Source organism: Schistocerca americana, chromosome 10 (assembly GCF_021461395.2).
Source record: "Schistocerca americana isolate TAMUIC-IGC-003095 chromosome 10, iqSchAmer2.1, whole genome shotgun sequence".
NCBI classification, from domain to species: domain Eukaryota; kingdom Metazoa; phylum Arthropoda; class Insecta; order Orthoptera; family Acrididae; genus Schistocerca; species Schistocerca americana.
This window is the reverse complement of record NC_060128.1, coordinates 142,337,750-142,409,838: the sequence shown is the minus strand read 5'-3', so window position 1 is coordinate 142,409,838 and position 72,089 is coordinate 142,337,750. Positions and strand designations below refer to the sequence as shown.

Here is a 72,089-nt window from a genome sequence, read left to right as displayed (position 1 = left end):
CTGATTATTTTTTTACATCACCATTGTCCAGCAAAAGTGTAATCTTTAAGGATGGTTTGTGAAGCGCATCTACAAAACTTTTGAATATAGCAGAATAAAACCTAGGCCTCTTTGCATCCGAGCTTGGAATCATCACCACCTAGATTTTCGACGATTGAGCCATGATTTTACGAGACCTGCGTGGGAAACACGAAAAGATGAGTGCCTAGTTTATTCATTATTACATGAAATGACTTTATTAACTGTGCTCTAATGACACCTGCCACATAATAACTTTGTTGTTGCCCGAAAATGCAGTATTTAGCAGCGTGAGCAACACCACAATCGTCATTAAATGCTGACCTTTGTTGTGGTAGGGTTATTAGAAGCTACGGTGCCCGTCTGCGCTCACGCTTACCGAAACTTCATCTTCTGGAAGCAGCACCTCCAGCTTCAGGCACGATCGCACTAGAACAGCCCACTCCCCTTTGTCCTCTATCCACCTGCGGAGGGCGGTTGGCGCCTACCCGCGAAAAACGGGCGCGCACCTGAACTGGCCAATCAGAGAGCCGGAATCTCACAGGGAGGCGACCTCGCGACGTTAAAATCGAGCAGAAATAGCAGTTACAAGGTTGGTAAGGCAGGTTGGGGAACTGAGAACAGGAGAAACTTTGGTCACTACTGAACGTTCAAACGACACCAAGTGCTACCCTGGCGATCGGAAAAAGGATGGGAAACGGGAAGCCATCATGGCTGCTAGGAAGACTGCTGCCCTCGTACATAAATCAAGAAAATTCCTAGCGCCAAGTTCCTCTCACAGATCAGTGTGAGACAAATTGTAAGCATCGTCAAATAAATTAGGTAACCCATAGAAATTATTAACAGTGCCTGAATTATTATATTACCGAATACCAGAATACTGGAATTAGAAATATGAAATACGAGCGCTGAATGGTGAATGAAGTGCACGTCTTTCAACGGTTTCTTGTGAGTCAGTAATTAAGGAAGCCACATAAATAAAATTGAGATCACCCTTACTGCAGCTCAGCGTTGCGTGGGATCCGGCGGTCACTGGACTGAAGGAAGTCAATGTACGCCCTTATATGGAAGTGGCACGAGCACCAGAGACGTCACAGCCAGGAGCCGGAGTTTGTAATGGCGTACCAGGAGCAGATCAGGAGACATTACACTTCAAATGACCAAGGAGTGCTCTGTCGAAAGCTCGTGCCATTTTATCCATGTGGCCGGAAGCTCGAGAGCTTTTTACTCCTTTTTAGATGTAATTCAACACTCCAGAATCTAAATTTACCCTGCAGCAAAGTGTACACTGATATTAAACTTACTGGTTGATTAAAACTGTGTTCCGGACCGAAACTCGGGACCTTCGCCTTTCGCGGGCAAGCGCTCTACTGAATACGCTACCTACTAGGACTGCTGATATTTTTAAAAATATCAGAGATCCGACACATCGATATTAAAAAAAGTATCATCATTGGCTCGCGATATATCCAGAAAAGATATCGATATATAGATATTTCACAAAAAAATGGTTCAAATGGCTCTGAGCACTATGGGACTCAGAGATCTTTTTACTCCTTTTTAGATGTAATTCAACACTCCAGAATCTAACTTTACCCTGCAGCAAAGTGTACACTGATATTAAACTTACTGGTTGATTAAAACTGTGTTCCGGACCGAAACTCGGGACCTTCGCCTTTCGCGGGCAAGCGCTCTACTGAATACGCTACCCACTAGGACTGCTGATATTTTTAAAAATATCAGAGATCCGATACATCGATATTAAAAAAAGTATCATCATTGGCTCGCGATATATCCAGAAAAGATATCGATATGTAGATATTTCACAGAAAAACGACTTGATGGCCCATAAAAATGTTCACATTGTAAATATTATTAGTTATTCTGTACATCAACAAGCTAGGAGTTTGCCTATCACTCTTAGAGCAAGAACTGAAAGGAAAACGATGCACGTTCACGCTTGCCAGATGATTCAAATGGCTCTGAGCACTATGGGACTTAACATCTGAGGTCATCAGACCCCTAGAACTTGGAATTACTTAAACCTAACTAACCTAAGGACATCACAAACGTCCATGCCCGACGCAGGGTTCAAACCTGCGACCGTAGCGGTCGTGCGGTTCCAGACTGAATCGCCTAGAACCGCTCGATCACACCGACCGGCTCAAGATTGTCGATAACCAATTTGTTAACAATGGGAACTGCATGTAAGTGGCACAGTAAAAAGTGTCCGATGGGTCCGTCGTTCGATTTCGTCATATATCGCATTTGTCCAGAACACTACAGGTCGACTTCCCTGATTTTCCATTTCTGCCAACACCAGCGTCTTAGCAGCTGCAGTGTCAAAATTGCGTGGTGAAGTTAAACGTCGCAGTTTATTTTTGGTAGCACCGAGCGCCAATTACGTCAGCATTTTCCTTCACATACTTCCGTGCATAGCCGGCCGCTGTGGCCAAGTGGTTCTAGGCGTTTCAGTCTGGAACCGCGCGACCGCTACAGTTGCAGGTTCGAATCCTGCCTCGGGCATGGATGTGTGTGATGTCCTTAGGCTAGTTAGGTTTAAGTAGTTCTAAGTTCTAGGGGACTGATGACCTCAGAAGTTAAGTCCCATGCTACTCAGAGCCATTTAAACGATTTTTGAACCTCTGTGCATAGTAAAGACCAATCTTGTCATTTACAGTTTTGTTCAACACTTTCAGTATCTGTTTTTGAAGACTGCCGATGTGACGATATAGCATACCAGTTGCGTTAAAATTTGTTTGTTTAACGCAACTGGTGAGCTGTTTCGTCACATCGGAAACGCTGCTATTCCATTCACGCCGCCACCTCACAGTACAGCGGACTTCCTCTTTTGTGCCACATATAGTTGCTACACTCAGAGGCAAAGACTGGACGTGACGAGAGGTCAGGAAGTAGTAGGACTCTTTTGCACAGTAAAACTAAAGTTATGTTCTACTCCAATTTCAAAAGAACAACTTCAAATATTTACCAAAAATTGAGAAAAAATATAATATAAAATGAAAATATCGGCTCTCGATATTACCATTTTGATATCGATATATCTATATAGCAGTGTAGGAAGTGCTGCTTATGAATATCGATGTTTCTGGAAGAAATGTATCGATAGCTTATCAACAGCCCTGCCAACGGCCTTGCCGCAGTGGTAACACCGGTTCCCGTCAGATCACCGAAGTTAAGCGCTTTCGGGCTGGGCTAGCATTTGGATGGGTGACCATCCGGTCTGCCGAGCGCTTTTGGCAAGCGGGGCGCACTCAGCCCTTGTGAGGCAAACTGAGGAGCTACTTGATTGAGAAGCAGCGACCCCGAAACTGACATACGATCGGGAGAGCGGTGTGCTGACCGCATGCCCCTCCATATCCGCATGCAGAGACGCCTGTGGGCTGAGGATGACACGGCGGCCGGTCGGTACAGTTGGGCCTTCGTGGCCTGATCGGAAGGCGTATAAACAGCCCTACTAACCACTCACGACTCGGGACCCGTCCTCACAGCAATACTTCCTCCAGTACCTCATCTCGTACCTTCCAGACTTCGCAATAGCTCTCTTGCGGAGAGCAGTGCCTGCCCCATCTGAAGAAGGCACACATTGTCGGTCGTTAGCCTGGAATACCTGTGGAATCGCTACAAAATCCGCGGGCATAGCGCGCTCAATTGTCGACCATTATATGTTGCAATCTAAGCACGGCATCAAGTGAGGCAGATTGGACAGCAACAAGAGACGCTGGGGACGTAAAAACAGAGCCTTGTGGAAAAGCGGTTAAATTGTGCACCGACCATTAAGGGGACTCCGTTACTGTGCAGAAGCACTGTAACAAACATATACGAAAAGGACGCACGCAGAATTGCGATGCGGGAGGGGGCAGGGGAGAGCTCTTGGTTCTCGCTTCGAATTTCAGCTAGGAATATGGGGTGAAAGTTTTTGTTTTAGTTCGGACCAGCGACCATTTTTTAGCCATGTGTGTTACTGTAGCTGTTACAGAATATGGTATTAACACTTTGCCGTCTGCACGTCTCGTACAAATTTATTCTCTTGGCGCCGGCAGCCCTAATTCGGATTACTTGGCTTGTCGCCGGCCGCTTGTCACCTTTACGTTGATGACAAGCTTCAAACACATTGACTTCTCCACGCTTTAATTTTTCCGGAAATCCTCTGTTTTGCCGTATTATGTCAAGCAAGAGACGATGTCCCTCGTAAATGTTATCCAGGAAAATGTTGGCTACTTCAACATCTGGTTAGTTACGTAAGATCGAAGGAAGGGAAAGGCAGAAATATATCACCTCCAATAGACTAGTAATAAAAATGCCGTGTTCTTATCAGAAGCCAGTTGTACCTTTACTTAGAAGGGAACCTCCCCATCGCACCCCCCTCAGATTTAGTTGAAACTTGGCACAGTGGATAGGCCTTGAAAAACTGAACACAGATCAATCGAGAAAACAGGAAGAAGTTGTGTGGAACTACGAAAAAATAAGCAAAATATACAAACTGAGTAGTCCATGCGCAACATAGGCAACATCAAGGATAGTGTGAGCTCAGGAGCGCCATGGTCCCGTGATTAGCGTGAGCAGCTGCAGAACGAGAGGTCGTTGGTTCAAGTCTTCCCTCGAGTGAAAAGTTTGCTTTCTTTATTTTCGCAATTTTATGATCTGTCCGTTCGTTCATTGACGCCTCTGTTCACTGTAATAAGTTTAGTGTCTGTGTTTTGCGACCGCACCGCAAAACCGTGCGATTAGTAGACGAAAGGACGTGCCTTTCCAATGGGAACCGAAAACATTTGATCGCAAGGTCATAGGTCAACCGATTCCTCCACAGGAAAACACGTCTGATATATTCTATACGACACTGGTAACGGCATGTGCGTCACATGACAGGAATATGTTGTCGACCCACCTAACTTGTACACTTGGCGAATGGGTAAAAAGATTCTTCTACCTTGCACGATTTAGGTTTCCTTTTGGATGTTTGTCACATAAACTGCAACAAATGAATGGACAGTTTCACAGTCGCGCAGTTTTACCAGTGCTCTGTCAAAACATGTTTTTAACGTTTTCAAATTTTTCTCTGTGTAGACCGTCAAATCCTGCATATGTCGAAGCAAATCTGAACATGTCCTGGAATTTTGGAGAGCGAAGTTGATTATGTGTGAGTGCCTGAACTTTGATAATTGTCTGAAAATAAAAAATTAAACTTTTCACTCGAGGGATGACTTGAACCAAAGCTGCTCAAGCTAACCACAGGACCACGGCGCTCCTGAGTTCACATTATCCTTGATGTTGCCAATCTTGCGCATGGACCACTCTGTATATTTTGCTTATTTTTTCATAGTTCCACACAACTTCTTCCTGTTTTATCGATTGATCTGTATTCAGTTTTTCAAGGCCTATCCACTGTGCCAACTTATAACAAAATCTGAGGGGGGTGCGATGGGGAGGTTCCCATGTGAGTGACTGTAGGAAGATACAAGACGACAGACCAAATTTCCAGTTGGTGTGATAAATGGCAGTTAGCCCTGACTGCAGATAAATGTATGCTAATGCAGATGAGTAGGAAGATCGAACCTGTGATGATCTGATGCAGTATTAGTAGTATCCATCCTGCTTGACACAGTCAAGTCGTTTAAATATCTACGCATAACGGTGCAAAGCGATATGAGATGGAACGAGCACGTGAGAAGTGTGGTAGGAAAAGCGAATGGTCGACTTCGATGTATTGAGAGAATTTTAGGAAAGATTGGTTCACCTGTAAAGGAGACCGCATGTAGGGCGCTGGTACGACCTGTTCTTGAGTACTGTTCGAGTGTTTGGGATCTGCATCAGGTCGGATTGAGGGAGGACATCGAGGCAGGTCAGAGGCGGGCTGATAGATTTGTTACCGGTTGGTTTGGACAAGGCGTAAGTGTTACGGAGATCCTTCGGGAACTCAAATGGGAATCCCTGGAGGGAAGGCGATGTTCTTTCCGAGGAATGCTATTGACCAAATTTAGAGAAACGGGATTTGAAGCTGACTGCCGAACGATTCTACTGCCACCAATGTACATTGCCCATAAGGACCGCGAAGATAGGATTCGAGACAACCATCAAAGAGAAACGCAAAGTATATCTATTTTTAAAAAAGCTGATAAAAATGCTCTTAACGCCTTTTTAAAAGACAGTCTTCACTCCTTCCGATCTGATCGTGTAAGCGTAGAAAAGTTGTGGAATGATTTCAAAGAAATATATACCACATAAATTAATAAGTGATGGTACTGATCCCCCATGGTACACAAAAACCTGTCAGATCGCTGTAACAGAATCAGCGAAGAAAGCATGCCAAATTTAAAAGAAAGCAAAATCCCTAAGACTGGCAAAGTTTTGTAGAAGTTCGAAATATAGCGCGTACTTCAATACGACATGCTTTCAATAATTTCCACAACGAAACTCTGTCTCGAAATCTGGCAGAAAACCCAAAGAGATTCTAGAGAAATTCTGGTCATACATAAAGCACACCAGTGGCAAGACGCAATCAATACCTTCACTGCGCGATAACAACGGTGAAGTCACTGATGACAGTGCCACTAAAGCAGAGTTATTAAACACGATTTTCCGAAACTTCTTCACCAAAGAAGACGAAGTAAATATTCCTGAATTCCAATCAACAACAACTGCCAAGATAAGAAACATAGAAATACAGGGCGCGTCAAAAAATGTATACACAATTTGATGTATCATAGAAAATTTATTTCCAGTTCTACAGTGTTAAATTTCTGGAAATGGAATTGGAAAAATAAATGTACTTTGCAAATGTGATTAATATTGAAACTGTTGGCCTTCAGCATCAATACATTTCTAAGTACGAGTCACTACTGATTCCGTACAGCGTACAAAAGTGTCCAATGAGATTTCTGCGCACTCCGCCTGAATCTCATTCCAAACAGTGTCCAGGTGATTGTACTGTGCCCCACAAGAAGAAATCCAGCGGCGTGAGGTCTGGAGAGCGTGCAGGAAACTCGATTGGTCCCCTGCGTCCTATCCACTGGCCTGGCACAGGTATGCTCGTACGTCCGTCCCTATGATAGAGTGGCGGGGCGCCATCTTCTTGGAAATAAAACTCATCAATACCGTATAATGCACGAATGGCAGGGAATATGGAGTCAGCAAGCATTGTTAGGTACGTTTCTCCACTAAGAGTACCTTCAAAGCGGAAAGGCCCAATGAGTCCCCTTTCAGACAAACCACACCACACATTTACACCAGGCAAATTCACAACCTTTTCAACTGTAATGTGAGGATTATCTTCAGCTCAGTACACACAATTGTGCCTATTGACAGTTCCATTGAGTTTGAATTGGGCTTCATCCGACCAAATTATGCTACCCATAAATCCCGGTTCATGTCTCACCATCTCCTGAACCCATTCACAAAATTCAAACCTTCGATCTGCATCGTCGTCACTTAGCTGTTGAAGAAACATAACATTACTTTCTCACAGATATTTAACCTTGTAGAACGGGAAATAAATAGTGTATGACAGTTCAAAGTGTGAATACATTTTTTTGACGCACCCTGTAGATATCCTCGGTGTCGCAAAGCAGCTTAAATCACTTAATAAAAGCAAGGCGTCCGGTCCAGATTGTGTACCAGGGATCATGCGGATGCATTTAGATAGTCTTTTTCCCTCGCTCTATTTGCTAGTGAAGTAGGGAGAGAATTCAACAAGAACTGATATTTGGACCAGACAGAATGGGCATGTTACAAGCGAGACGGAACAGTTCAAGTTCCTAGGCGTTCGGATAGATAGTAAGCTGTTGTGGAAAGCCCATGTTCAGGATCTTGTTCAGAAACGAAATGTTGCTTTATTTACCATTAGAACAGTATCTGAAATAAGTGACAGTTCAACACGAAAAGTAGTCTACTTTGCATATTTTCATACGCTTATGTCATATGGCATTATTTTTTGAGGTAATTCTTCTGATTCAAAAAGGGTATTTTTGGCTCAAAAACGGGCTGTTCGAGCTATATGTGGTGTAAGTTAGAGAATCTCTTGTCGACCCCCATTCAATAGTCTGAGAATTCTGACATTGCCCTCACAGTATATATTTTCTTTAATGTCGTTTGTTGTTAGCAATATTAGCTTATTCCCAAGAGTTAGCAGCTTTCACTCAGTTAATACTAGGCAGAAATCAAATCTGCATGTGGAATGCACTTCCTTGACTCTTGTGCAGAAAGGAGTACACTATTCTGCTGCATCCATTTTCAATAAGCAACCACAAGAACTCAAATATCTTAGCAGTAGCCCAAACGATTTTTAGTCTAAACTGAAGAGTTTCCTCATGGCTCACTCCTTCTATTCTGTCGAGGAGCTCCTGGAAGAGCTGAAAAATTAAGCAAATTCCAGCGTTACATTGTTGATTTTCTTTATTTAAACTTACAAATTGTCGCCTGAATACGTTCCTTGTATTTTATTTTATCTGTTCCTACTATCGTGTTATAATTTCATGTCTTGACTCGTTCCATGACCATGGAGACTTGTCCTTAATTTGGTCCCACGGAACAATAAATAAATAAATAAGTAAAAAATTACTAGTAGTGCTGCAGGCTACCTTGTAATGCCGGAAATGCATATCCTCCTATTTCCACCTATTGTACTATAATTTTTTTTCTTATTTTGTTACCTGAAGATATGTCATTTCTGTGTCTTTATATATTGTAATTGTTTTACTATTTGTATGTATATATTTATGCATTTATGTCGATGTATAATTGGTTAGTTTTGTAAATATTATTTGTACTTTTACGCTAGGTCTTGCCTAGGGAAAACTATGCTATCGAACGACTACATAGATAGGTCGTGTGGAGAACCAAAGTGCTTAGGATTTCTGGTAGTGTTAACTCTGCCGCATGGAGCGCGGGCAGAGAGAGTCTGGCTGGAGTAGGGCGATGGAGCAGGTGTGTTGAGTGACGCTCCCGCTAGTTGCCGCGCTTTCGGGGTTTGGCAGCATGTAATTGCGCTCGACTTGCTATGATAGTTTCTGACACACGGTATCGCGTACGGGAAGCATTAGCTGGCACACATCAAGAGGCCGTTTCGCCTGGTGACCGTGTCGAGAAGGAGGCGCGCCAACATCCAGCTTCTGCAACAGCGACGGCCGACAATGAGTGACTGTGCCACCTCCTCGATCGACGGCTTCAAACCTTCAATCAACCAACAAGGAAGACTGGAAGCACGTAAAGTTTTAGAACTGTATGGCAGACCTCAGCTTTTCAAACTGTTTCAAAATTACAGCAACTTAGCATGAACCTTTGTTGCTCATTGTCCCAATTGCATTACCAAGCAGGGTCACTTCATTTTCCGAAATGAACCAGAGTGTCGTTGAAATTCAAACGCCAGCATTAAAGTAATATCATTCCATTTCACTTCTTTAATTTCAAAGTTCAGTTAAAGTATTCATAGCTGGCTACCGTATTTAGATTACACAAGCACAAATTAAGAGTGCGAGTTTTGTTACCATATTTTAGCTTACCTGTGACTGCAGCTCTCCTTGGTACGAACTAAATTTTGCTATTCTTAATTGTTCAGAATCATTTAATTCAAGTTCAAAGTTAAATCTCTTATTTCTAAATTGCGTAGATTCAAGTAGCTTTTGAAATGATTGTTTAGGTAGCCCAAGACTAACCTTATTTTATTGAATTTCGTAGTGCTCCAGAAACAAAGTTCACTATTAATTTCAGTCACTAAATTAACTTTCAATTTTCCGGTTTTATTAATTCTTTTGCTAAATTAAGTCAGTGTAGCGAAATTTATTACTTCTGCCAAACATTCAGTTTTCACACAGCTCGTGTCAACCTTCAGTTGCCACGCTTTAGTGCTAATTATATAATTCTTTTTTAGTTATTATAGTAGTTGTCCATAGGACTGGCGACCGTAATTTTCCCCAAATCTCAAATATCTAATTAACGCCAATTAATTGTTAACGTAACGACCGCAGATTTACTTTCTTTATTAACTTAATCCCTTTTCAAAATTAATTTCCACCAATTTCATTTGCATTTATCCTATCATTTAGATGTATCCCTTTCCTCCCTCTTTACCGACAAATTAACTTCGGTGTCGATGGCTTTTCCCAAATTTCCATTAGGTGCACGCGGTTTAATTTTTCACTGTCATTAAGGTCGATAAGTGAGGGGGAGGTTACACTGTACGGTGCCTTGCGGAGTATGTATGGAGATATAGGTGCAGATGAAGAAACCATTGAAAATGTACCCTGGTGCACAAAGTACCCTCCGCCACACACCATAGGATGGCTTGCGTACTTGTAAACGTATTTGATCTCATTCAGTCTTTCGGCGCCTGCGTAGCTACTGCTGTGCCCTTTGTCCCAACTCTCACGTTTTTTCCTTTATTTCCGGAAACCAGCTGCGACGTAAGTGTCAGGGGGGGGGGGGGGAGAGGGAGGTGGGGAGGGGGATGTCGGCATATGGTGCGGCGTCGGACTGCGTGCGCTCCCCCGCGACTGTCAGGAAGATGGAGCACGCATTGTGCGTGGCCGACGCCGGCTCCGGCGGCGAATCGCGGATTTGCGATCCCCGCGTCTTTCCGCGGGTGGAGCAGCCTCCACCACCTGGTCGAATTAGCGCGTTTCCCCGGCTGTCTGCGTGACGGATCTGGGATCAGGGCGTCCGTCTGTCGGTGGTCCTCACACCGCCACACGTGATCGCCCTTACCAGGCACCGCCGCCTTCGTGGTAGATCCTGGTCAATGGTGGACGTTGCCTGTCTACCACTGCCTTGTCTCCTAGCTACAGGGTTCAACAATTCCCCCTGTGTCTGGTTATTCTAATGTACGAAGAGAGCTCATTAAAGTTTTTAGTTAGACCTCGATAAAGTAGCGCATGACTGAAGAGAAATCAAGACACGTTATTAGGCTTTGTCGACCTGGAGAAAACCTTCGAAAATACACTACTGGCCATTAAAATTGCTGCACCAAGACAAAATGCAGATGATATGCGGATATTCATTGGACAAATATATTATACTAGAACTGACATGTGATTACATTTTCACGCAATTTGGTTGCATAGATCCTGAGAAATCAGTACCCAGAACAACCACCTCTGGCCGTAGTAACGGCCTTGATACGCCTGGGCATTGAGTCAAACAGAGCTTGGATGGCGTGTACAGGTACAGATGCCCATGCAGCACCAATACGATACCAAAGTTCAAAAAGAGTATTGACTGGCGTATTGTGACGAGCCAGTTGCTCGGCCACCATTGACCAGACGTTTTAAATTGGTGAGAGATCTGGAGAATGTGCTGGCCAGGGCAGCAGTCGAACATTTTCTGTATCCACAAAGGCCCGTACAGGACCTGCAACATGCGGTCGTGCATTATTCTGCTGAAATGTAGGGTTTCGCAGGGATCGAGTGAAGGGTAGAGCCACGGGTCGTAACACATCTGAAATGTAACGTCCACTGTTCAAAGTGCCGTCAGTGCGAACAAGAGGTGAGGGAGACGTGTAACCCCATACCATCACGCCGGGTGATACCCCAGTATGGCGATGACGAATACACGCTTCAAATGTGCGTTCACCGCGATGTCGCCAAACACGGATGTGACCATCATGATGCTGTAAACAGAACCTGGATTCATCAGAAAAAATGACGTTTTGCCATTCGTGCACCCAGGTTCGTCGTCGAGTACACCATCGCAGGCGCTCCTGTCTGTGATGCAGCGTCAAGGGTAACCACAGCCACGGTCTCCCAGCTGATAGTCCATGCTGCTGCAAACGTCGTCGAACTGTTCGTGCAGATGGTTGTTGTCTTGCAAACGTCCCCATCTGTTGACTCAGGGATCGAGACGTGGCTGCACGATCCGTGACAGCCATGCGGATAAGATGCCTGTCATCTCGACTGCTAGTGATACGAGGCCGTTGGGATCCAGCACGGCGTTCCGTATTACCCTCCTGAACCCACCAATTCCATATTCTGCTAACAGTCATTGGATCTCGACCAACGCGAGCAGCAATGTCGCGAGACATAGGCGATAGGCTACAATCCGATCTATATCAAAGTCGGAAACGCAATGGTTCGCATTTCTCCTCCTTACACGAGGCATCACAAATACGTTTCACCAGGCAACGCCGGTCAACTTTGTGTATGATAAATCGGTTGAAAACTTTCCTAATGTCATCTCGTTGTAGGTGTCGCCACCGGCGCCAACTTTGTATGATTGCTCTGAAAAGCTAATCATTTGCATACCACAGAATCTTCATCCTGTCCGTTAAATTTTGCGTGTGTAGCACATCTTCGTGGTGTAGCAATTTTAATGGCCAGTAGTGTATAAAACGCTGCAAGTGTAAGTAGGCTGTTTATGTTGTTGTATGTTAGCAGCGCTATGTAGCGCTGTGCGTTAATAACTCTGACAGCACTGTGTGCACGCTGTAAGAGACTTTGTGGCTGGTCCGACTCGCAGTTGCAGGTGAACAGCCAGCAGTGATGGAAGTTGGGAGTGAGGAGTCAGCAGTGATGGAGGTTAGAGGTTAATAATGAGCAATGTTGGAGGTTTGGAGTATTAGCGCGAGCGGACGGTCTGAATGTGTATCCGTCACGGGGATTTATTACTGACGATTATACGTGGGCAGTTCAATAAGTAATGCAACACATTTTTTTTTCTGAAACAGGGGTTGTTTTATTCAGCATTGAAATACACCAGGTTATTCCCCAATCTTTTAGCTACACAACACCATTTTTCAACGTAATCTCCATTCAATGCTACGGCCTTACGCCACCTTGAAATGAGGGCCTGTATGCCTGCACGGTACCATTCCACTGGTCGATGTCGGAGCCAACGTCGTACTGCATCAATAACTTCATCATCCGCGTAGTGCGTCCCACGGATTGCGTCCTTCATTGGGCCAAACATATGGAAATCCGACGGTGCGAGATCGGGGCTGTAGGGTGCATGAGGAAGAACAGTCCACTGAAGTTTTGTGAGCTCCTCTCGGGTGCGAAGACTTGTGTGAGGTCTTGCGTTGTCATGAAGAAGGAGAAGTTGGTTCAGATTTTTGTGCCTACGAACACGCTGAAGTCGTTTCTTCAATTTCTGAAGAGTAGCACAATACATTTCAGAGTTGATCGTTTGACCATGGGGAAGGACATCGAACAGAATAACCCCTTCAGCATCCCAGAAGACTGTAACCATGACTTTACCGGCTGAGGGTATGGCTTTAAACTTTTTCTTGGTAGGGGAGTGGGTGTGACGCCACTCCATTGATTGCCGTTTTGTTTCAGGTTCGAAGTGATGAACCCATGTTTCATCGCCTGTAACAATCTTTGACAAGAAATTGTCACCCTCAGCCACATGACGAGCAAGCAATTCCGCACAGATGGTTCTCCTTTGCTCTTTATGGTGTCCGGTTAGACAACGAGGGACCCAGCGGGAACAAACCTTTGAATATCCCAACTGGTAAACAATTGTGACAGCACTACCAACAGAGATGTCAAGTTGAGCACTGAGTTGTTTGATGGTGATCCGTCGATCATCTCGGACGAGTGTGTTCGCACGCTCCGCCATTGCAGGAGTCACAGCTGTGCACGGCCGGCCCGCACGCGGGAGATCAGACAGTCTTGCTTGACCTTGCGGCGATGATGACACACGCTTTGCCCAACGACTCACCATGCTTTTCTCCACTGCCAGATCACCGTAGACATTCTGCAAGCGCCTATGAATATCTGAGATGCCCTGGTTTTCCGCCAGAAGAAACTCGATCACTGCCCGTTGTTTGCGTTACAGACGCCATTTTAACAGCTCCGTACAGCGCTGCCACCTGTCAGAAGTCAATGAAACTATACGAGACGAAGCGGGAATGTTTGAAAATATTCCACAAGAAATTTCCGGTTTTTTCAACCAAAATTGGCCGAGAAAAAAAATGTGTTGCATTACTTATTGAACTGCCCTCGTATAATTTTTTTGGACTGCTTGTCACTTGATTAAGATAAAATCTGCTAAATACATTGTTTGCTATGCAACAAAATCTTTCCTTTGCTAACCACATGCCTATTAGTAGTTAGAGCCTTCAGTAGTTACAATCTCTTATTTAGTATTGGCGCTTGTATCGGTGTACTCCGTGCCATGAAGATTTTCCGTGAGGCAAGTGACTTATGATATGTACGGGTTATTGTTAGGATTTCTTCTAATTCAGGGCCATACTTATGTATTAATTATTTGAGGTTAGGTTATCATTTTTTGAGCAGTCGAATTGCATTGCGCTGGAATACTTTGTGTCAGTATTGATATCATACGAATACGTAAAGAGGAAGTAGGCTCAGTACTTTCAGTTTGTCTAAGCAAGCCCGCATGTCGTGGACGTGCGGTAGCGTTCTCGCTTCCCACGCCCGGGTTCCCGGGTTCGATTCCTGGCGGGGTCAGGGATTTTCTCTGCCTCGTGATGGCTGGGTGTTGTGTGATGTCCTTAGGTTAGTTAGGTTTAAGTAGTTCTAAGTTCTAGGGGACTGATGACCATAGATGTTAAGTCGCATAGTGCTCAGAGCCATTTTTTTGTCTAAGCAATTTCAGAATTCAATAACGTACAAGTTTCACCTTCTTAGAGATTTCTATTTAAGTCAAAAATTTATTTAAATAAAGAAGTTTCACAAGATACTGACCAAACATTCATTTACATTAAATGACTTCGCAATTGCGAATAAGGGCAACCATCAGCTGTAGAAGGAATAACGAAAATGAAAATTTCTGCCTGACTGGGACTCAAACCGGAATTCCCGCTTATCGCGAGCGGTCACCTTACCATTTTTTTCTTTTTAAGTCTCATTTTGTTTGTTTTTGGTCGTTATATTTGCTCCGGGCGGAAGTCCCATGACGCTTGTTCAAAATGGTTCAAATGGCTCTGAGCACTATGGGACTAAACTTCTGAGGTCATCAGTCCCCTAGAACTTAGAACTACTAAAACCTAACTAACCTAAGGACATCACACACATCCATGCCCGAAGCAGGATTCGAACCTGCGACCGTAGCGGTCGCGCGGTTCCGGACCGTAGTGCCTAGGGCCGCTCGGCCACTCCAGCAGGCTTAGAAAATGGACACCGAAACATCTGTCGTTATGAGGGCGAAAGGATTTTCGGATAGCGTCATAAAAGAAGCTATTGAAATGAAAACTTCTGAAAACACCATCAACAAGGACGGCGATTTGCAGCTCAGCACAGCCTGGGATCCGGCCATCGCGAGGTTAACATGGGAGCGACAGACGCGGGATGAAAACATTACCATATACAGGGTGTTACAAGAAGGTACGGCCAAACTTTCAGGAAACATTCCTCACACACAAAGAAAGAAACTATGTGGACATGTGTCCGGAAACGCTTATTTTCCACGTTAGAGCTCATTTTATTACTTCTCTTCAAACCACATTAATCACGGAATGGAAACACACAGCAACAGAACGTACCAGCGTGACTTCAAACACTTTGTTACAGGAAATGTTAAAAATGTCCTCCGTTAGCGAGGATACATCCATCCACCCTCCGTCGCATGGAATCTCTGATGCGCTGATGCAGCCCTGGAGAATGGCGTATTGTATCACAGCCGTCCACAATACGAGCACGAAAAGTCTCAACATTTGGTACCGGGGTTGCGTAGACAACAGCTTTCAAATGCCCCCATAAATAAAAGTCAAGAGGGTTGAGGTCAGGAGAGCGTGGAGGCCATGGAATTGGTCCGCCTCTACCGAATCTGTTGTTGAGAATCGTACGAACACTTAGACTGAAATGTTGTGTCGTACTTGTAAAGGCACATGTTCTAGCAGCACAGGTAGAGTATCCCGTATGAAATCACGATAACGTGCTCCATTGAGCGTAGGTGGAAGAACAAACTAAAATGAGCTCTAACATGGAAAGTAAGCGTTTTCGGACACATGTCCACATAACATATTTTCTTTCTTTGTGTGTGAGGAATGTTTCCTGAAAGTTTGGCCGTACCTTTTTGTAACACCCTGTATAACGACTCGGCCACGCGACACAGCAGTCATTCTTACCTCTTGGCAATGACTGAGGAGAGCTGGGTCGAAAGCTCGTGGGATTTTAACCACATGACGCGGCTGCAAGGCCGAGAAAATTTTATTAATTCATATGGCCGCGAAACCATGCATTCATACATATAGGAGGCTCACTCGAAAAGAAATGCACATTATTTTTGTAAAAATACAGTTTTATTCTGCATGTGTGAAAGTTTTACAGTGTGTAGATACATCCTTCCAGCTTGTTTTCAAACTTAGCTCAATCTGTTCCTGTGACTGGTGCCGTCAGAGCATGTCTTAAAATCTTCAAGAGGGCTGCAACAATTGACGTTCGTCAGAAGCAACATGCTGTCATAGAATTCCTGTCCTGTGAAAACGAGACAGTGGGAAACATCCACAAGAGATTGAAAAAGGTGTACGGAGATGCTGCTGTCGATCGCAGTACAGTTAGTCGGTGGGCAAGCAGCTTACGTGATGAAAGCGGGCACGGCAATATTGAGGATTGTCCCCGCAGCGGAAGACCTCGTACTGCACACACTCCAGACAATGTGCAGAGAGTTAACGAATTGGTGACTGCTGCAAGACGCATCACAGTGAACGAATTGTCACGCTATGTTGGGATAGGGGAAGCAAGTGTTTGCAGAAAACTGAAAGTGTTGGCGTTAAAAAAGGTTTGTGCCACGTGGTTTCCCAGGATGTTGACAGTGGCACACAAAGAAACAAGAAAAACGGTATACAGCGAACTTTCGGAACAGTACGAGAATGGTGGAGATGAATTTTTTGGAAGAAGAATTGTGACAGGTGATGAAACATGGCTCCAACATTTTTCACCAGAGACGAAGAGGCAATCAATGGAGTCGCATCATGCAAATTCACCCAAGGAAGAAAAAAAGTCAAAACCACACCTTCTGCTGGAAAAGTTACGGCTACGGTGTTTTTCGATTCCGAAGGACTCTTGCTTGTGGACATCGTGCCAAGTGGAACCACCATAAATTCTGACGCATATGTGACGACACTGATGAAACTTCAAGCTCGACTGAGTCGTCTTCGACCATATCGGCAAAAGCAGGATGTTTTGCTGTTGCACGACAATGCACGGCCACATGTCAGTCAGAAAACCATGGAAGCGATCACAAAACTCGGATGGACAACACTGAAACACCCGCCTTACAGTCCTAACCTGGCTCCACGTGACTATCATCTGTTTGGGAAACTGAAAGACTCTCTTCGTGGAACAAGGTTTTAAGATGGACTCCCTTGTGGACGCTGCCAAACAGTGGCCCCAACAGGTTGGTCCAGAATTTTACCGTGCGGGTACACAGGCGCTGGTTCCAAGATGGCGTAAGGCAGTTGAGAGGGATGGAAATTATGTGGAGAAATGAAAATATTGTTCCTAAAGGATGTACCTACACACTCTCAAAAATGTAGAATAAAAGGCGGATTAAAAAAAAAATCATATGGATCATATAATGAAAACAATAGACTGGCTGGGTGAGATTAAGATATGTGAACACAAAATAAGCAGCCTCGGATATGCGGATGACTTAGTTGTGATGGCCGATTCGATTGAAAGTCTGCAAAGTAATATTTCAGAGCTAGATCAGAAATGTAAGGACTATGGTATGAAGATTAGCATCTTCGAAACTAAAGTAATGTCAGTGGGAAAGAGATATAAACGGATTGAGTGCCAAATAGGAGGAACAAAGTTAGAACAGGTGGACGGTTTCAAGTACTTAGGATGCATATTCTCACAGGATTGCAACATAGTGAAAGAAGTGGAAGCGAGGTATAGCAAAGCTAATGCAGTGAGCGCTCAGCTACGATTTTCTCTCTTCTGCAAGAAGGAAGTCAGTACCAAGACTAAGTTATCTGTGCACCGTTCAATCTTTCAACCAACTTTATTGTATGGGAGCGAAAGCTGGGTGGATTCAGGTTACCTTATCAATAAGGTTAAGGTTATGGATATGAAAGAGCTAGGATGATTGCAGGTGCTAGTAGATGGGAACAATGGCAGGAGGGTGTCCACAACGAGGAAATCAAAGGAAAACTGGGAATGAACTCTATAGATGTAGCAGTCAGGGAGAACAGGCTGAGATGGTGGGGTCATGTTACACGCATGGGAGAAGCAAGGTTACCCAAGAGACTCATGGGTTCAGCAGTAGAGGGTAGGAGGAATCGGGGTAGACCAAGGAGAAGGTACCTGGTTTCGGTTAAGAATGATTTCGAAGTAATAGGCTTAACATCAGAGCCGGCCGGAGTGGCCGTACGGTTCTAGGCGCTGCAGTCTGGAGCCGAGCGACCGCTCCGGTCGCAGATTCGAATCCTGCCTCGGGTATGGATGTGTGTGATGTCCTTAGTTAGGTTTAAGTAGTTCTAAGTTGTAGGGGACTGATGACCTCAGAAGTTAAGTCGCATAGTGCTCAGAGCCATTTGAGCCATTTAACATCAGAAGAGGCACCAATATTAGCACTGAATAGGGGATCATGGAGGAATTTTATAAGGGGAACTATTCTCCAGACTGAACGCTGAAAGGCAAAATGTCTTAAATAATGATGATGATGATTAAAAAAATAGTGTGCATTTCTTTTGGAGTGTCCCTCGTAAATGCAGTATATACGAAAGATGGGGTGGGGGGAGGGGTAGAGGGGCGGGGAGGGGAGTGGGGAAAAGAAGCAAGAAGGTCGTCTGTGATCGATTATCGCCGAATTGTACAAAGTTCTCAGGTTCCCTGAATCACAGTGACAGAGCCCGTCCCCGCAGTAAAGCACCCGACACGTTTTAACATTCCAGTTCACGCGCCCCCGCTCTTTCTAGCTGGCGGCGGGCGCTTTTGATACGAGGGTAGAGTGCCGGCCCGTTGTGTACGGGGAATCCCCGCGGGACTGGTCACCGAGTCGCAGACTGTGTGCCCGGCCCGAGCGCAACAATCGCCAGAGGACACTGCCGTATTCCGGTCACGTGACCCGCACAAAGCTCGCGGGCTCGGATTCGTCACGGGCTGTCAGCCGCACCAAGATGGAGCACCCTGTCCTCTCCTGTACCGTCCTGCGCACTTTTCCATCCTCTGCACTTTTCGCCTCGCCACGCTACTGTGTTTCTCTGCTGCGGACAAGAGGGTTTCTCCTGCCCCGGTTCACCACGTGTCACCTTTGCGGCTGCTGTTGGGGCTGACGAAGACCGAAGAGCGGCTGCAGAATTTCCTTTTGCTCGAAAATCACAACCGTGTGTGAGAGCTGGCCCCTTTTAAACGTAGGCCGCTCTCTGTTCACTCTTCCTCTTTTCACGCCCATTTGCTACTGTTGCAATTAGAGACATAATATGTTCAAATGTGTGTGAAATCATATGGGACTTAACTGCTAAGGTCATTAGTCTCTAAGTTTACACATTACTTAGCCTAAATTATCCTAAGGACAAACACACACACACTCATGCCCGAGGGAGAACTCGAACCTCCGCCGGGACCAGCCGCACAGTCCATGACTGTAGCGCCTTTGAGGGAGACATAATATCCACAGGAAACTGTGACGAATTCCACTCTACAGGGTGTAAATTTTAAGCTGACAAACCAGAATAACTCGAAAATTAAGCTCCACACGAAAAAATGTGTGGAATCCAAAGTTGATTATTTTCGAGGGGACATCTGCTGGTGCTAAAATTAGCCCGCCACCCTAGGCCCCCCCCCCCCTGGGGATGGGGCGCGAGGCAACTTTAAAATTTCAAATGGGAACCCCCATTTTTTATTGCAAAATCAGATTCTACATAAAAATCTACGTACATTTCGTCTTAAACATTTGTTTTGATTCTTGGTAGTCGGCGCTGTAATTCAAGATAATTCATGTTCTCATTTTTGCGCGGAAAATGGTTACGGATAAATAAAAAATGAGTTCACTCGATAGTAAGTAGGATGTTTGGTTAGTTAGTTAGCTAGTCAGATGATTTGTTTGGTAATTAAAAGTTGTGTGGCCTCATGACCACGAAACAAACAAAACGTATCCGAATCTGCGGAAAAAATCAATACAGTATTTGGGTCAATATTTGTAAAACTCTAATTCCTCTCTCTCAAACCCCACCCTATGGGAAGAGGGGGAGAGTTATAGTTCTAGCGAATCAAAATGTACGAGGTAAATAAGTGTTTTTTATTTATCTGTAGCCATTTTCCACACAAAAATGAGAACACGGATTTTCTAGAATTACAGCGCCAACTAACAAGAATCAAAAACAAATGTTCAAGACAAAATGTACGTAGTTTTTTACGTAGAATCTGATTCTGGGATAAAAAATTGGGGTTCCCATTTCAAATTTTAAAGTTGCCTCCCGCCCCACCCCCAGGGGGATGGGGTGTCGGGTTAATTTGAGCACCAGCAGATGTCCCCCCTCGAAAATAATTAACTTTGGATTCTACACATTTTTTCGTGTGAAGCTTATTTTTCGAGTTATTCTGGTTCGTCAACTTGAAATTTACACCCTGTATAAAGACAAATACCACATCTAGGTCTCTTTTATTCTAATGAATAATCTGTGTACGGCTTTTATATGTCTTCTGCTATTGTAAATAATTCACATTTTTTGTATTGGGATCAAGATGAATGGGTGTACTGCAAGATTACTAAATAAGATCCTTGACTCTGTGTTTCTATCTGTGGTTCACGTGCCAGTCAGCCAGCTGTGTAGCGCTGGGCAATTCTTATTTGAGGCACAGTAGCGAGCGCGCTGAGTTTTTCAGAGAATGAAATCTGTTATTTGTGAAGCTGGGAGTAATTATCTGGAATACTTTATTGTGGAATGAAAATTTGTTTATATAGCTATTTCATTTCTTGTATTAATAGAGAAAATTTCTCGAGCAGTCCGTCTACTTACGAGGGAACCTCCCCATCGCACCCCCTCAGATTTAGTTATACGTTGGCACAGTGGATGGGCGTTGAAAAACTGAACACAGATCAATCGAGGGGAAAAGAGGAAGAAGTTGTGTGGAACTATGAATATACAAACTGAGTAGTCCATGCGCAAAAGAGGCAACATCAAGGATAACATGAGCTCAGGAGCGCTTTGGTCCCTTGGTTAGCGTGAGCAGCTGCGGAATGAAAGGTCCTTGGTTCAAGTCTTCCCTCGAGTGAAAAGTTTAATTTTTTATTTTCAGACAATTATTATCTGTCCGTCCGTCCGTCCGCTGCGAGGTAACTGCACCGTAGTATGGGGACGCTACACCTAAACGGAAAAATCTGAAAACGTTAAAAACATATGTTTTGACAGAGCACAGGGAAAACTGTGCGACTGTGAAACTGTTGCATTCATTTGTTGCAGTTTATGTGACAAACTCCTATGTTTTCATCACTTTTTTGGGAGTGATTATCACATCCACAAGAAAACCTAAATCGGGCAAGGTAGAAGAATCTTTTTACCCATTCGCCAAGTGTACAAGTTAGGTGGGTCGACAACATATTCCTGTCATGAGACGCACATGCCGTCACCAGTGTCGTATAGAATATATCGGACGTGCTTTCCTGTGGAGGAATCGGTTGACCTATGACCTTGCGGTTAAATGTTTTCGGTTCCCATTGGAGAGGCACGTCCTTTCGTCTACTAATCGCACGGTTTTGCGGTGCGGGCGCAAACCACAGACACTAAACTTATTACAGTGAACAGAGACGTCAATGAACAAACGGACAGATCATAACTTTGCGAAAATAAAGAAAGCAAACTTTTGACTCGAGGGAAGACTTGAACCAAGGACCTCTCGTTCCACAGCTGCTCACGCTAACCACGGGACCACGGCGCTCCTGAACTCACGCTATCCTTGATGTTATCTCTCTTGCGCATGGACTACTCAGTTTGTATATTTTGCTTATTTTGTTCATACTTCCACACAACTTTTTCCTGTTTTCTCGATTGATCTGTGTTCAGTTTTTCAAGGCCTATCCACTGTGCCAACTTATGACTAAATCTGAGGGGAGTGCGATTGGGAGGTTCCCTTGTTAGCTGAGTGTCGGCCAGAGGGTTAGGTGCCTCTCTGAGTGAACGGATCAACGGTGGACTTTAACAGGTGTCACGGGGCGTCCGTCCGGTGCATATCCAACGAACAATTACGAACAAAATGAGATCAGTCACAGTTCTGACGCTCGAACAACAGAGAACTAACATGCATCGAGATTAGAAAATAGTGCATTGCTAATGGCTAGTCACTGGCCGAAATCTCGATTTGCCTAATAAAACCTGCAAAAATGAAAGGACGACTGATTACTGCGCTCTATAATTTATAAATCACATAACAGTCGCTAAGTGCACCACTTTCCTAATGCAAGGTAACCTGATAAAGCCAATGAGCTGTTCCAACTGCTTTACATTTCAGCGACGTCTGTGAAAGAAACTACAAAAATAATGTGGAAAAAGTAAGGTATAAAAGTTTCTGGAGAAACATCTTTTTTTGTATGAGAAACCGATTTTTAGAATAAGTGCCTTTCTAATCTCCTGGGATCCTAATCTGATATGTATATCTAGAAATAACATCATTATTCGACGGCTCTTAATCCGTTTTGATTTTCGTCAATTACAGCTACAGCTATCACACGACGAAAAAAATCTTAAATACAAAAGTTACGTTAATGTAATGCTTATTTGATCATCACCTGTTTTATTGAAACATTAAATTCCAACCGGTTTCAGTCCTAGGCCTAGGCATCGAAAGATACAAACATAGATAATTATAGTTCATAGATTAGTATGTATACTCTCCTGTTAACTCATCCCGCAAGTGGGTACACCGTAAATGTCCTGTGTTAAACTTACCATATTGTAATTGATTATAGATGGTGGTCCATTGATCATGACCGGGCCAAATATCTCACGAAAAAGCGTGAAACGAAAAAACTTCAAAGAACGAAACTTCTCTAGCTTGAAGGGGAAAACCAGATGGTGCTATGGTTGGCGCTGCCATAGGTCAAACGGGTATCAACTGCGTTTTTCTAAAATATGATCACCCATTTTTATTACATATTCGTGTAGTACGTAAAGAAATATGAATGATTTAGTTGGACCACTTTTTTCGCTTTGTGATGGATGGCGCTGTAATAGTCATAAACATATGGCTCGCAATTTTAGACGAACAGTTGGTAACAGGTAGGTTTTTAAATTGAAATACAGAACGTGGGTACGTTTGAACATTTTATTTCGGTTGTTCCAATGTGATACATGTACCTTTGTGAACTTATCATTTCTGAGAACGCATGCTGTTACAGAGTGATTACCTGTAAGTACCTCATTAATGCAGTAAATGCTCAAAATGATGTCCGTCAACCTCGATGCATTTGGCAATACGTGTAACGACATTCCTTTCAACAGCGATTAGTTCGCATTCCGTAATGTTCGCACATGCAATGACAATGCGCTGCCGCATGTTGTCAGGCGTTGTCGGTGGATCACGATAGCAAATATCCTTCAACTTTCCCCACAGAAAGAAATCCGGGGACGTCAGATCCGGTGAACGTGCGGGCCATGGTAGGGTGCTTCGACGACCAATCCAACTGTCATGAAATATGCTATTCAATACCGATTCACCCGCACGCGAGCTATGTGCCGGACATCCTCATGTTGCAAGTTCATCGCCATTCTGTCATGCATTGAATCATCTTGTACTAACATCGGTAGAGCATTACGCAGGAAATCGGCATACAATGCACCATTTAGATTGCCATCTATAAAATGGGGGTTAATTATCCTTCCTCCCATAATGCCGCACCATACATTAACCCGCCAAGGTCGCTGCTGTTCCACTTGTCGCAGCATCGTGGTTTTTCCGTTGGCCAATAGTGCGTATTATGCCGGTTTACGTTACCGCTGTTGGCGAATGACGCTCCGTAGCTAAATAAAACGCGTGCAAAAAATCTGTCATCGTCCCGTAATTTCTCCTGTGCCCAGTGGCAGAACTGTACACGACGTTCAAAGACGTCGCCATTCAATTCCTGGTGCGTAGAAATATGGTACGGGTGCAATCGATGTTGATGTAGCATTCTCAGCACCGACGTTTTTGATATTCCCGATTCTCGCGCAATTTATCTGCTACTGATGTGCGGAGTAGCCGCGACAGCAGTTGAAACATCTATTTGGCCATCATCATTTGTTGCAGGTCGTGCTTGCCGTTTCGCATGTAGCTGAACACTTCCTGTTTCCTTAAATAACGTAACTATCCGGCGAACGGTCCGGACACTTGGATGATGTGCTCCAGGGTACCGAGCAGCATACATAGCGCACGCCCATTGGACATTTTGATCACAATTTCGATACCTCAACACGATATCGACCTTTTCCGCAATTGGTAAACGGTCCATTTTAACACGGGTAATGTATCACGAAGCAAATCCGTCCGCACTGGCGGAATGTTACGTGATGCCACGTACTTATACGTTTGTGACTATTACAGCGCCATCACAAAGCGAAAAAAGTGGTCCAACTAAAACATTCATATTTCTTTACGTCGTTGTTCTTGCTGTGGTCTTCAGTCCTGAGACTGGTTTGATGCAGCTCTCCATGCCACTTTATCCTGTGCAAGCTTCTTCATCTCCCAGTACTTACTGCAGTCAACGTCCTTCTGAATCTGCTTAGTGTATTCCTCTTTTGGTCTCCGTCTGCGATTTTTTCCTTCCACGTTGCCCTCCAATGCTAAATTTATGATCGCTTGACGCCTCAGAACATGTCCTGCCAACCGGTCCCTTCTTCTAGTCAAGTTGTCCCACAAACTCCTCTTCTCCCCAATCCTATTCAATACCTCCTCTAATCTTCAGCATTCTTCTGTAGCACCACATTTCGAAAGCTTCTATTCTCTTTTTGTCTAAACTATTTATTGTTCATGTTTCAGTTCCATAAATGGCTACACTCCATACAAATAGTTTCAGAAACGACTCCCTGACACTTAAATCTATACTCGCTGTTATTAAATTTCTCTTCTTCAGAAACGCTTTCCTTGCCATTGCCAGTCTACATTTTATATTCTCTCTACTTCGACCACCATCAGTTATTTTGCTCCCCAAATAGCAAAAACTCCTTTACTACTTTAAGTGTCTCATTTCCTAATCCAATACCCTCAGCATCACCCGACTTAATTCCACTACATTCCATTATCCTTGTTTTGCTTTTGTTGATGTTCAACTTATACCCTCCTTTCAAGACTCTGTACTTTCCGTTCAACTGCTCTTCCAAGTCCTTTGCTGCCTCTGACAGAATTGCAATGTCATCGGCGAACATCAAAGATTTTATTTCTTCTCCATGGATTTTAATAGGCTACCTACTTTCTTTACGTACTACACCAATATGTAATAAAATGGGTGTTACTATTTTAAAAAATGCAGTTGTTATCTGTTTGACCTATGGCAGCGCCATCTAGCTGGCCAACCATAGCGCCATCTGGTTTCCCCCTTCAAGCTAGACGAGTTTCGTTGTTTGTAGTTTTTTCGTTTGATGCTTATTTCGTGAGATATTTGGCCCGGTCACGATCAATGGACCACCCAGTATGTGCGTACTGCTATCGCATGACTTATGTCAACTCTGGTGTGTGGCTTTCTGTGATGTTTTTCGAACCTGTCGGTCGATGTTGCTGGCGATTTTAGGACGCCACGCTTGCACGGGGAGAGTTTCTACTGGCTGGCGCAGCCGCGGCTGGTGCAGTAGCGGGCCGGGTCTCCGCTAACCCCGATGAGGCTGTCAGCGCGCAAGATGGAGCACCGCGTCGCGCGAGCCACATCTGTGGCCGTGTCCAGCCGGTAGCCTACCTGCCGGGGAAGCCCACCCACACACACACAGACACACACACACACACACACACACACACACAGCACGGCCGCTAGGTGACCCACCGCACAACACACAGAGACAGCAGGCTCTCACACTGTGCGTCATGCGACGTAAAGATCAGTACTAAAATTAAGCTACAGTCATAGTGGCACCGAGTAAGGCCTGCTATGATATACGGGGCAGAGACGTGGCCAATCACAGTAGCCCAGGAAAGGAAGATGGAAGTGGCGGAAATGAGGATCCTGAGGTGGATGTGTGGGGTAACAAGGAAGGACAGGATTAGAAATGAATTTGTTAGAGGAGGTGCGAAAGTGGGAGCCATGGGGAAAAAGATACAAGAGAACAGACAAAGGTGGTACGGATACTTACAGAGAAAAGGGGAAGAGAATTTCGTAAGTCGTAGGGTCAGTATTGCCTCACTTGTTCCAATATTTCAGTGACAGTGAATAACAGAAAACTGAACCATTCCATTAAAAAAGTGTTAATTATAAAATAATAACAAATGTTCCGTTGTCAACCCGTAAAATTCGTAAAAGTATTTTATATTATCTGCCATAATGTAAAGTAAAACGGTTTGTAACACACAAAAACTGATGTTGTCTTGTACACTCCTGGAAATTGAAATAAGAACACCGTGAATTCATTGTCCCAGGAAGGGGAAACTTTATTGACACATTCCTGGGGTCAGATACATCACATGATCACACTGACAGAACCACAGGCACATAGACACAGGCAACAGAACATGCACAATGTCGGCACTAGTACAGTGTATATCCACCTTTCGCAGCAATGCAGGCTGCTATTCTCCCATGGAGACGATCGTAGAGATGCTGGATGTAGTCCTGTGGAACGGCTTGCCATGCCATTTCCACCTGGCGCCTCAGTTGGACCAGCGCTCGTGCTGGACGTGCAGGCCGCGTGAGACGACGCTTCATCCAGTCCCAAACATGCTCAATGGGGAACAGATCCGGAGATCTTGCTGGCCAGGGTAGTTGACTTACACCTTCTAGAGCACGCTGGGTGGCACGGGATACATGCGGACGTGCATTGTCCTGTTGGAACAGCAAGTTCCCTTGCCGGTCTAGGAATGGTAGAACGATGGGTTCGATGACGGTTTGGATGTACCGTGCACTATTCAGTGTCCCCTCGACGATCACCAGTGGTGTACGGCCAGTGTAGGAGATCGCTCCCCACACCATGATGCCGGGTGTTGGCCCTGTGTGCCTCGGTCGTATGCAGTCCTGATTGTGGCGCTCACCTGCACTGCGCCAAACACGCATACGACCATCATTGGCACCAAGGCAGAAGCGACTCTCATCGCTGAAGACGACACGTCTCCATTCGTCCCTCCATTCCCGCCTGTCGCGACACCACTGGAGGCGGGCTGCACGATGTTGGGGCGTGAGCGGAAGACGGCCTAACGGTGTGCGGGACCGTAGCCCAGCTTCATGGAGACGGTTGCGAATGGTCCTCGCCGATACCCCAGGAGCAACAGTGTCCCTAATTTGCTGGGAAGTGGCGGTGCGGTCCCCTACGGCAATGCGTAGGATCCTACGGTCTTGGCGTGCATCCGTGCGTCGCTGCGGTCCGGTCCCAGGTCGACGGGCACGTGCACCTTCCGCTGACCACTGGCGACAACATCGATGTACTGTGGAGACCTCACGCCCCACGTGTTGAGCAATTCGGCGGTACGTCCACCCGGCCTCCCGCATGCCCACTATACGCCCTCGCTCAAAGTCCGTCAACTGCACATACGGTTCACGTCCACGCTGTCGCGGCATGCTACCAGTGTTAAAGACTGCGACGGAGCTCCGTATGCCACGGCAAACTGGCTGACACTGACGGCGGGGGTGCACAAATGCTGCGCAGCTAGCGCCATTCGACGGCCAACACCGCGGTTCCTGGTGTGTCCGCTGTGCCGTGCGTGTGAACATTGCTTGTACAGCCCTCTCGCAGTGTCCGGAGCAAGTATGGTGGGTCTGACACACCGGTGTCAATGTGTTCTTTTTCCATTTCCAGGAGTGTAGATCAGGAACCATACAGGGCCTATAACACTTCCTTGGGAACGCCGGATATTACTTCTGTTTTACTCAATGACTTTCCGTCTATTACTACGAACTGTGTGACCTTTCTGACAGGAAATCACGACTCCAGTCGCACAACTGAGGCGATACTCCGTACCCACGCAGTTTGCCTAGCAGGCGCTTATGACGAACGGTGTCGAAAGCCTCCTAGAAATCTAAAAATATGCAACCAATTTGACATCCCTTGTCGATAGCACTTATTACTTCATGAGTATAAAGAGCTATTTGTGTTTCACAAGAACGATATTTTCCGAAACCGTGCTGAATATGGGTCAGTAAATCGTTTTCTTCGAGGTACTTCATAATGTTCGAATACAGTGTATGTCCCAAAACCCTACTGATAATCGACGTTAGTGATATGGGCCTGTAATTCAGCGGATTACTCCTACTTTCCCTTTTGGGTATTGGTGTGACTTGATCAATTTTCCAGTCTTTAGGGACAGATCTTTCTGTGAGCGAGTGTTTGTATATAATTGCTAAATATGGAGCTATTTTATCAGCATACTCTGACAGTAACCTGACTGGTATACAATCTGGACCGGAGGCCTTGTTTTTATTAAGTGATTTAAGCTGTTTCGTTACACCTAGGATATCTACTTCTATGTTTCTTATCTTGGCAGTTGTTCTTGATTGGAATTCAGGAATATTTACTTCGTCTTCTTTGGTGAAGGAGTTTTGGAAAACCGTGATTAATAGCTCTACTTTAGTGGCACTGTCATCAGTGACTTCACCATTGTTATCGCGCAGTGAAGGTATTGATTGCATTTGCCACTGGTGTGCTTTATGTATGATCAGAATCTTTGGGTTTTCTGCCAGATTTCGAGACAGAATTTCGTTGTGTAAATTAATTAAAAGCATCTCGCATTGAAGTACGCGCCATATTTCGAACTTCCGTAAAACTTTGCCAATTTTATGTCAAATTGTGCGGCAAGTCATAAAGGCAAACTGTGTACCGAATGTTTTAGACATAGATTATCACCTCAAAGAAGTGTGTGTTTAAGTGTTATGTACCGACTTGACAGAAAATCCTAGGAAGTTCTGGTCTTACGTTAAATCAGTAAGTGACTCGAAACAGCATATCCAGACACTCCGGGATGACGATGGCATTGAAACAGAGGATGACACGCGTAAAGCTGAAATACTAAACACCTTTTTCCAAAGCTGTTTCACTGAGGAAGACCGCACTGCAGTTCCTTCTCTAAATCCTCGCACAAACGAAAAAATAGCTGACATCGAAATAAGTGTCTAAGGAATAGAAAAGCAACTGGAATCACTCAACAGAGGAAAGTCCACTGGACCTGACGGGATACCAATTCGATTCTACACAGAGTACGCGAAAGAACTTGCCCCCCTTCTAACAGCCGTGTACCGCAAGTCTCTAGAGGAACGGAAGGTTCCAAATGATTGGAAAAGAGCACAGGTAGTCCCAGTCTTCAAGAAGGGTCGTCGAGCAGATGAGCAAAACTATAGATCTATATCTCTGACGTCGATCTGTTGTAGAATTTTAGAACATGTTTTTTGCTCGAGTATCATGTCGTTTTTGGAAACCCAGAATCTACTATGTAGGAATCAACATGGATTCCGGAAACAGCGATCGTGTGAGACCCAACTCGCTTTATTTGTTCACGAGACCCAGAAAATATTAGATACAGGCTCCCAGGTAGATACTATTTTCCTTGACTTCCGAAAGGCGTTCGATACAGTTCCGCACTGTCGCCTGATAAACAATGTAAGAGCCTACGGAATATCAGACCAGCTGTGTGGCTGGATTGAAGAGTTTTTAGCAAACGGAACACAGCATTTTGTTATCAATGGAGAGACGTCTACAGACATTAAAGTAACATCTGGCGTGCCACAGGGGAGTGTTATGGGACCATTGCTTTTCACAATATATATAAATGACCTAGTAGTGTGTCGGAAGTCCCATGCGGCTTTTCGCGGATGATGCTGTAGTATACAGAGAAGTTGCAGCATTAGAAAATTGTAGCGAAATGCAGGAAGATCTGCAGCGGATAGGCACTTGGTGCAGGGAGTGGCAACTGACCCTTAACATAGACAAATGTAATGTATTGCGAATACATAGAAAGAAGGATCCTTTATTGTATGATTATATGATAGCGGAACAAACACTGGTAGCAGTTACTTCTGTAAAATATCTGGGAGTATGCGTGCGGAACGATTTGAAGTGGAATGATAATATAAAATTAATTGTTGGTAAGGCGGGTACCAGGTTGAGATTCATTGGGAGAGTGCTTAGAAAATGTAGTCCATCAACAAAGGAGGTGGCTTACAAAACACTCGTTCGACCTATACTTGAGTATTGCTCATCAGTGTGGGATCCGTACCAGATCGGGTTGACGGAGGATATAGACAAGATCCAAAGAAAAGCGGCGCGTTTCGTCACAGGGTTATTTGGTAACCGTGATAGCGTTACGGAGATGTTTAACAAACTCAAGTGGCAGACTCTGGAAGAGAGGCGCTCTGCATCGCGGTGTAGCTTGCTCGCCAGGTTTCGAGAGCGTGCGTTTCTGGATGAGGTATCGAATATATTGCTTCCCCCTACTTATACCCCCCCGAGGAGATCACGAATGTAAAATTAGAGAGATTAGAGCGCGCACGGAGGCTTGCAGACAGTCGTTCTTCCCGCGAACCATACGCGACTGGAACAGGAAAGGGAGGTAATGACAGTGGCACGTAAAGTGCCCTCCGCCGCACACCGTTGGGTGGCTTGCGGAGTATAAATGTAGATGTAGATGTAGAAGGTAGCAAACATAATTTTTTTTTCTTCCTATAGGGGATATTTCTCGGTTTGTGGTAGGTGGGCATTAGCTGCCTAGGAATTATTATTACCGCTTACTACTGTTTTTATGCCAGTATATGATGTGGTTTGCAAATGTGGTGTATGTTTCCATTTTTCAGATTACCTCATTTTGTGTTTCACACATATTCTGAGTGACAATCATTGAAGCTTAATTGACATATGTCTATTCTGCCGAATTTATTTGAAGTTGGTCAGAGTATTTGTGATCTTCAGTACGAGTCACCTCGAATATGTTATACAACTTTAATGTCTTCGTCTCATATGTTCGTAAAATTGCCGGAATATTCCATTTACTGAGGAAACACTGTGCACTACACACCACGTTCGAATAGATTCTACCGTTCCTGACAGGATAGATTTTAACCTAAATTGGTTGACGCCGCCAGAAACTGACAGAGGATGTCGGACGCTGTTACCGGGCGACGTCTGCCGACCGTTGTCAGTTCGACTGCAGACGCAGCCTTACTTATATTTCCAGTTTGTAGTTTTCGGTGATAGCGTTGTAATACAGGTTATACCCACAGCGGGCAAAATACGGGACAGTTATAAAGTCCACGAAATATTTTAAAAATTAGTTCAGAATGGCTAAAAAGTAACGCAACAAATCATACGTTAAGTGAAAGGCGAACTTTCTAAATTTCTTTCTCTTTTCTTGTTTTTATTGTTTAAATTTTTTACCGAGAGGGGCGCAATCTATCGTAGTTGCTGAAAATGCCGACGAACCAGCCAGAGACAGTGTGAATTTTCGTGGCAAACTTCACCAGACACCACAACCAGTTTACAACCGAAATTTGATAGGATTGTGAACAAGAGCCAATAACTTGCAGAAGTAAAGGTTTATTAACCGATTACAGCGTTTTCCACCAATGTTTAGCTTCTTCAGTAGGCAAATGCACTTATAGAACCACATGTTGACAGCAACGGGTGTAAGAGCCAAGAGGCTCTTGTGTAGCAAGATGTGCATGTATCCTTCAGAAGAAATGGGAATTACCCTCCGCCACGCACTTGACACTGGTTTGCGGTGTAAGGATGTAGGCGTAGTAGTAAAAGGTTGAGTTTGAGCGGAAAAGTCTGAGAAATACACTATTTCTGATTAAGCCGTTGTTGACTCATTGCATGTCATGAGTAAGTATCACGGTAGTACATGGACGTCAACTTATCCATGATATGACTCCGAATTGAATTGCTTGAAGGTACACAACAATCAGATGCTCTTTTCGTATAGGTTTATTTACGACAAGTCGCGTTTCAGTTGTTCGCTCATCTGCAATTGGCGTAATACATTTATCTGAAGGATTAATTAACATACTGTCGCTGACAGTGTAAACATGTCCGCTACACTAGTAGCTTGCACTATGGGTGAAACGAAAGTGTAATTCTGTATCCTTGGTCTGAAGGCGTGAAACAGGTTGAAATTCTTCACAGACTTTCAGTACAATACGGAGAGACTGCCCAGTCACGTAGAAGTGTTTATTCGTGTGTCGAGTAGTTTGAAACTGTGCGGCATGAACAAGAGCCCATCAACGTCCTCTTGCTGAAGAGGTCAAAAGTGTTGTCTTCTGCCACCATACTCGACTTTTTCAAAAGGGAAGCCGACTAATTTCCGATCAAGATACTCACCACTGATGATACACTGGTTCACCACTATTACAATCGAAACGCCAGAGTATGGTGTGGCAGCACTCAGAATCACTAAAGACAAAAAATTCGAGACTCTGCCATTGGCAGGAAAGGTTACGTCAACAGTAGTTTTGGGATGCAAATGGGCCTGTCATTGTAGGGTAGACATACACGACTACACGACAAATGGAACAGAAATCAATACAGACTATTATAGTGAATGGTTGGAAAACAAGGTAAAACCAGGAATTCGCGGCAAAGGACGAAGCCTGTTGTTAGACAAAATGTTGCTGTTGCTTGGCAACACCCGCCATCACACGGCTCACTACCATCAAGAAATTGGGTTTTGAGCTGCTGGAATACCCTTTGCACCGTCTAGACCTTGCTGCCTCCGACTCCCATTTGCGTGGGCCACTCAAGTATGGTTTTCAATGTCGTAGATTTTCCTCACACGTGGAGATGCAGAAAGTGGTTCAAAAGTAGCCCAGCAGCCAACCGAAAACCTTCGGAAGGTCACGCAAGCTTGTGGACCTTCCCAACAAGTACATTTAAAAGAAGGGGGAATACACCGTGTGATCAAAAGTATCCGGACACCCCAAAAAATCTTCGTTTTTCATATTAGGTGCGTTGTGCTGCCACCTACTACCAGCTACTCCATATCAGCAACCTCGGTAGTCATTAGGCATCGTGAGAGAGCAGAATGAGGCGGTTCGCGGAACTCACGGACTTCGAACGTGGTCAGGTGATTGGGTGCCACTTGTGTCATACGTCTGTACGCGAGATTTCCACACTCCTAAACATTCCTAGGTCCACTTTTTCCGATGTGATAGTGAACTGTAAACGTGAAGTGAAGTACAGCACAAAAGCATGCAGGCCGACCTCGTCTTTTGACTGACAGAGACCGCCGACAGTTGAAGAGGGTCGTAATGTGTAATGGGCAGACATCTATCCAGACCATCACACAGGAATTCCAAACTGCATCAGGACCCACTGCAAGTACTATGACAGTTAGGTGGGACAAACTTGGATCTCATGGTCGAGCGGCTGCTCATAAGCCACACATCACGCCTGCAAATGCCAAACGACGCCGCGTTTGGTGTAAGCAGCGTAAATATTGGACGATTGAACAGTGAAAAAAAGTTGTGTGAAGTGACGAATGACGATACGCAATTAGGCGATCCGATGCCATGGTGTGGGTATCGTGAATGCCCGGTGAACGTCATCTGCCAGCGTGTGTGTGGTCGTGTTTTTCATGGAGGAGATTTGCACCCCTTCTTGTTTTGCGTGGCACTATCACAGCACAGGACTACATTGATGTTATAAGCAGCTTGTTGCTTCCGACTGTTGAAGAGCAATTCGGGTATGGTGATTGCATCTTTCAACACGATCGAGCACCCGTTCATAATGTACGGCCTTTGATGGAGTGGTTACACGACAATAACATCCCTGCGATGGACTGGCCTGCACGGAGTCCTGACCAGAATTCTATAGGACACCTTTGGTATGTTTTCGAACGCTAACTTCGTGCCAGACCTCACCAACCGACCTGCAGCGCAGCTCTCCGTGAAGAATGGGCTGCCATTGCCCAAGAAATTATCCAGCACCTGATTGAACGTATGCCTGCGAGAGTGGAAGCTGTCATCAAGACTAAGGGTGGGCCAACACCATATTAAAATCCACCATTACTGATGGAGGGCGCCACGAACTTGTAAGTCATTGCCAGCCAGGTGTCCGGATACTTTTGGTCACATACTGTATGTTGAAAAACACTCTACATGTCGAACGCCAGTTTCTTGTGGATGTGTTGTTGAACGAATAGTGAGGATTATTTTGGCACTCTCCTTGCTATGTTCACCAAAGCAACGTTACGGCCGATTGCATTTTGAACTCTGCAGCTGATTTAAGATAGTATTTTTCCGTAGAGGGACGGAGCAGCTCTTCAGTTCGCCGACGCTGCCGTGTTACGCGGAAAGTGTAATTAGGCTGCTTAGGTTTTTATGTTAGTAACGCCACGTAGTGCTCTGTATGAAAATCACTGACTGTGCTGTGTGCAGTCTGTAGCTGGTTGGATTCATTGTTGGAATATTCGCTTGTGTAGTGTTGGGCAGTTGGATGTGAACAGCGCGTAGCGTTGCGCAGTTGGAAGTGAGCCGCCAGCAGTGGTGGATGTGGGGGGAGAGATGGCAGAGTTTTGAGAGCGGACGATCTGGACGTGCGTCCGTAGGAAAAAGGAAATTCGTTTAATTGGATGTCGCAAAATTATATATGACCTTTGAACACTATTAAGGTAAATACATTGTTTGTTCTCTATCAAATGATTCAAATGGCTCTGAGCACTATGGAACTTAGCTTCTAAGGTCATCAGTCCCCTAGAACATAGAACTACTTAAACCTAACTAACCTAAGGATATCACACACATCCATGCCCGAGACAGGATTCGAACCAGCGACCGTAGCGGTCGCGCGGTTCCAGACTGTAGCGCCTAGAACTGCTCGGTCACCCCGGCCGGCTCTCTATCAAAATCTTTCATTTGCTAAGCATGCCTATCAGCAGTTAGTGACTTCAGTAGTTAGAATCTTTTATTTAGCTGGCAGTATTGGCGGTCGCTGGATTGCAGTAGTTCGAGTAACGAAGATTTTTGTGAGGTAAGTGATTCTTGAGAGGTATAGATTAGTGTTAGTTAGGGCCATTCTTTTGTAGGGATTATTGAAAGTTAGATTGCGTTGCGCTAAAAATATTGTGTGCGTCAGTTTAGTGATGATTAGAATAAGTAAAGAGAAAACTGTTTGAGTCCGTTGAGTTTTGCTCAGCTGTTTGAAAATCAAATAACGTAGAAGTTATCTAGCACAACCATTCATAATTTTCCAAAGGGTACCTTACATATGGCGATCCTACACCAGTTCTTCGATTTAAGTTTCATTTCACTGCACACGTTCTGTTGGTCATAGTATATGCACAATATGTGAGAAGTTGTGAGTGTTAGTGTTTGCACATGTGTTGATAATTCAGCAAGGGACTGGTTAACAGCATTGCTGGTTCTAAGGACAATTCCAAAAACTTTGTGAGTGCACAAGTGGTGGTTTATGGACTTGCTATATTATCCGCAAGACACTTCGATGGTGATTGTGCAGCCGCACAGTCGTAACAGATGGCTGCTGGACATCTCTACAAATACTACCGTGGATGGGTCTGCACCTTTCGTAGCCCACCAATACCATTGTCTTACAAGGACTGCAGTGGGTCTGCATTTTTGGTGGCCCACCAATACCATAATCTCTAAAAGGACTACAGTGGGTCTGCTCTGTGATGACCTACCTACGAATATTCTTCAAAATTTCGAGTGACTCTGCTGTGGGTTTGTTTTGTTGTGACCCATTACCTGTCTGCATGTCAGGAGTCAGCACTGTCTTTACATTGAAAGGACAATACTACTTCTTCAAGACTGCATGGAAATCCACTACTTCCGTGTGCATTTTCTTTTACTACTCAGACTCTGAGAAAAAAAGAAACTGCAATTACTACTGTGATGAATTATCAGGACTGTCTTTAGAACAATTTTTGCTTTTATCCTTCATTGTATCAATAAGTGTATGCGTTTGATATCTTTCTCATTGAAATTATGAAATTTTTTTTAAATCATTAATTTTCCAACGGGGACCTTACAAAAGTTTCACCGTTCGCCGCGAAGAAGATACGGGCGCTGAGTCGAGATCGCGTGACGCCGCGGCTGGAGCGTGCAAAGTGTGTGTCGGGACCGCGCGCGGTTGGTTCTACTGCGCTCACGAGTGGTTGACCAAGCACGACCGCACGCGACACCAGCTGAGGGGCCGGTGAAAGCCCTACTGTGCAGCCTACGGAACTCGCCGCTGCAAACTTGAGCCTCTTTACATTCGACCAATTAACTCTGTAAAGCGGTACAGTAGAATCACGTTGATCCAGGCGTCATTAACCGAATCTTCGATTCAGTTGGATACTTTTGTTCGTTTGTGATACAATAACTGCATTCGGGAAGCAATCAGTAAACTTACATTCAGTCACGCGCCGTACATACACACTACTGGCCAATAAAATTGCTGCACCAAGAAGAAATGCAGATGATAAACGGGTATTCATTGGACAAAAATATTATACTAGATTACATTTTCACGCAATTTGGATGCATAGATCCTGAGAAATCAGTACCCAGAACCACCACCTCTGGCCGTAATAACGGCCTTAATACGTCTGGACATTGAATCAAACAGAGCTCGGATGGCGTGTACAGGTACAGCTGTCCATGCAGCTTCAAGACGATACCACAGTTCATCAAGAGTAGTGACTGGCGTATTGTGATGAGCCAGTTGCTCTGCCACCATTGACCAGACGTTTTCAATTGGTGAGAGATCTGGAGAATGAGCTGGTCAGGGCAGCAGTCGAACATTTTCTGTATCCAGAAAGGCCAGTACAGGACCTGCAACATGCGGTCGTGCATTATCCTGCTGAAATATAGGGTTTCGCAGGGATCGAATGAAGGGTAGAGCCACGGGTCGTAACACATCTGAAATGTAACGTCCACTGTTCAAAGTCCGACAATGCGAACAAGAGGTGACCGAGACGTGTAACAAACTGCACCCCATACGATCACGCCGGGTTATACGCCAGTATGGCGATGACGAATACATGCTTCCGGTGTGCTTTCACCGCTATACCGCCAAACACGGATGCGACCACCATTATGCTGTAAACAGAACCTGGATACATCCGAAAAAAATGACGTTTTGCCATTCGTGCACTCAGCTTCGTCGTCGAGTACACCATCGCAGGCGCTCCTGTCTGTGACGCAGCGCCAAGGATAACCGCAGCCACGGTCTCCGAGCTGATAGTCCATGCTGCTACTAACGTCGTCGAACTGTTCGTGCAGATGGTTGTTGTCTTGCAAACGTCCTCATCTGTTGACTCAGGGATCGAGACGTAGGTGCACGATACGTTACAGCCATGCGGATAAGATGCCTGTCATCTCGACTGCTAGTGGTACGAGGCCGTTGGGATCCAGCACGGCGTTCCGTATAACCCTCCAGAACCCACCGATTCCATATTCTGCTAACAGTCATTGGATCTCGACCAAAGCGAGCAGCGATGTCGCGACACGATAAACCGCAATCGCGATAGGCTACAATGCGACCTTTGTCAAAGTCGGAAACGTGATGGTACGCATTTCTCCTCCTTAAACGAGGCATCACAACAACGTTTCACCAGGCAACGCCGGTCAACTGCTGTTTGTGTATGAGAAATCGGTTGGAAACATTCCTCATGCCACCATGTTGCAGGTGTCGCCACCGGCGCCAACGTTGTGTGAATGCTCTGAAAAGCTAATCATTTGCATATAACAGCATCTTCTTTCTGTCGGTTAAATTTCGCGTGTGTAGCACATGATCTTCGTGGTGCATAAATTTTAATGGCCAGTAGTGTATAATGGCATGGTGTCAATTAAGGGGCGGGGCGGGGGGGGGGGGGGGGGGGGAGGAGGACGTCAAACGGGCCGACATGGAGCAGGAGAGGCAGCACAGGACATTTTAATTTGCATTTACAAATAAATTCATAAAACTTTATCAGCACGTCCAGGAGGGATTCAGAATTCACAAACATAACATAACATAACATAACAAAATAATTTTTTTTTACATGCGAAATTTCATCATTTTTTTGCACTTACTATTGGCTGCACTTGTTGGTACAGGTTCTCTGTTCTTCGTAAGTAAGAGAGATTCTTCGATGAATGTTGCACAGCATACAAACCGTACATAGGTGTATAATACTCTAGAATTTTCCAAATCTATTAAAAACTGTGGTAAAAATTGAGATAATTATCTATAAAATTTGAGTTTTTTCTAAACATGAAGTTTAAAATGTAACATCTCATTCATTTTTTTTCCTGCAGTCAGGAAATTGAAGAAACCACTTCAGCGTGTTCTTCGCCACAAAAATGCAAACAGACTTCTCCTTCTCCATGGCAACGCAAGGCCTCACAGAAACCTGCGCACCCGAGAGCAGCTCAGAAAACTTCGCTGGACTGTTCTTCCTCTCCCACTGTACAGCCCGGATGTCGCAACTTCCGTCTTCCAGCTATTTGGACCAATGAAGGACTCACTCCGCGGGAAGCAATACTTGCATAATGGGGAGGTTACTGATGCTGCAACACGTTGGCTCCGAAGTCCACCATTACAGTGCATACAGGGCATGCAAGCCCTGCCAGTAAGGTGACGTAAGGTCGTTGCGTTGAACGGAGATTATGTTGGAAAACAGGGTTTTGTAGCCAGAAGAGTGGGGAATGGTATGGTGTACTGGAATCCTGAATAAGCCCCATCTACTTCAGAAAAAAAAATTGTACACTCCTGGAAATGGAAAAAAGAACACATTGACACCGGTGTGTCAGACCCACCATACTTGCTCCGGACACTGCGAGAGGGCTGTACAAGCAATGATCACACGCACGGCACAGCGGACACACCAGGAACCGCGGTGTTGGCCGTCGAATGGCGCTAGCTGCGCAGCATTTGTGCACCGCCGCCGTCAGTGTCAGCCTGTGTGCCGTGGCATACGGAGCTCCATCGCAGTCTTTAACACTGGTAGCATGCCGCGACAGCGTGGACGTGAACCGTATGTGCAGTTGACGGACTTTGAGCGAGGGCGTATAGTGGGCATGCGGGAGGCCGGGTGGACGTACCGCCGAATTGGTCAACACGTGGGGCGTGAGGTCTCCACAGTACATCGATGTTGTCGCCAGTGGTCGGCGGAAGGTGCACGTGCCCGTCGACCTGGGACCGGACCGCAGCGACTCACGGATGCACGCCAAGACCGTAGGATCCTACGCAGTGCCGTAGGGGACCGCACCGCCACTTCCCAGCAAATTAGGGACACTGTTGCTCCTGGGGTATCGGCGAGGACCATTCGCAACCGTCTCCATGAAGCTGGGCTACGGTCCCGCACACCGTTAGGCCGTCTTCCGCTCACGCCCCAACATCGTGCAGCCCGCCTCCAGTGGTGTCGCGACAGGCGTGAATGGAGGGACGAATGTAGACGTGTCGTCTTCAGCGATGAGAGTCGCTTCTGCCTTGGTGCCAATGATGGTCGTATGCGTGTTTGGCGCCGTGCAGGTGAGCGCCACAATCAGGACTGCATACGACCGAGGCACACAGGGCCAACATCCGGCATCATGGTGTGGGGAGCGATCTCCTACACTGGCCGTACATCACTGGTGATCGTCGAGGGGACACTGAATAGTGCACGGTACATCCAAACCGTCATCGAACCCATCGTTCTACCATTCCTAGACCGGCAAGGGAATTTGCTATTCCAACAGGACAATGCACGTCCGCATGTATCCCGTGCCACCCAACGTGCTCTAGAAGGTGTAAGTCAACTACCCTGGCCAGCAAGATCTCCGGATCTGTCCCCCATTGAGCATGTTTGGGACTGGATGAAGCGTCGTCTCACGCGGTCTGCACGTCCAGCACGAACGCTGGTCCAACTGAGGCGCCAGGTGGAAATGGCATGGCAAGCCGTTCCACAGGACTACATCCAGCATCTCTACGATCGTCTCCATGGGAGAATAGCAGCCTGCATTGCTGCGAAAGGTGGATATACACTGTACTAGTGCCGACATTGTGCATGCTCTGTTACCTCTGTCTATATGCCTGTGGTTCTGTCAGTGTGATCATCTGATGTATCTGACCCCAGGAATGTGTCAATAAAGTTTCCCCTTCCTGGGACAATGAATTCACGGTGTTCTTATTTCAATTTCCAGGAGTGTAAATACATCGAGAATAACATCTTCCGCACTGGCTGTCAAAATACTTTTATTAAAAAGTCACTACCACTTTCACATGCGTAGAAATGCATCCTTAGGTGCTACATTTTAGAAAATCATGGTGTGGCAAAATAATTGCTTACAGTAATGTCCCATCGTCTAGATAAAACCGATAGCATGTTAAAAGCGGTTGTCTATGTTTGTTCGTCTGTAATAGTAAAAGCGGTTTTCTGTGTTTGTTCGTGTGTAATAATTTTCGATCTTTAAGGTCCAATACTCGAAATGTGTAATATAATGGTCACAGTTTTCCAACCGGCGTTTCTAGCGCCACGTTTCGATGAATGTCACTCCCAAGATGGAGCGCCAGAGGGGGACTGCTGTGACATTTGTCGAAACGTCGCTCTGAAATACCGGCTGGAAACCAGAGATCTTCAAATCGCTGAGAAAGACGAGTAGATCACGCGAAATGTATTCACCATTGATTTATTTGTCGACATAGAAATCGATCTTAGGTAACAACGCTACGTAATTTGTATACTTCACTCTTGGCTGTGTGATATTGTAAGACGTATGCTTTACAGGCGATGGGCGAGGCATGACAACTAACGATAAACTACTCTCTGGTCAGAGATTCTGTCATGCCTCGCCCATCGCCGGCAAAGCATACGTCTTACAATATCATTAAATAATGAAGGTGCAAAATTCACACAGTTATTCTTAAAACTACCGTGTATTGCTTTCAGACAGCTTTATACCGTTTTCAATATAAATACTAAATGCGCTAGTTAGAGGACATTTTTGCCGTACATCTATAATCTTCACAGGAGGTGCGAGAACGTCAAAAAACACACGAGACAGTGGATTTCATTTGACAATACGGCACCCGCTGCGAGACGTGGTGGACCAATTACTGTATGAGGGATACTTGAAGGAATATTTTGGATTCCTGATATGTCTATCGTTTGTCACAACACAGGAACCTCCTAGCGGGTCATACTGCTACGTATGTTCGCTCACAGCCATCTGCTTGCATCTTTAGCTAGACAATATGTTCACGGTATGTATCAGAATCGTTTGAGGAACTCTGTATCGACATAAGGGTGCTATTGTGTGGCCGCTCACATCAACTGAGCACTTCTGGTCGGCAGCTAGCAAGGTGTGCATATCTTCGATCCAGCTCCGTAAACTGACAGTGACTTTTGAGCAGTTATGGATCAGGAGGACTCTCCAAAGCCTTTGATGTCTCTTGTAATCAGATGGATGTATATTACAAAGACGAAGAGGTTTGCACACCACAGATTAACGTGAAGAGGTCCATCCAAGGGATATAACTTTATTGATAGAACCCCTTGGATATTTTCGGCTGAAGTGATACACAATGAGGTGACAAAAAACATACGGTAGCAATAAGCACACATACGTATAACTGTAGTACCACGTACACACGAAATCAACATTGTCAAGAGTGTGGCGAGAACAGCAAATTTCAGGCATTACCTCTCACCACGGACAACGCAGTGGCCGACAGTCTTCAAAAATGGTTCAAATGGCTCTGAGCACTATGGGACTTAACATCTGAGGTCATCAGTCCCCTAGGACATAGAACTACTTAAACCTAACTAACCTAAGGACATCACACACATCCACATCGGTGGCAGGATTCGAACCTGCGACCGTAGCCGTCGCGCGGTTCCAGACTGAAGCGCCTAGAACCGCTCGGCCACACCAGCCGGCCGACGGTCTTCACTTAACCACCGAGAGCAGCGGCGTTTGCATAGAGTTGTCAGTACTAACAGACAAGTAATAATACCGTGTGAAATAACCGCGGAAAACAATGTGGAACGCCAACGGCCTTGCCGCAGTGGAAACACCGGTTCCCGTTATATCACAGAAGTTAAGCGCTGTCGGGCTGGGCTAGCACTTGGATGGGTGGAAATCCGGTCTGACGAGTGCTGAAAAGCTACTTGATTGAGAAGTAGGAGCTCCGGTCTCGGAAAGTGACATGCATCTGCGAGAGCGGTGTGCTGACCACATGCCCCTCCATATACGCATCCGGTGACGCCTGTGGACTGAGGATGACACGGCGGCCGGTCGGTACCCGTGGATCCACCACAGCCTGTGGACTGAGTTAGCGTTTTTAACAATTTGGAACGTACGAGTAAAGCATCCGTTAGGGCAGTGCGGCAAAATGTATTAACGGGCTACGGCAGCAGACTGTCGACGCGACTGTCATTGTTCAGAGCACGACATCGCCTGCAGCGCCTCTCTTGAACTCGTGACTATATCCATTGGACCCTAGACGACTGGAAAACCATGGTCTGGTCAGATGAGTCCAGATTTCAGTTGCTGAGAACTGATGGTAGGCTTCGAGTGCGGTGCAGAGCCAATTTTTCAACAAGGTACTGTGCAAGCTGCTGGTGGCTTCATAATGACGCAGACTGTGTTTACATGGAATGGGCGGAGACCTCTAGTTCAACTGAACCGTTCATGAACTTAGAGATTGATTCAAATGGCTCTAAGCACTATGGGACTTAACACCTGAGGTCATCAGTCCCCTAAACTTAGAACTACTTAGACCTAACTACTGTAAGGACATCACACACATTCATGCCCGAGGCAGGATTCGAACCAGCGACCGCAGCAGTAGCGCGGTTCCAGACTGAAGTGCCAAGAACCGCTCGGCCACACCGGCCGGCCATGAAACTAGAGACCATTTGCAGCTATGGACTTCATATTACCAAACAACGATAGAATTTTAGGGATCAATGCACCATACCACCGCGTCACTGGTTTTAAGAACATTCTGGAGGAGCTGTGGTAAAAATTTGCTGTTTTGAAGAGCGCGCCGCAGCGCGTAGTGTGAAGCAGTCGCCCTCCGTTTCTGGCGGTGGCGCCGCTGTGGCAATCGCAGCTTTGGTGTCTCCCTCTGGTGTGAAAGGGGAAAGGTAGCCTGTTCACGTACATTTAAGGGGCGCTATGAGCTCGCTACGGGGTGGTGAGTCTGGTCAGTTGGTCAGCCGGGTCAGTGTGGGGCAGTCAGTGTGGGTCTGTTGTCCGGAGTGCTGGTACTTGTTAAGCCGCCAGTCTGCTCGAGTTTGTTCAGGCAATGGTCATTGGTTATCGGATCGATCGGTTGGTTGGTCGCGCACTGGGACACAAGATGACTTGTCCGTCTTGAGCGTCGGCGCATGTGAGGTCGCTACGCCACTCCAGTGGGCCGCACCGTATAGCGAGAGGTAGTGGCTTCGCGAGAGCAAAAGGAGTCAGACCACGACATCGGTCTAGCCGGTGCGAGCTGCGACGCCGTGAGACGGGAGATCGGCGCGCCTTCCTGCGTCCGTTGAAGCGGCTGGCAGCGGACGGTTCGGGAGAGCGTTTTGGGGGTGCTGCGCCAGGTCTTCGCCAGACATCGCAGTTTATTAGAAGTTAAGTGATTGGTGATACGTTGTTCCATTTACTTGTTAAATTCTACTTGTTTTCTTGGTCAGTCTCTCGTCCCCTGCTTGCTCGTCTGTCTCCCGTCCGCAATTGTTAGGCAGTTAGCGTCTGTCTGTCTGTCTGTCTGTCTGTCTGTCTGCCGTACGTTAATAGCTGCCTCTGTCATGTTTGTAGGATTCGGTGTTAGCGAAATCATTGCTTGAAGTGTAACGGCCCAATTCCTGAAATATGTTTTTATCTTGCCTACCATCTCGAGAGGCCGTATAAGTGTAATGTAGTGCATGTTTGTATATTTTATGTAAGACTGCATTACATGGGTTTTTATTTAAATGGTCATTTTAGTATATAAAGTTGCCACCCTTCCACCGTAAGGTTTTTAAAAAAAATCAAGTTGCACCTTCGGTGGCAAGTTAATTTTTTTAATGTTAGTGTTTTGTACCATTTCCATCCCTCCTATGGGGGTGCATAGTTTATGTGCTGCTGTGAGTTGTTAAAATTTTTAGTTTAAAGTAATGTGGTGTGTTGCAGATTTGCACCAGTGTAGTCTTTCAGAGGTTGTTGTGAGTGGTCGTGACTACGGCCGTGTCAAAAGGGAGCGGCAAGGTTCTCAGCCTGAAAGCTCATACTGTCAATATTTGTCTTTCTGCCTCTGAATAAATTGTGACTTGATATTTAAAGGGTGCTTCCTGATTATAATTTTAAATCTGTTTAAAAAAAGGGATTTTGGAATAAAATTTCCATTTGTTGAAAGAAATTTAATTTGTTTTCATCAGTTACCCACTGGAAACTACTTCCACGCTCACATACTGTGATTAAATGTGTTAATGTTCTTGATGAATCGCTAGTAAATAAATTCTTAAGAAAAAGTTTAGAAAGTAAATTCACGGTTCACTGGACAACTAGAGCGAATCATGTAGTCACCCAGATCGCCCGAGATTAATCCCATCGAACATTTATGATACATAATCGAGAGGTCAGTTCCTTCATAAAATCCTGCACCGGCAACATTTTCACAATGGTGGACAACCATACAATGAGCATGGCTCAATATTTCTGCAGGAGCTTCCGACAACTTGTTGAGTCCATACCATGTCTAGTTGGTGCACTATGCCGGGCAAAAGGAGGTCCGACTAGATCTTAAAAAAAAAAAGAAGGGTCTCACTCTAATCCCTTGCCTTCCTGTTTCTGCTTTGCCACATTACATATACACTGCACCAACGCCATTCAGTCGAAGCTTTTTGATGGCCCTTTGTACTTCGATGAAATGACAAACTTCATGGGACAGCGATATGCAGGGTTCGAGTGTAGGATATTTAGGCTCCTAGTGTGGCGCAGTCCTGACGAAGCCGTGGATCCAAGTTGTCAACAAGTCACTGTACAGATTGGGTTCAAAATGGTTCAAATGGCTCTGAGCACTATGGGACTTAACATCTGAGGTCATTAGTCCCCTAGAACTTAGAACTACTTAAACACCACTAATCTAAGGACATCACATGCATCCATGCCCGAGGCAGGATTCGAACCTGCGACCGTGGCAGTCGCGCGGTTCCGGACTGAAGCGCCTAGGACCGCTCGGCCACCGTGGCCGGCTCCATCTCAAAACGTGTTGCACAGTGACAAGCATTCACTTGTCATATATGGCAGTAGGATATTATCCCACTTAATTTCTTCACTCCTCGTGAACTCCAAACAGACTGGCTAGAAATTGAAAGTAGCAGTTTATGTCTCACCCTTCGCAGCTTTAAAAGAGTGACCATTTTGCTATCTAAATCTACGTGTGGAAGGATATCGGTTGAGAATGAAACACAGGATTAAAACAGCTAAAGTAACAATTCTTTATTGTACGGCAGTCTTATTATGAAACAGGCCTCTCCAAGCAGCAGTCGTGGCCGCCGCAGCCGCAGCCGCCTCCACCGCCGCCGCCGCCCCCGCCGCGTCTGTCCAGGCGATGATGGATTAGACTCCGGGGCTGTGTCCTCCGCGTCCTCGAGCGTACAGTGGCTGGGAGGCGCAGCTGCCGGGGTGCGCGGCTGGCCAGGGGATGGAGCCCTGGGGGGGCACATCTCTATAGGGCCGTAGTGTCTCCCGTGTGAAAGTACCGTACCCAGTAAAGGAAGTCATACCAACAGCATCACTGGCTTTTTGAGCCGACACGTAGGTAAGTTACGACTCTCGTATGAAAAGCCTGCCAGCAGAGTTCCACAAACATCAATGTGTGGACCTAAATAACTGCTCCACTCAAGAACACAAGGAAGTCTGTATAGCTCACATGCTTATTTAAATCTATTGACTGTAGACTGTTTAGTGTTGAATGCAATCCTTCTTAATACGAATATATACCAAGATTCAAGAACTACCCTTAGAGCTGATACGCAGCCCAGTATTACGACGTCCGTACGAAAAACACTGAATATAAGTAGATAAGTTACGACTCTCGTATGAAAAACCTGGCAGCGGAGCTCCACAAGCGTCAATGTGTGGATCTAAATAACTGCACCACTCAAGAACACGAGGAAGTGTGTATAGCTCACATACTTACTTAAATCTATTGACCGTAGACTGTTTAGTGTTGAATGCAATCCTTCTTAATACGAATATATACCAAGAGAAAGAACTACTCTTAGAGCTGATACGCAGCCCAGTATGTCCGTATGAAAAACACTGAATATGTTACCACAAGGATCAGTGTGTGGACCCATATAATTGTTCCTTTCAATGATACATGAAACCTTTCCAGACAGCTCGCTTATCAGGTAGAGACCACTATTTCTAAGCCATTTAGTATTGGGATTATGAGCTCACTGTTAAAAACTCTGGCCAGTTACACGAGTTACTGTGGAATACTATTTCTCCAGGATCAATATGCTGGTATCTTACAACTACATTCAAGCTTTGTTCAATGTACATTAATGTGAGTGATGGGATTTGTTGGACAGTAAAATGGTTTGCCCTCAATAAGGCGGGTATTTAACATGTCCTGTACAGAACGAGATAGTGGTTCCATTTTGAGCCTTGTCCATTTCCTACAAAACTTGCTTAGGTTGTCTCTCTCCTGGGAAGCGGAGCTGAGATGTGTGTACGTGGGAACACTGTTTTTAACCCCTCCCTCGGAAAAGAAAATTAAGTAACCATCTAAGATAGTCGTAATAAATGCTCAATGCACATGTTGAAGCATCAGTCTCGTCGAATGCTGTCTTTTGCCAATTCGGATCTTATCACCGCCCACCTATTCTATGCTTACAATCAACCAGTAAAATATTTTGTTGGCTGTGAATTTGGTTTCTTTGCATGTTGAATAAGTAGCTCCTCTGCTGCATGGTATCCTGTACTAACTATGTGCACCACCAAATGAGGATATGATTAACTACGAAAGAAAGCAATACTAGAGATGTAGGTCATGTAATTACCTGATTGAGTAACAGATTCTGTCTCCAATCCCAACAGGTTGCACGAGTCTAACTGACCACCTATTAATCCTCCGGCTGAAAAGTTAGTGGACAGCATTATTGGAGGAGAATATGATTAAAGAACAAACATTTATCGCTCTTTCAATCCGCAATCACAACTGAAAAATTCCTGCCAGTACCCAGTACCTAGGTCTATTGCTGAACTTTCCAAACGGCATTCAGTAATTTATTTTTATTTACACTAACTCATGTAACTGAAGAAAAACAAGTGGGAGTTTAAACTTAACCTCAGATTAGACTAAATGTTAGATTAGCACCAGCTCAGATATGCTTCACCCTGTACTCTTCTAATTCCAAAGGTCTGGAATAATTAGCACATTTTGTAACGAGTAATACCTGACAAGTTCTAGAATGCTTGCAGTGAGGGTAATGGATTTTCGCTCAGTACCCTGCATCATGGTGTTCATATCCACCATGGTGTTCTTCATGATGGTGGTCTTCATGATGGTAGTCTTCATGATGTTCGTGCACTGGGTACGGCACATGTTTAACGACCTCATATGGCGCAGGCTTGGGAACAGGAACTTTAACTGGGACAGGTACAGGCTTCTCTACATGATAAGGTACAGGTTTTTTCACCTCTACTGGATATGGTTTTGGCACCTCGACTGGGTAAGGCTTGTCGACTGGCACTTTCACTGGATAAGGTACCTTCTTCTCCACCTCTAGTGGTACTTTCTTCTCTATCTCCACTGGGTACGGTTGTTTGACTTCGACCGGATACGGCTTCGGCACCTCGACAGGGTACGGTTTGTCGACGGGGACCTTCACCGGGTACGGTACGTGCTTGTGGACTATATAGGGCACCGGTTTCTTAACTTCGACTGGGTACGGCTTAGGTACTTCCACAGTGTACGGCTTCTCGACGAAAACCTTGACGTGGACTGGGTACGGCTTGTCAACTGGTACGTGGATCGGGACTTTGACTGGGACCTTGTAGGGCTTTGGTACTGGAACCTTGATCTCCACTGGGTACGGGTGTGGTACGTGCACCTTCTTTTCCACATATACCGGATACGGCTTTTCCACGTGTACGGGGTAAGGTTTGGGTACAGGGACCTTCACTTCCACAGGGTAGTGGACCAGTTTCTCCACAGGAACTTTGTATGGGACCGGCCTTTCGACGGGAACTTTGACTGGGACGTGTATCTCCTTGGTGACGGGGTACAGCACCGTCTTGGGCACGTGTACTGGGTAGGGCTTGTCGACAGGTACCTTAACAGGATAGGGCACTTTTTTCTCAACAGTGTAGGGCACGTGCTTGGGCACTGGGACGTGGACTGGGTACGGCTGAGGTACCGGCACCGGTATCTTCTTCGTCAGCGTCGTCGAGGGCACGTCTTTCACTGACACGTGCTCGTGGTGACCTGTGGGACGTGCGAGAGGAACAGTGAATAACAGCATCGATTTCCACACAGACCAGTAACTGTATTGGTTAGATGTAGAATCGTTCAAGCTTGTGGCATGCAGAAGAGCCTTGTGCGTATGTCGTAAAGACTAATGAGCAGCTTACACGAACAGACGGCAACGGCCTTGCCGCAGCGGATACACCGGTTCCCGTGAGATCACTGAAGTTAAGCGCTGTTGGGCGTGGCCGGCGCTTGGATGGGTGACCATCCAGCCGCCATGCGCTGTTGCCATTTTTTCGGGGTGCACTCAGCCTCGTGATGCCAATGGAGGAGCTACTCGACCGATTAGTAGCGGCTTCGGTCAAGAATACCATCATAACGACCGGGAGAGGGGTGTGCTGACCCCATGCCCCTCCTATCCGCATCCTCCTCTGAGGATGACACGGCGGTCGGATGGTCCCGGTAGGCCACTCGTGGCCTGAAGACGGAGTGCTTATACACGAACAGAAGCTTGGACAATTTTTGTTGTTTACACATCCTTAGGACCTTCTATTTGAGTGTTAGTACGCACAAATTAGTTACTGAGTAACTTTCTTTCAGGAACCACATCCAACAGCTTTCCCCGCGCAAATGACGTGACATATGGAAAGTACTTCAACCTTGAAAAATTAGGACATCTAAATGAAGAATTTTCTAAGAAATTCGAGGCAATACGATGTGGTTGGGAAGGGAGTGAGGCCGGCCGGAGTGGTCGAGCGGTTTAAGGCGCTACAGTCTGGAACCGCACGACCGCTACGGTCGCAGGTTCGAATCCTGCCTCGGGCATGGATGTGTGTGATGTCCTTAGGTTAGTTAGGTTTAAGTAGTTCTAAGTTCTGGGGGATTTATAACCACAGCAGTTGAGTCCCATAGTGCTCAGAGCCATTTGAACCATTTTTGAAGGGAGTGAGACAGGGTTGTAGCCTCTCCCCGATGTTATTCAATCTGTACATTTAGCAAGCAGTGAAGGAAACGAAAGAAAAATTCGGAGTAGGTATTAAAATCCATGGAAAAGAAATAAAATCTTTGAGGTTCGCCGATGACATTGTAATTTTGTCAGAGACAGCAAAGGACCTGGAAGAGCAGTTGAATGGAATGAATAGTGTCTTGAAAGGAGGATATAAGATGAACATCAACAAAAGCAAAACGAGGATAATGGAGGGAATTAGATTAGGAAATGAGACACTTACAGTAGTAAATGAGTTTTGCTATTTGGGGAGCAAACTAACTGATGATGGCCGGAGTAGAGAGGATGTAAAATGTAGACTGGCAATGGTAAGTAAAGCGTTTCTGGGAGATGAAGAAGCTTGCAAGGGATAGAGTAGCATGGAGAGCTGCATCAAACCAGTCTCTGGACTGAAGACCACAACGACAACATACCCTCCACTGCTATTGCTCCCACCTGCAGTCTGCGAGTGGTTATCGCACAATGACGTTGGATATAGGCGGTGGTGTGACTGGACCGTGTATTTCTTCTGCTGCATCCTTCCAGGACTACTAGTCCCGCAAGATATCTAGAAGAACTATTGTGAAGTTTGGAAGGTTTGGAGACGAGGTAATGGCGGAAGTAAAGCTGAGAGGGCGTGAGTCGTGCTTGGGCAGCCGATTCGATAGAGCATTTGCCTGCGAAAGCAAAGGTCCCAGGTTTCAGTCCAAATCAGAGCAGATAGAACCGCAGAATGATTTTTCATTCTTGGAGACTTCCTAGCAAAAAAGGGCTCTGAGCACTATGGGACTTAACATCTGAGGTCATCAGTCCCCTAGAACATAGAACTACTTAAACCTAAGGACACCACAGACATGCATGCTCGAGGCAGGATTCGAACCTGCTACCGTAGCGGTCGCGCGGTTCCAGAATGTAGCGCCTAGAATCGCTCGTTCACACCGGCCGGCACTTCCTAACACTTCAGAGAAATAAAAGCTTACAGGTTATGCGCGACGTGCGTGCAGATAAAGCAGGGGACAACTGCTCTGAATTGGGGTGCAAGATGTTTGCAAACCTGCTCCCATCCAGTCAAGGAGAAACAAGAAGAGATAGGAACAGCTCCTATGCAACAGTTCGAGAAACCCACAGGTATACACACCTTTGTCACCATATCCATAACCGCCGCCATATCCACCGCCTCCGAATCCTCCATCGCCTCCGAATCCTCCGTCGCCACCGTAGCCACTGCCGCCTCCGAAGCCACTACCGCCTCCGAAGCTACTGCCGCCTCCAAAGGCCGTCTCGTCCCCGAAGCTTGTGTGGCCGCCGAAGGATCCGTCGCCCCCGAAGTCGGCACCGCCCCCGAAGTGGTGTCCGCCGCCGTAGTCTCCGCCGCCCCCGAATCCCCCGCCGCCCCCGAAGCCGCCGTGCAGCTCCCGCTTGTCCTGCCGGCGCTCGCCTTCGCCTCGGCCCTCTTCTTCGCTAGCGTTCTGCTCCTTCTGCTGCTGCTTCTTCTCTTGACTGCTGGTGGCTGCCGCCTCCTGGTCCTCCGCCTCCACCACCGCCCCCGCTTTCTTCTCCGTGCTGCGTGCGGCGGAGGCGGCGGCGAGAACGCCGATCGCCAGCAGGAATATTCCGAGTCGCTGGCCGCGTAAAGCGCACGCATTATACACGAGCGCTCCATACTCAAGAGAACAAGCAACTCCGAGAGCACAACAAATTCCGGAGAGCGTAACATCACTGCGTTTCTGTGCCGAGATCGGAATTTTTTGCTGACGCTTAGAATAAACATAGACACCAGCACAGTTAATTTAGCCATTCTAATATTTTATCCACCTTCACCAACTATAGTTGTATAAACTGAAGCCCTAAAGAAACAGGTATCTGGTGCAGTTGTTAGATCGGTTACTACAGCTACAATGGCAGGTTATCAATATTTAAGTGAGTTTGAACGTGGTATTATAGTCGGCGCACCAGCGATGGGACACACCATCTCAGGTGCAGCGATGAAGTGGGGATTTTCCCGTACGACCATTTCACGAGTGTACCGTGAATATCAGGAATCCGGTAAAACATCAAATCTCCGATATTGCTGCTACCGGAAAAAGATCCTGCAAGGACAGGACCAACGACGACTGAAGTGAATCGTTCAATGTGACAGCAGTGCAAAATCTTCCGCGAATTGATGCAGATTTCAATGCTGCGCCACTAACAAGTGTGAGTGTGCGAACCATTCAACGAAACATCACCGATATGGACTTTCGGAGCCGAATGCCCACTCGCGTACCCTTGATGATTGCACGACACAAAGCTTTACGCCTCGCCTGGGCCCGACAGCACCGACATTGAACTGTTGATGACTCGAAACGTGTTGCTGGTCGGACGAGTCTCGTTTCAAATTGTATCGGGCGGATGGACGTGTAAGGGTATGGAGACAACCTCACGAATCCATGGACCCTGCATGTCAATAGGGGACTGTTCAAGCTGTTGGATGCTCTGTAATGGTGTGGGCCGTGTGCAGTTGTAGTGATATGGAACCCCTGATATGTCTAGATACGACTCTGACAGTTGACATGTACGTATGCATCATGTGTGATCGCCTGCATCCATTCATGCCCATCGTGCATTCAGACGGACTTGGGCAATTCCAGCAGGACAATGCGACACCCCACACGTCCAGAAATGCTACAGAGTGGTTTCAGGAACACTCTTCTGAGTTTAAACACTTCCGTTAGCCACCAAACTCCCCAGACATGAACATTATTAAGGATATCTGGGATGCCTTGCAGTGTGCTGTTCAGGAGAGATCTTCAACCCCCTCGTAATATCACTGATTTATGGAGAGCCCTGCGGGATTCATGGTGTCATTTCCCTTCAGCACTACTTTAGTCGAGTCCATGCCACGTCGTGTTGCAGCACTTCTGGGTGCTAGCGGGGGCCCTACGCGATCTTAGGCAGGTTGTAAGTAGGCTGTTTAGGTTTTTATGTTGGTAACGCCATGTAGCGCTCTATATGAAAATCACTGGCTGTGCTGTGTGCAGTCTGTGGCTGGTTGGCATTGTTGTAATATTCGCTATTGTAGTGTTGGGCAGTTGGCTGTTAACAGCGCATAGCGTTGCGCAGTTGGAGGTGAGCCGCCAATAGTGGTAGATGTGGGGAGAGAGATGGCGGAGTTTTTAGAGCGGATGATCTGGACGTGGGTCCATCAGAGACAGTACATCTGTAAGACTGGGTGTCATGAACTGATATATATATTATGACTTTTGAACACTATTAAGGTAAATACATTGTTTGTTCTCTATCAAAATCTTTCATCTGCTAACTGTGCCTATCAGTAGTTAGTGCCTTCAGTAGTTAGAATCTTTTATTTAGCTGGCAGTAGTGGCGCTCGCTGTATTGCAGTAGTTTGAGTAACGAAGATTTTTGTCAGGCGAGTGAGTCATGAAAGGTATAGGTTATTGTTAGTCAGGGCCATTCTTTTGTAGGGATTATTGAACGTCAGATTGCGTTACGCTAAAAATATTGTGTGTCAGTTTAAGCACAGTCATTTATAATTTTTCTAAGGGGACGTTTCAAAACAAGTGTCTGGCGCAGTTGCTAAATCGGTTACTGCCGCTACAACGGCATGTTAGCAATATTTAAGTCAGTTTGAACGTGGTATAATAGTCGGCGCACCAGCGATGGGACACACCATGTCAGGTGTAGCGATGAAGTGGGGATTTTCCCGTACGACCATTTCACGAGTGTACCGTGAATATCAGGATTCCGGTAAAACATCAAACCTCCAACATTGCTGCTACCGGAAAAAGATCCTGCAAGAACAGGACCAACGACGACTGAAGTGAATCGTTCAATGTGACAGCAGTGCAAATCTTCCGCGAATTGATGCAGATTTCAATGCTGCGCCACCAACAAGTGTCAGTGTGCAAACCATTCAACGAAACATCACCGATATGGACTTTCGGAGCCGAACGCCCACTCGACACAAAGCTTTACGCCTCGCTTGGGCCCGTCAGCACCGACGTTGAACTGTTGATGACTGGAAATATGATGGGACGAGTCTCGTTTCAAATTGTATCAAGCGGATAGACGTGTACGGGTATGGGGACAACCTCATGTAGCCATGGACCCTGCATCCCAGCAAGGGTTTGTTCTGGCTGGTGGAGGCTATGTAATGGTGTGGGACGTGTGCAGTTGGAGTGACATGGGACCCCTCATACATCTAGATACGAGTCTGACAGGTGACACATACGTAAGCCTCCTGTCTGATCACCTGCGTCCATTCATATCCATTGTGCATTCCGACGGACTTGGGCAATTCCAGCAGGACAATGCGACATCCCACACGTCCAAAATTGCTACAGAGTGGTTTCGGGAATACTCTTCTGAGTTTAAGTACTTCCGTTAGCCACCAAACTCCCCAGACATGAACATTATTTTGCATATCTGGGATGCCTTGCAGTGTGCTGTTCAGAAGAAATCTCCACCCCTCGTACTCTTACGGATTTATGGACGGCCCTGCAGGATTCATGGTGTCTGTTCCCTTCAGCACTACTTTAGACATTAATCGAGTCCATGCCACGTCGTGTTGCGGCACTTCTGCATGCTCTCGGGGCCCTACAGTGTATTAGGCAGATGTACCAGTTGCCCTGGCTCTTCAGTGTATATGGAAATAATCAGTACCTAGTTGTATAAAAGAAATTTACTTTGTTAACCTGTTTCAGGCACTTAGTGAAACCTATTAAGAAATCAAATTACTTTTAGGCAGTTGGCTGCCCATTATTTGGATACATTTATCCATTACTTAAAAATACAAGTTTGACTATTAAATAACGGGACTGTTACTGTAAAACACTTTACTTCAAAAACACACGTATCCAGCTATGTCATCCTCAATACACGAGTACTGCCCTCCCATATCCCTATAACGCTCCGTACGAATTTTCTATTCATGGGAACAGTGGTGAAAGTCTTCCTCTGTGAACGCTTTGAGGACGCGTCCCGCATTTTCTATCACTGCTTCAATGGACTGAAATCCTGTTCCTTTTAAGGGATTCGGTACCAGTTGAAATCTTGAAATTTTAAATTTTTGTTGTTTCAATCGATCTTAGCTTACAGAATTTCCCCTTTTTAATGATCTGTAATACATATATATAGGGTGTTACAAAAAGGTACGGCCAAACTTTCAGGAATCATTCCTCACACACAAATAAAGAAAAGATGTTATGTGGACATGTGTCCGGAAACGCTTACTTTCCACCTTAGAGCTCATTTTAGTTTCGTCAGTATGTACTGTACTTCCTCGATTCAGCGCCATGATTTCATACTGGATACTCTACCTGTGCTGCTAGAACATGTGCCTTTAGAAATACGACACTACATGCGGTTCATGCACGATGGAGCTCCTGCACATTTCAGTCGAACTGTTCGTACGCTCCTCAACAACAGATTCGGTGACCGATCGACTGGTAGAGGCGGACCAATTCCATGGCCTCCACGCTCTCCTGACCTCAACCCTCTTGACTTTCATTTATGGGGGTATTTGAAAGCTCTTGTCTACGCAACCCCGGTACCAAATGTAGAGACTCTTCGTGCTCGTATTGTGGACGGCTGTGGTACAATACGCCATTCTCCAGGGCTGTATCAGCGCATCAGGGATTCCATGCGACGGAGGTGGATGCATGTATCCTCACTAACGGAGGACATTTTGAACATTTCCTGTAACAAAGTGTTTGAAGTCACGCTGGTACGTTCTGTTGCTGTGTGTTTCGATTCCATGATTAATGTGATTTGAAGAGAAGTAATAAAATGAGCTCTAACATGGAATGTAAGCGTTTCCGGACACATGTCCACATAACATATTTTCTTTCTTTGTGTGTGAGGAATGTTTCCTGAAAGTTTGGCCGTATATATATATATATATATATATATATATATATATATATATATATATTATTGCCTTACTTCTGGATTGTTTATTCGTTTAAAGAAAACACTGTGTGGGCGTGACAATTTTCTAAGAATCTGAACAGTTGAAGAATTTTGGAAATGGTGGCTAAAGAGATTTCAAAGCAATTGTGGAAGAGAAGCCTTATGGAGACAATGCAGCTATCATTAAACTGAAGTGCATAGGTCATGTAAAAAAGCGTACAATGCTGCATCGACTGGAAACTGCATACAAGGGAAAGAAATTGGTAGGAGGAAGACGATTCTGTGGTAAGAGTAAACTCTCAGATTCTATCATAGATAAAATCCAAAACCACTATGACATGATCACGAGGCAAAATGTTAGCAGCATAGGAGATACGAGAAAAGCTGTTTGGGCAGTTTTGTTTCACCCCTCTTCAACGGATGATAAAGCCATTCATACCCTGTGCCTTCCAGGAAATGATTCAAGGTGAAAATCCAACAGAGCACAGAATAATGGCGAGAAACTTGTTCACAGACGATCTACAACTTTTGACGTAGTGGAGGTTTTGAAAGAAACTTTCAAGACATTTTTTGGATGTAAGTCTGCCGAAGAAATGTCTTTATGGCCGTGCCCAGAGTCCCAACGAGTCCATCAACAGTGTAATCCGGGCCAGAATTTCCAAGACAGTGTTTGTGTCAACTTGTACACTGCGTTTTGGCGTCTTTGATGTAGTGGTAACGTTCCGTGAAGGGAATATTGCGAGGTGTGAAGTCCTGAAAAAACTGCTCCAAACAATTGGTCGTTTGCAGTGAAAGAAAACCAAATGTCTAATTCAGATAAAGGAAGACAGCGCAACGAGCAGGAAAACGAATATTGCAATATGAGATGGTAGAGTATGCAGACAATCCATCTTATTGGGCTGGAATGCATTGACAACTCTCATGGCTGTTTTCCGTATTTTTTACGTTCAAAGTGTACTTTTTGTCAGCTTCTACTTGTAGAATTTTTTCGAAACTACAGAATACACTAATCTGAGAACGAAATGTGGTACGAAATGTGTAACCTAGAAGACACATTTCATACAAATTTTTTTTTCAACAGTTTCTGATAAAGGGTACCTATCGCAGAAATAAATTTTATATTATTTATGATTGGGATCACCAACCTGCCCGGACTAACTTAATGCAGATTTGGCCTTAGGTATAGTTATATGGTCCTAGGTCAGGCGAATAAGATGGGTGGCTTAACACTGGGATGCTGTACTTCGGTAGAAACTTCTTAACAGACGATACTGTATGAGCAAGTGAGTTGTTTTGATGCAGGACCCGTGACTAGTTCGTCCACAATTTGGGTATTTTTTTCTTATTTTCTTACGGAGTAGAGCAAGAACCTCAAGCTAGTAACCTTGATTAATAGTTTTTCAGGAATCCAGAAAAGAAACATAATTTTATGAATATCGGAAACAAAACTTCATCACTTCGAATGTTGAGTTGCTCTTTCGAGATCTTTTCGCTCTCGGCGAAATTGAACCAAACTAGTGGGTGGGTGGATTGGCGCTTAGTTTTCAAAGTTGCCAGTTGCCAGTCTCTTTATTATTAATACTAATATTGACAAGCTAACGCGTAAGTTCCCAAATCCTGGCACCTTACACCATTTGCAGCTGCTAAGTCGTAATTTGCGCACGGTTCGCGGTTGTCACAGCAGGCGCTTAGGAAATACACAAACGTCAGAGCTGGTATCTACTAAAAATTGCAACTTAGTTGTCCCGTCTGTTACCACTAAACGTCACAATGGTTGCTTGAGCTGGTGCTGCTAGCAGACTCTCCCACTAGCCAAAATTCGCAGATTTTATCACTCTTTCCACGAAACTGGGATCATTTTCTATGGCATTCAGAGTGTCAGTACAACATTTTCGGGAGCTTCTTTTCGTTGGGTCGTGAGAGTCTTCGCCACCAGTTTAGCAAACACTTTTCTCTTATTAAATTGTTTGCGTAAAATTTGCGTTACGTATTATTGATGAATTCCTACAGTTTCTGCAATCGATCGAATACTCAAGCGGCGGTCAGATCGAATCATTCGTTTTTGATTTAGAAGTGTCTCCGAGGGGTGAGTCATATCCAAAGCCTTCTCACCCATCTTGGAAACGCTTGAACCACTCAAAAGCTCCCAGTCTTCGCCATACAGTTATTTTAGTAAAAAAAAAAAAAAAAAGGTTTCAGTTGCAAGCTGCAGAAACTTGACAACGACCGGGACAGCTGTGTGCTACCATATACCCCTCCGTACCGCCTCCGATGACGCCATTTTGAAGGCCAATGAATTTTTTCGTTTAGAAATTGAAGAAAAATAAGTTCGGTTTATATTGGGTACGTTCCAGTACACTGTGACAAAACTCATACGCTAGCAATATGCATGTATACACATGGCGGTAGTATCGCGTACGTAAGACACAAAATGGCAGTACATTCTCAGAGCTGTCATTTGTACTTAGGTGGTTCATGTGGAAAGTATCCGATGTGATTACAGCCGCAAGACGAGAATTAACAGACTTTGAACGCGGAATGATAGTTGGAGGTAGACGCATGCGACATCCAATTTCGGAAATCGTTAGAGAATTCAATATTCCGCGATTACAAATGTAATGTATTGTGAATACATAGAAAGAAGGATCCTTTATTGTATGATTATATGATAGCGGAACAAACAGTGGTAGCAGTTACTTCTGTAAAATATCTGGGACTATGCGTACGGAACGATTTGAAGTGGAATGATCATATAAAATTAATTGTTGGTAAGGCGGGTGCCAGGTTGAGATTCATTGGGAGAGTCCTTAGAAAATATAGTCCATCAACAAAGGAGGTGGCTTACAAAACACTAGTTCGAACTATACTTGAGTATTGCTCATCAGTGTGGGATCCGTACGAGATGGGGTTGACGGAGGAGATAGAGAAGATCCAAAGAAAAGCGGCGCGTTTCGTCACAGGGTTATTTGGTAACCGTGATAGCGTTACGGAGATGTTTAGCAAACTCGAGTGGCAGACTCTGCAAGAGAGGCGCTCTCCATCGCGGTGTAGCTTGCTCGCCAGGTTTCGAGAGGGTGCGTTTCTGGATGAGGTATCGAATATATTGCTTCCCCCTACTTATACCTCCCGAGGAGATCACGAATGTAAAATTAGAGAGATTAGAGCGCGCACGGAGGCTTTCCGGCAGTCGTTCTTCCCGCGAACCATACGCGACTGGAACAGGAAAGGGAGGTAATGACAGTGGCACGTAAAGTGCCCTCCGCCACACACCGTTGAGTGGCTTGCGGAGAATCAATGTAGATGTAGATGTAGATGTAGATCCACAGTGTCAAGAGTGTGCCGAGAATACCAAATTTCGGGCATTACATCTCACCACGGACAGCGCAGTGGCCGACGGCCTTCACGTAACGACCGAGAGCAGCGGCGTTTGAGTAGAGTTGTAAGTGCTAACAGACAAGCAACACTGCGTGAAATAACGGCAGAAATAAGTGTGGCCACGGCAGCAGACGACCGACCCGAGTGCCTTTGCCAACAGCACGACTGCGGCGACTTTTCTGGGCTCGTGAAAGTATCGTTTGGACGCTAGACGACTGGAAAACCGTGACCTGGTCTAATGAGTCCCTATTTGGGCGCTAGACCACCGGAAAGTCGGGGCCTGATAAGAGGACTGGTTCAAGTGGTTCAAATGGCTCTGAGCACTATGGGACTTAACATCTGAGGTCATCAGTCCCCTAGAACTTAGAACTACTTAAACCTAACTAACCTGAGGACATCACACACATTCATGCCCGAGGCAGGATTCGAACCTGCGACCGTAGCAGTCTCGTGGTTCCGGACTGAAGCGCCTAGAACCGCACGGCCACCACGGCCGGCGATAAGAGGACTCCCGATTTCAGTTGGTAAGGGTAGATGGCTGGCTTTGAGTGTGGTGCAGGTACCACGAAGCCATAAACCCGAGTGTCAACAAGGTACTGTGCAAGCTGGTGATAGTCTCATAACGGTGTGTGCTGTATTTGCGCGGAATGGACTTGGTTCTCTGGTTATGACTACCTGGAGACCATTTGGAGCCATTCATATTCATGTTCCCAAACAAGGATGGAATTTTTGCAGATGACAATGCGCCATGTCACCGGGCCACAAAGTTTCGCGATTCGTCTGAAAAACATTATGGACAGTTTGGGAGAATGATTGGGTCACTCAGATCGCCCGACATGAATCGTATTGAATATTTATGGGACGTAATTGAGAGGTCAGTTTACGCACAAAATTCTCTGCAACGGTAAGACTTTCGCAATTACGGACAGTTGTGGAGACAGCATGGGTCAGTCTTCCAACGACTTGAAGAGAACATTCTGCAGTATGCCGGGCAAAAGGAGCTCAGACACGATGGTTGGAGGTAAAAAATGATTCCAATGGCTCTAAGTACAATGGGACTCACCATCTGAAGTCATCAGTCCGCTAGACTTAGAACTGCTTAAACCTAACTAACCTAAGGACATCACAAACATCTATGCCCGAGGCAGGATTCGAACCCGCGACCATAGCAGCGGCGCCGTTCCGTACTGAAGCACCTAGAACTGCCGCTCGGCCACAGCGGCCGGCAGTTGGAGGTATCTTACTATTTTTGACATCTCTTTGTATAACGCTCGTGTACTCAGCGGCTTCCGGCACTGTGGAGGATTCGAGACAGCTTGCGTGCTGAGGCCGACGGAATGACGTCACGAGGTGAGCGTCTCGCAGCGACTGGCTGTATACAGTACACGGCTGGCTGTTCCGTGTTGTATACTGTCGCCGGCGAAAGTGGGACCCAGCGGGCGCCCTGCGCTGTGCACGAGGAACTGCCGTACCCCGCATGCGGGCCAACTTCCGCCCGACGCAGCGGGGTGTGACATGCAGCCGCTCCGTACAGAGCCAACGAAGTCAACAGGACGCCTGGCTGTTTACGACCGATATGCTAGCAGGGCAGGTAGTAACAGCACATGCTGTAGCATCACGAAGCCTATGAGATGTTTGCGTGCAAAGTTATCCATAATGTACCGTTTCCGCCGCCGTCTATAGTGTAGTAGGGGACACTTGCCCAGGATTCACGTCTACGATCGGTTTTAGACAGAATTGGATGGATCAGACGCGGCTCATAGTTAAAAGCTGTGAGGTGGAGACGCCCCGAAATATGCGCCACTGGCCATTAAAATTGCTACACCCAGAAGAAATGCAGATGATAAACGGGTATTCATTGGACAAATACTCGTATATTATACTAGAACAGACATGTAATTACATATTCACGCAATTTGAGTGCATAGATCCTGAGAAATCAGTACCCAGAACATCTACCTCTGCCCGTAATAACGGCCTTGATACGCCTGGGCATTGAGTCAAACAGAGCTTGGATGGCGTGTATAGGTACACCTGCCCATGCAGCTTCAACATGATACCACAGTTCATCAAGAGTAGTGACTGGCGTATTGTGACGCGCCAGTTGCTCGGCCACCATTGACCAGACGTTTTCAATTGGTGAGAGATCTGGAGAATGTACTGGCCAGGGCAGCAGTCGAAAATTTTCTGTATCCAGAAAGCCTCGTACAGGACCTGTAACATGCGGTCGTGCATTATCCTGCTGAAATGTAGGGTTTCGCAAGGATCGAATGAAGGGTTGAGCCACGGGTCCTAACACATCTGAAAAGTAACGTCCACTGTTCAAAGTGCCGTCAGTTCGAACAATAGGTGTCCGAGATGTGTAACAAATGGCACCCCATCCCATCACGCCGGGTGATACGACAGTATGGCGATGACGAATACGCGCTTCCAATGTGCGTTCACCGCGATGTCGCCAAACACGGATGCGGCCATCATGATGCTGTAAACAGAACGTGGATTCATCTGAAAAAATGACGTTTAGCCATTCGTGCACCCAGGTTCGTCGTTGAGTACACCATCGCAGGCGCTCCTGTCTGTGATGCAGCGTCAAGAGTAACAGCAGCCATGGTCTCCGAGCTGATAGTCCATGCTGCTGCAAACGTCGTTGAACTATTCGTGCAGATGGTTGTTGTCTTGCAACCGTCACCATCTGTTGACCAAGAGACCGAGACGTGGCTGCACGATCCGTTACAGCCATGCACATAAGATGCCTGTCATCTCGACTGCTAGTGATACGAGGCCGTTGGGATTCAGCACGGCGTTCCGTATTACCCTCCTGAACCCACCGATTCCATATTCTGCTAACAGTCATTGGATCTCGACGAACGCGAGCAGCAATGTCGCGATACGATAAACCGCAATCGCGATAAACTACAACCCGACCTTTATGAAAGGCGGAAACGTGATGTTACGCATTTATCCTCCTTAAACGAGGCATCACAGTAATGTTTCACCAGGCAACGCCGGTCAGCTGCTGTTTGTGTATGTGAAATTGGTCGGTAGGTGTCACCAACCTTGTGTGAATGCTCTGAAAAAGCTAATCATTTGCATATCACAGCATCTTCTTCCTGTCGGTTAAATTTCGCGTCTGTAGCACGTCATCTTCGTGGTGCAGCAATTTTAATGGCCAGTAGTACCAGTGAGAGTGTTGTTCGTGTGTGGAATGGGGAAAGCGCGCGATCTGTCTGAGTTTGACGGAGAGGAGATTGTGACGGGCCGGAGGCCGGGCACGAGCATTTCACAAACCGTATAGCTTGTCGGGTGTTCGAGAAATGTTGTGGTGCGTGTCTTCAGCACGTGCCGAAAGCAAGGTGAAACCTCGTCCAGGCTTCGTAGGGTTGGTAGGCCACCCCTCATTGCAGATGTGGGACTTCGTAGGCTGGGCAGTAGCCGACGACCTGGGCGTGTGCCAGAATTAACACCACAACATCGGCAACCACTACTCAAATGGGTACTTGACCATCGGCACTGGACGATGGCGCAGTGGCAGAGCGTTGGATGGTCTGATGAATCCCGATACCTTCATCACCATGTCGGTAGGAGGACGCCAACCCGTCGTCTTCCAGGGTGTGTGTGTCTGTGATCTTAATGTAATGTCTCTTGCAGCGGTCTCTCCGTGATATTTTCAGAAATTTTATAAATTATATAACTCAGTACATATCTCGAAATATCTCTTCTTATCTTACCGATTATCAATGCAAAGTAGTTTCAAGCCCAATTATTCCTTGGAGCGTCCATTTACTCCATGGAATAGCTTCTTTGCTATCTATGTTTTCTCTTATGAAAAGAATAGGGGACTTCTTGCCGATTAGTCGTGAAAGAAGGATGTATATGTACGTATTGTTGAGCTAGTCGCCATCTTGATGAGATTCTGTATGAGAAGGAATTTAATACATGAACTAAACTAAAGTAAGTGTGTTCGCGTATTATTTAACGGATTATTATTATTGACAGTGTCTGCTTACTACGCTGTGTTGCACGGGATCAGTGGGGAACGTCTGATTTACACCGGACGAACCTGCCGTTTTGTATGCTCAAGATATCCAGTTACTTCAAATAAATAGGTTACGTCTTACCAGCAGATCTCCGGTCTTCTTCATGTGATCACCGAAAGTTAATAATTATTACAAATGTTTCCAGGAGATCGACTGACAATTTTCGTCGCACCGAGACTTCGAAATTGCTTCACTGCCTTATGGAATTTAAGTTAAGCTTAATTTAATCAGGATAGAACAGTACTGAACTGTGTGAATGTGATAAGCCTGCTTTGTCAATGAAAATTCCCTTAACATACGCATGTTTTTACTATCCTGATCAGTGAAGCTAAATCAGGCCGGTGTGAGCAGTCTGGAACCGCGCGGCCGCTACGGTCGCAGGTTCGAATCCTGCCTCGGGCATGGATGTGTGTGATGTCGTTAGGTTAGTTAGGTTTAAGTAGTTCTAAGTTCTAGGGGACTGATGACCTTAGAAGTTAAATCCCATAGTGCTCAGAGCCAGAGTCGGTGTGAGAGAGGTTTTTAAATTTTAGATCCCATACAAAATATATTAAATTAAGGTATGAATTTTGAAGGCCATGATTACTAGCCTTTTTCTAGCCTTTTTTGCTTCGAATGATCGTTCCTGTCATATTACTGAATATTTACCATCCCTCCTGGAGCACCCTTCACAGAAGGTGTAAGTCAATTATCTACTTTGCCCCGAAGATTAAACTAGGGAAAAATAACAAAAACTGCAAAAATTTCTCTCACAATAGGACTGAGTTGGGCAGTGTTCAACGTTAATGCTGACCAACAAGCATGTTCCAACAATATGCGTATACTGCCAGTTACGAACTACGGTGTGCGAACAATGACTCTAAGACAAATGAACGTAAACTACAGGGGACGCAACGAGCCATGGAGTGACAGATGGTAGCAGTCAGCGTCAGGAATCGGATTCGATTGGCAGAGACTAGGAGAAGAACAAACGTAACAGATGATCTAGAGGGAATTGCAAGACTGAAACTGTATTGGATCGGACGAGTAACTCGATAAGATCAAAGCAGATGGCCCGATAGAACTGTTTACTGGAGACAATGGGACCGCATCAGAGGTTCTGGAAGATTTCAAAAGGGGTTGATTGATGACGAGAAACTGCCGACTGGATAGGATGGTGCCAGGAAAAAAAAAGAGGTTGGAAGCAGACCGTGAGGGGAGTAAAGCCATGGGACAGTGATATGCACATATTGCGATGGCGGTAGTATCGTGTACACTGGTTATAACAGGGAAGTGCATCGACGGAGCTGTTATTTGTACTCAGGTGATTCATCTGAAAAGATATCCAACGCGGTTAAGGCCGCCCGACGAGAATTAACAGAGTCTGAACGCGGAATAGTAGTTGGAACTAGAGGCAAGGAACGCTCCAATTCGGAAATAGTTACGGAATTCAGTATTCAGAGATTCACAGGGTCAAGAGTGTGGCGAGAATACCAAATTTCAGGCTTCACCTGTCACCATGGGCAACACAGCAGCCGACGACCTTCACTTAACGACCGATAGCAGCGGCGCTTGCGCAGAGTTGTCGGTGCTACCAGACAAGCAACACTGCGTAAAATAACGGCGAAAATCAATGTAGGACGTACGACGATCGTATCCGTTAGGACAATGTGGCGAAATTTGGCGTTAATGGGCTGTGACAGCAGACGACCGACGTGAGTGCCTTTGCTGACAGTACGACATCGACAGGAGCGCCTCTCTTGGGCTACTGACCATGTGGGTTGGACCCTGGACGAATGGAACACAGTGGTGTGGTCAGATAAGTCCCGATTTCAGTTTGTAAGAGTAGGTTTCGAGTGTGGCGCATAGGCCAGGAAACCATGGACCCAAGATCTCCACAGAGCACTTGTGTAGGCTGGTGGTGGGTAGACAATGGTGTGGGCTTTGCTCACATGGAACTGACTGTTTCTTCTGGTCCAAGTGAACCGATCATTGACTGGTTATGACTATGTTCGGCTATTTGGGGACCATCTGCAGCAAATTCATGTTCCCAAACAAAGACGGAATTTTAATGGATGACAGTGCACCATGTGAGAGGGACACAAGCGTTCACGATTTGTTTGAAGGACATTCTGACCAATTCGAGTGAACGATTTGGCCACCCAGATCGCCCGACATGAAACTCATTGAACATTTATGGGACGCAATCGAAAGGTCAGATAGTACACAAAATCTTGCACAGGCAACGATTTCGCAATTATGGGCGGCTATAGAGGCGTCATGGCTCAATATTTCCACCGACTTGTGGAGTCCATGTAATGTTGAGTTGCTGCTCTGCACTGGGCAGAAAGATATCCAAAACGATATTAGGAAGAATCCCATGTCATCTCAATGTGTAGAGGAGCCCTATATTCAGCTGTGAGTAATCAACGTGGCTGACTGCCATGAAGGACCCATGTTCAGTGGTGCTACAGCCAAAAATTTTTCACAGGAGGGGAGGACTGGAACAGTGTTGTCTCAATCTCGTGATGCCGAAACAGGAGCTATTTGAGTGAGAAGTAGGGATTCCAAGGCCTCCAGAACCGACAACGGGGGGTTGGGGGTGGGGGGGGGGGTGGTGTGACACCACGCCCCTCCATTGTTGTTGTTGTTGTGGTCTTCAGTCCTGAGACTGGTTTGATGCAGCTCTCAACGCTACTCTATCCTGTGCAAGCTTCTTCATCTCCCAGTACTTATTGCAACCTACATCGTTATGAATCTACTTAGTGTATTCATCTCTAGATCTCCCTCTACGATTTTTACCCTCCACGCTGCCCTCCAATACTAAATTAGTGATTCCTTGATGCCTTAGAACGGGTCCTACCAATCGATCCCTTCTTCTAGTCAAGTTGTGTGCCAAATGTCTCTTCTCCCCAATTCTATTCAATAGCTCCTCATTAGTTATGTGATCTACCCATCTAATCTTCCGCATCCTTCTGCAGTACCACATTTCGAAAACTTCTATTCTCTTCTTGTCCAAACTATTTATCGTCCATGTTTCACTTTCATACATGGCTACACTCCATACAAATACTTTCAGAAACGACTTCCTGACATTTAAATCTATACTTGATGTTATCAAACTTCTCTTCTTCAGAAACGCTTTTCTTGCCATTTCAGTCTACTCCGACCACCATCAGTTATTTTGCTTCCCAAATAGTAAAACTCATCTACTAGCTTAAGTGACTCATTTCCTAATCTAATTCCCTCAGTATCACCCGACTTAATTCGACTAAATTCCATTATCCTCGTTTTGCTTTTGTTGATGTTCATCTTATATCCTGATCTTCCAAGTCCTTTGCTGCCTCTGACAGAATTACAATGTCATCGGCAAACCTAAAAATTTTTATTTCTTCTCCGTGTATTTTAATAGCTACTCCGAATTTTTCTTTGTGCTTCCTTTACTGCTTGCTCAATATAGAGACTGAATAACATCGGGGATAGGCTACAACCCTGTCTCACTCCCTTCCCAACCACGCTTCCCTTTCATGCCCCTGGACTCTTGTAACCGCCATCTGGTTCAGAATGGTGTAAATGGCTCTGAGCACTATGGGACTTAACATCTGAGGTCATCAGTCCCCTAGAACGTAGAACTACTTAAACCTAACTAACCTAAGGACACCACACACATCCATGCCCGAGGCAGGATTCGAACCTGCGACCGTAGCAAAAAAATGGCTCTGAGCACTATGCGACTTAACTTCTGAGGCCATCAGTCGCCTAGAACTTAGAACTAATTAAACCTAACTAACCTAAGGACATCACACACATCCATGCCCGAGGCAGGATTCGAACCCGCGACCGTAGCGGTCACGCGGTTCCAGACTGAAGCGCCTTTAACTGCACGGCCACACCGGCCGGCAACTGCCATCTGGTTTCTGTACGAATTGCAAATAGCCTTTCGCTCCCTGTATTTTACCGCTGCCACCTTCAGAATTTGAAAGAGAGTATTCCATTGAACATTGTCAAAAGTTTCTCTAAACTGCTAGAAAAATAGGTTTGCCTTTCCTTAATCTTTCTTGTAAAATAAGTCGAAAGGTCAGCATTGCCTCACGTGTTCCAACATTTCTACGGAATCCAAACTGATCTACCCCGAGGTCGGCTTCTACCAGTTTTTTTCCATTCGCCCCTCCATACCACACTAAAATGACGCCATTGGCTAAGGACGACTTGGTGGTCGGTCGGTACCCGACTGGCCCATACGAGGCCATAACAAAGGAGCTGTATCCAGCAGTAGATTCAGATAGGCCTAAGAAGAATAGTGTTACCAGTTTCTGAACCTTGCACTTCTTCTGAGATCGTTCACAACACTGGAAAACGCACTGGAACGCGGGATGCTACGCTCTCCGGCCTCGCGGTGCAGCGCTCGGATAGCGGAGGAAAACGCACTCACCTGGATCCCCATGTCCGTCCGGCTCGCCACTGCAGTAGCGGATGCCTTAGCCGCGCCACGGCAGGCGCTATATAGCGGTCGCTTTCTCCCGCGGAGCGAGTCGGTACCACACGCACCGCTAAGAGTTCCCCCCCTACCATGCGCGCTAGCCTGCGGGGGCGTCACGGCGAGATGTGCGCCCAGAGAATTACCTCCGCGCCGTTCCAACCCGGAAGCGCCATCCGCGGCTTCTCTTCCGTCAGATGCCGCAGCGTTTAAATTAGGGGTCCCTCACGCGCGCGAACTCGTCTGCGTCCATGCGTCACCGTAGAGGGCTACACCGGCCGGAGCCGACCTTGAAAGTAGTCTAAGGAGTTTTAGCTAAGACAACCAGTACTTTGTCGTTGATGTGCGAGTATACATCGCAGACACAGGTATTGTCAGCAGAGCCCTGGGGAAGTGTCATAGGAGCGCTCATGTTCTCTACGTATGCTGCATTTCACAATTCGTGTTACACACTTCTAAAACTTGTAGAAGGGACTTAGTAGCTCACATTCTAAATAGGAACCCATGTCCGGAACGTCATCCAACGACGCTACAAAGTCAAAGCATATACACTACTTGCCATTAAAGTTGCTACACCAAGAAGAAATGTAGATGATAATCGGGTATTCATTGAACAAATATATTATACTACAACTGACATGTGATTACATTTTCACGCAATTTGGGTGCATAGATCCTGAGAAATCAGTACCCAGAACAACCACCTCTGGCCGTAATAACGGCCTTGATACGCCAGGGCATTGAGTCAAACAGAGCTTGCATGGCGTGTACAGGTAGAGCTGCCCATGCAGCTTCAACACGATACCACAGTTCATCAACAGTAGTGACTGGCGTATTGTGACGAGCCAGTTGCTCGGCCACCATTGATCAGACTTTTTCATTCTCCTGGCCAGAACAGGTCGAAATTTTTCTCTATCCAGAAAGGCCCGTTCAGGACCTGCAACATGCGGTCGTGCATTATCCTGCTAAAATGTAGGGTTTCGCAGGTATCGAATGATGGGTAGAGCCGCAGGTCGTAACACATCTGAAATGTAACGTCCACTGTTCAAAATGCCGTCAACGCGAACAAGATGTGACCGAGAGGTGTAACCAATGGCACCCCATACCATCACGCCGGGTGATACGCCAGTATGGCGATGACGAATAAACTCTTCCAATGTTGAGTTCTCCGCGATGTCGCCAAACACGGATGCGACCATCATGATGCTGTAAACAGACCCTGGATTCATCAGAAAAAATGACGTTTTACCATTCGTGCACCCAGGTTCGTCGTTGAGTACACCATCGCAGGCGCTCCTGTCTGTGATGCAGCGTCTGGGGTAACCGCAGCCATGGTGTCCGAGCTGATAGTCCACGCTGCTGCAAACGTCGTCGAACTGTTCAATTGTTAGTCACCGTACCGTCAAAGAATATCACGCTGATCATTCCGTGACTGGACATTCCACACCGCACAGACATCTGTTGACAGTGAACAGACTTCTCGATCGCGAAATGCAGATTCTCTCCCGTAAATGCGCCAATTCTGCTTATTGACGAATCCATCCAAATGAAAGTGGGCTTCGTTGCCAAACCAAACGATGCATGAGCACACTAATTCGGCCCGCCCCTGGTAGCTGAGTGGTCAGCGTGACGGAATGTCATACCTAACGGCCCGGGTTCGATTCCCGGCTGAGTCGGAGATTTTCTCCGCTCACGGACTGGGTGTTGTCCTTATCACCATAGCCGGCCGGCCGGTGTGGCCAAGCGGTTGTAGGCTCTTCAGTCCGGAACCGTGCGACTGCTACGTTCGCAGGTTCGAATCCTGCCTGGGGCATGGATGCGTGTGATATCCTTAGGTTAGTTAGGTTTAAGTAGTTTTAAGTTCTTGGAGACTGATGACCCATAGTGCTCAGAGCCATTTCAATCATGTGAACTAATTCCCATCATGCCCTGCGACCAACCGTGCAGCTTCAGCGTCCTAACGCAAACCGTTCAGAAGTTATGACGATTTTATTTCATATAGTTCAGTAATTGTCCCCCTGTAAACACACATTACTACAGAAGTTAGACAGATATTAGTTAAAGTCTCTGAACTATACACAAAGTGATGAAATGTCATGTATGTATTTCAGCAAGTGATGATGTATAGCTCACGGTTTTACACAGCAGCTGCCGCTACCAGCTCCTAATGTGTTCCGGAGTTTTGGTCTCATGATGAATATTACAACCGTAACTGGTTGCCTAAAGTAAAACGAAAGTGAACTGCTATTTGGGCTGTTACATTTTCCTTATACAAAATAAAAGAGGCTTGCAGTGGTAAAATGAATTTCTTCGAATACAAGGTACTCCGTCCCTCTACGGAAAAAATACTAAAATCAACTGCAACTTTCAAAATGCACTCGTACGAAACGTTGTTTTGGTAAACATAGCAAGGAGAGTGCAAAATAATCCTCACTATTCGTTCAACAACACATCCACAAGAAACTGGCGTTTCGAGATGTACATTGTTTATCAACATACACTATGTGATCAAAAGTATCCGGCCACCTGGCTGAAAATGACTTACAAGCCAGTGGCGCCCTCCATCGGAATGCTTGGAATTCAGTATGGTGTTGGCCCACCCTTAGCCTTGATGACAGCTTCCACTCCCCCACTTTCTTGGGGAATGGCAGCCCATTCTTCACGAAGAGCTGCACTGGATGTCGGTCGGTGAGGTCTGGCACGAAGTCGGCGTTCGAAAACATCCCAAGGTGTTCTATAGGATTCAGGTTAGGACTCTGTGCATTCCAGTCCATTACAGGGATGTTATTGTCGTGTAACTACTCTGCCACAGGCCGTGCATTATGAACAGGTGATCGATTGTGTTGAAAGATACAATCGCTATCCCCGAATTGTTCTTCAACATTGGGTAGCAAGATGGTGCTTACAACATCAATGTAGGACGGTGCTGTGGTAGTGCCACGCAAAACAACAATACCCTGCATGAAAAACACGACCACACCATAACACCACCTTCTTCGAACTTTACTGTTGGCACTACACAAGCTGGCAGATGACGTTCACTGGGCATTCTCCATACCCACACCCTGCCATCGGATCGCCACATTGTGTACTGTGATTCGTCACTCCACACAACGTTTTTCCACGGTTCAATCCTCCAATTTTTACGCTCCTTACACCAAGCGAGGTGTCGTCTGGCATTTACCGGCGTCATGTGTGGCTTATGAGCAGCCGCTCAACCACGAAATCTAACTTTTCCCACCTCCCGCCTAACTGTCATAGTACCTGCAGTGGATCCTGATGCAGTTTGGAATTTCTGTGTGATGGTCTGGATAGATGTCTGCAATTACACATTACGACTCTCTTCAACTGTTGGCGGTCTCTGTCACTCAACAGTCCCTTCATGTTTCCGTTTCACTATGACGTCGGAAACAGTGGACATAGGCATGAGGAGTGTGGAAATCTCGCGTACAGACGTATGACACAAGTGACACTCAAACTTCTGACCACATTCGGAGTCTGTGTGTTCCACGGAGCGACCCATTCTGCTCACTCACGATGTCTAATAACTAGCTAGGTCGCTGATATGGAGTACCTGGCAGTAGGTGGCAGCACAATGCACCTAATATGAAAAATGTAGGTTTCTGGGGGTGCCCGGACACTTTTGATCACGTAGCGTAGCTGCCCCTATCGCTGCCGTTTCATCCAACCCACAGTGATGTAGCTGGCCTTCAAACCACGCGTGGTATTTTCAGATTCTTTTGCTCGCTTCGCGCAAACTATTAATCCTAAAAAAAAAAAAAAAAATTAGGAGGATTTTTTGTAGTAAATTTTGTTGTAGTTAAATTTTGTGCTTGGATAATTTTTCACTAGAGGCCGTAGTTTTCGAGTTTTTCAAGAGAAACGTACAAAAGTGACATTCAAACGTACCCTCACTCCCACATTCAGCGCCCATCGGACAGTTCAAAATGGCTGGTTCAAATGACTCTGAGCACTATGGGACTTAACATCTGTGGTCATCAGTCCCCTAGAACTTAGAACTACTTAAACCTAACTAACCTAAGGACATCACACACATCCATGCCCGAGGCAGGATTCGAACCTGCGACCGTAGCAGTCGCGCGGTTCCGGACTGAGCGCCTAGAACCGCTCGGCCACCGCGGCCGGCATCGGACAGTATTTCTAGTATGTTGTTCATGGCACTTTCTTCTACCAGCGTAAAAAAATTTGCGACTGCTAGAATTATTTCCCACATTCGATCTTTTTTTCGTTTTCATTGATGCCACCGTCTTAGTCGAGCATTTACGAATTGTAAAACTGACCTTCTCTGTAAATTTTAGCTAACAATTTTGCGAATTTTAACAGCATAAAATAAACAATTACATCGTTTAATTCGTTAGGTCTTCTGACTTCTAGACTACTGGGCTTGTAAGATCTGGTTGTCTACATAATTAGTTTTAGCGTAACGTTTACAAAAGTCGTTTTTCTTTCATTACCCTCATGGGGATGTGACCATAAAGGTCAAATATCGGGAATGGTTCGTGCAGTTGAAAATTTTTGTACAGTGATAGGAGGGAGTGTCATGAACAATATACTAAAAATCCTGACCTGTGAGAGTTGAGTGTGGAAGTGGGGGTGGTTTGATGGTCACTATTTTACGTTTTTCTTGAATAAATCGGAACCTTAGCTTCTGGCCAAAACTTAACCACATTAAACTTCTTAGAAAAATGTCCCGTTCATTTTTTTCTGTAGGACTAATATTTTGTACGTAGCGAGCGAGAGAATATGAAAATCTCGCTCAAGGTTTACGAAGGCCAGCTCTGTCATTGCGGGTTGCATAAAACGACAGCGTTTGGGGCAAACGAATCACCCTATACACGAGTGCTCTAGTGCACGCTTGACAAATTGATAAAAAATATTTTACGGAGAAGGATTTTAAAATGAAGGAAATTTGTCAAATCA

At 45.8% G+C, this 72,089-nt stretch overlaps 1 protein-coding gene and 1 pseudogene across 1 annotated transcript; one reads left to right on the top strand and one right to left on the bottom strand.

The window, feature by feature from the left end:
* The first annotated feature begins 3,160 nt into the window (after window positions 1-3,160).
* Window positions 3,161-3,278, top strand: LOC124552810 (annotated as a pseudogene).
* A 44,139-nt stretch (window positions 3,279-47,417) lies between these two features.
* Window positions 47,418-67,115, bottom strand: LOC124552308 (repetitive proline-rich cell wall protein 2-like). The gene is made up of 3 exons (XM_047126582.1): window positions 67,104-67,115; window positions 50,509-50,992; window positions 47,418-48,403 (listed from the first exon to the last, which is right to left on the bottom strand). The coding sequence occupies exons 1-3, from the start codon at window positions 67,113-67,115 to the stop codon at window positions 47,418-47,420; spliced, it is 1,482 nt and encodes a 493-aa protein (XP_046982538.1).
* Between the last annotated feature and the right edge of the window lie 4,974 nt (window positions 67,116-72,089).

Bases quoted from the DNA above. Each gene is read 5' to 3' on its own strand.
- LOC124552308 (XM_047126582.1), bottom strand. The intron at 48,404-50,508 runs GTGTGTATACCT...CACGTCCCACAG, and splicing joins TTATGGATATGGTGACAAAG to GTCACCACGAGCACGTGTCA.